At 38.0% G+C, this 72,089-nt stretch overlaps 1 non-coding gene across 1 annotated transcript; it reads left to right on the top strand.

The window, feature by feature from the left end:
• Positions 1–37,234: 37,234 nt before the first annotated feature.
• Positions 37,235–37,341, top strand: LOC111907947 (small nucleolar RNA R71). Its single transcript, XR_002855716.1, has one exon. It is a non-coding gene; the product is annotated as a small nucleolar RNA R71 (small nucleolar RNA).
• Positions 37,342–72,089: the final 34,748 nt, after the last annotated feature.

The raw sequence follows: 72,089 nt of genomic DNA, 5'->3' as shown, positions 1-72,089 counted from the left end.
AAAACTTCGACGGGCCATAACTTCTTCGTTATAACTCGGATTTCGGCGTTCTTTATATGTACGGAAAGCTTGAGACATATTCTACGATTTGGTTAAGATTATTTATTCTAAATAATATTTTGTCAAAAAGTCATTTTCGACCCCTATTGCCTCTAAATTTATTAGCCTGAATATACGGGCGTTACAATATATATATATATATATATATATATATATATATATATATATATATAATATTAAATTATTAATTACTATATGTATAAGAATCAGTCAGTCAAATTGCTAGTATGTCTCATTTATGAAGTTAGTCTATAAGGGGGTATAAGGAAATTGCATATAAAATGGTAGTTGAATGGATGTGCACTCTCACCCACCGCTTCCTTGATTAGTGGAGGGTCGTTAGCAGAACGAATGTGATAAGAAAACTAAATCTCATTAAAAGTATAATGTTATTTAAAAAGTATTAGAACCTTTCTTTTATTAGAATCCCAAATCTACTTACTATAGGAAAAATGTGAATTAGTATGCTAACCCATGAAATTGCACATTACACTTTATAAGTCGTTAGTGGAGCGTGTGGTTAACCAACACACTCATACGGACTAATAAAGAGTTGTAATATGTGTCTCAAAAATTATCATTCTTGTTGGAGCGTGTGTGGTTTACCACCACATCAATTGGGATGATAAATAACAATAAGGTTACCAAGCACATTTGCATGGTTATTCACATCTTGTTTGTGATCCTCGACATCACAGTCACAAATAAAAGAGCATAATCTAAGATTAAACATGCCATTGAATAGTTTCAATGAATCTCAAAAGACTTAGGAATTTCACTTAATTTCATTTCTTTTCTGGTGGAATTGGTAAATCGTCATTTACCTACCGTTATAAAATTTACAATTAGATTACAACATCCTTTTTCTAAGTTGTGAATTATATAGTTGGGTCAGAGCCTTAATAATTTATATTGGGTTATTATATTAAGAATTGTTCTTATATAACTAAATCAACTTTCCTTTTACAGATATCTACTCCACTGATGCTTCCGCTTCCTCCTCCTCCAACCACGATAACTTCTCCTTGCTCTATATTTTCTCCTGTAAGATGCACGTTCAGTTATCGTGTTATGTAATTTTAAAAAAGTGAATAATATTAAGAAATATTATATGATATTAAGCGTTGAGTTCTAACAAGATAGTTTTTACGAGAATTGAAGTAACACTATGTTTAGAATCACTCGGAAAATATTGGAAGTCTTATGAAATTCCAATCAAAAGTCAAATATCGAAAAATTAACGAAAATATAAAGTTGAAAATAAGTAAAACTATATTATTGAAAGTTGTAAAGAATATCGTTAGAAATATTTAGGCGAAAACCTCATCGAAATTCGAGTTATAACGAAGAAGTTATGACTTATTGAAGTTTCGCGACAGAACCGACATGACGCCGTATGACGTAAAAAGTGAGTTTTCGATAAACTATTTTTTAGTCTTTATGAACTAAATGAAAGTTGTAGTATTCGTTAAATCAAGAACTTTCATAAAAAGAACGTCAAAATCTGACTTCGTATGAGGAAGTTATGGTTTTTCTATGATTCGGTGTAACAGTAGATAGCTAAAAACTCGAAATAAAGATCGAGTGATTTTTAGCCAAGGCAACCTAAACGAGAATCAAAGGTCTCGTCAATAGTAGTACAACGGTAAAAAGACTGACGAAAACGGACGTCGGATAAAGAAGTTATGAATTTTTAACGGACTTTTCCTATCCCGGCCCGTTAAAAATATAATATTAAAAATGAAGTCAAAATAAGCCAACAGAGTCTAAACAAAAGTTGTAGAGTATAATCTCTCCTACACATGGATATAAATAACGTCAAAAAGGAGTTCATATGCAAAAGATATGAATTTTTGAAGTTTTTAAATAAAAATAAATCAAAAATTCGAGACTTGTTCGAAGGTGTACCCCAAGCGTACTTCGCTTCGTATGCTCAACGTACGCATTGCAGGGTCTCGAATTAGCCACGTTGTCGGTCTTCGCATGCGAGACACATATCAGCCACGTCCAAGCCCGGGTTCCGATCAGATGACACCTCGCAGGTACGCCCCACGTACGAGGGGTGCACTCAACGTACATACCACCTCGCAAGTACGCCCAGCGTAGTCAACAGCTTCGGACCCTATAAAAGGGATGTGAAGGAAGCCGTGTTTATGTTACAAATTTCACTCTTTCACACCTTATACTCTCTCTAAATTTAGCCTAACACCCTTGAAGCCCCGGTATCATTCCAAACACCCGAAGCAAGTCCCGACGCCCGAAGTTCTCGAGAAAATCATATTTTCAAGTCGAAACTCTGCCCGCGTAAGGCCGGTTTTCAACTAAAATTCCCAGTTTCGTCACAGAAAGTTATATGTAGAGCCGAAGTGCTGCCCAAATTATCATTTAATCCCTGTTTATTTCACGGTGAGTTCAACATATAGGAACAATTGTATGTTATGTGTTATATGTGCTATGTGCTTTTCCGAGTTATTATTGTCACTATTATGGTAGCAAAGTTGTACCTTTGACCATGTGATCAATGAAAGAACTTAGATTCATGATTGTATTGGTATGTAGCCTCTGTCCATGTAGAGATTGTCTCCTAAGAGAATAACTTCTATTCCATGGCATTGGCAGAAGGTTAGATAGGGCTAAAAGCCTGAAATCTACTAAAATGTTTAATCAGAAAGTTTATGTCTTTTGTGCCAATTGGGTCGAAGCTTTATTGATGTATATATATGAAGTATTAAAATTGTTATGTCTCAGTGATTGATATGAAAGCTTGTTGCATGATTCACATATGCCTTTGTTGTTCCTTATTCCCTTTGCTTTTGCCATATTGAAGTATCTATATGGCATAACTTTATATTGTATCTATTATTGAACTCACTAAGCGTCACCGCTTACCTCTCTTAGTGTTTAACAATTTTAGGAAATGAGAACCTAATATAGTCATACACCAGAAGTGGGTGGAGATCCTCATCCTGAGGAAGTAAATACTCCAGTATCCCCTCGTGAGGAGTGACTCTTTGGTAAACTTACTGATATCATTCGGCAGACTCTCAAAGAACACAAGAAGAATGGTGATAAAGGAAAAGAAAAAGCCATCAGAGAATCTTCAAAAGGAGAGGCGAAACATCCCTCGTTCAAAGATTTCAAGGGTAGTGGTGCTACAGAGTTTTCTAGTGTCCTTAATCCCATAGTTGTTCTAACTTGGATTCAAAACACAGAGAAAGTATTTCGTATCTCTCATGTGGATAATGAAGACAAGGCTAATTATGCCTCTGCAATACTTGTCGAAGAAGCCTTAGTCTGGTGGGAAGCAACATATGAAGCTCTCAACGAGTATGACCAGGAGAATTTATCCTGGGAGACGTTCAAAACTTGTTTGCTAGGGAAGTATTATCCTCTAGACATGAGGAGAAAATTGGAGAAAGAATTTCTTGAGCTTAAGGAAGAAGGAATGACCGTGAATGAGTATGAAACTCAATTCAATCAAAGAGCACGGTTTTCTGCAAAGTATATCCCAACTGAAGACGATAAAATTCAGTTATTCTTGGATGGACTGCAGTATGAAATCCGTGATTTCGTAGCTAATCGTGATATTTTGTCCTTTGACAAAGTTGTTGAGTATGCTCGAAATCGTGAACATGACTTATACGTGGTGCCACTCTTTCTGTTCCAAAGCATCCACGTATCGATCAAACTGATCCTGTTTCCTCTATTCCACCAACTCAATCCGTTCAATCTGAACCTAGCCAAAAATTGCAATCTCAGAGAGCCGTTCGTGGTCGCGATAGATCACAATCTTTTTCTATTCAATCGCCATCATGTCGCATTTGTGGAAAGAATCATCCAGGCCAATGCAGAATAGAAAAGGAATATGTGGTATGCTATGGATGTGGAGAAGTGGGTCACATAAAGCCAGCTTGCCCAAGGAAGGATGTTACTTGCTATGCATGTGGTATTACTGGCCACAAGAAGCGTTTTTGCTATACTCTGAGTAGTCTAATGGCGGGAAGTCAAGCTTCTGTCCAACAACCAAAGAATAATCCAACTAAAAAGGAGGCGGTGCCAAAAGCTAAGGGTCGTGCTTTCCAGATTACCACAGAGGAGGAACGCAAAGACCCGAATGTTGTGACAGGTATATTTCTTGTCAACTCTAGACTTGATCTCATCTTATCTGACTCTGGTGCCTTAGATTCTTTTGTGTCTCATGAATTTGCATATTCTTTTCAAATTGCTTGTTTATATTGCTATTACTTGAGAAAGTTTAAGGTCTGTTTCCGACCATGGTCTGGAAGAAGAAATTTTAAGTATTCCAAATTCTAAAATTTTCGTGTTATAATTGATAAGAAACTTTTCGAAGTGTTAAAAAGACTTATGATAGTCAACATCGATAATTTTATAGATAAACGATCGAGGGATATCGTAAAACAATATTTCTTAAGTGATATCGTAAATAGTGTATTAATACCTATAGAGTGGTATTGTACATTTAAAGTATGTTTGACGAAATAATAACATCTTTAGAAGAATGATGTGCGTTTGAAACACATTTGGATGAGATAAATGTGTTGGTGCAATCTATGAAGTTGTTCCACCGCTATCCAAATTGAAGCAGTGATTGTTTATAGAGTCAGAAGAACCGAAGACGATGATCAATACTTCGACAGTATCGCAATTGATGTTGTGCAAGATTTAGAAAAATTTATATGATGAATTTGGAAGTAAAATTTCAATCGAGCTATTAAAAAGTATTAGAATATGCTAGATCGAGCATATGCATGAGAAGAATCTTAGAAGATGAGTATAGGAAATCCAAGATATGTTAGATAGAAACGTGAAATCCCTAGTTGAGTCTAGGAGAAATTGTTGTTTGTACTTGTTTGAACACATTCATGTGTGATAAGTTCCTTTGTAAAAATTATTGATATGGTGACTTGGGGACTATGAGACAATTCTTGGGACGAGTATGAGTAGGTGTGAATAGTAGTAGAGGCCTATACTAATGGAAGCACAAGATTCACACTTGGATCAGGAAAGTCACAAGGTTACCAAGAAACTATAAATTAATTACGTTTTTGTTCGACTATGTCATTACCTTCGTTTCGTTGATGACTAAGAAAATGATTTTCGTTCAGACCTTAGTGGTCATAAATAATCAAGTCCGACTAATATAGATCTGTGAAACGAATTGAATGATTCAGGAAACCATGTCTTGTGTAGCGACGAAACTTTAGTTGGAAGATTGAAGACGGAGATGGTCGAGGTAGTCGATAAAAGTATAACAACTTTCATTAAAGATTAAGAAACTATTAGCTAGAAATGCTACTAGCTATGAAGATATTATATCACATTAGAACATGAAGGAAGGTTTCTTCTATGATAGTGTTTGACTAATAGAAATAAGAGTACGATTCGTTGTGTGTCTTTTGTGTTATGAAATCAAAGGTCATTAGAATATGACCATTCAAATTGTTGTTGTAGCAAAAGTGAAGACTTTATCTTGGGTTGAGTCTATAACCCAAATTCATGAAGGAGTAAGAGTATGCAATGAGAATTGATTTCTCTTTAACTTAGAGATTAGGATCGAGGCCCAAATTATACTTGGGAATATAAGAATGAGATAAGAGTGAAATATCTCCAGTTATTTAAATCGTTGTGATTTCGGGGACTAAATCCTCAAAATGAGGAGGTATTTGTAACATACACGTTAAGTTATCGTGTTATGTAACTTTAAAAAAGTGAATAATATTAAGAAATATTTTATGATATTAAGCGTTGAGTTCTAACAAGATAGTTTTTACGAGAATTGAAGTAAAACTATGTTTAGAATCACTCGGAAAATATTGGAAGTCTTATGAGATTACAATCAAAAGTAAAATATTGAAAAATTAAAAAAAATATATAAAGTTGAAAATAAGTAAAATTATATTATTGAAAGTTGTAAAGAATCTCGTTAGAAACGTTTATGCGAAAACCTCATCGAAATCCGAGTTATAACGAAGAAGTTATGACTTATTGAAGTTTCGCGAAAGAACTGGCACGATGCCGTATGACGTAAAAAGTGAGATTTCGATAAACTACTTTTTAGCCTTTATGATCTAAATGAAAGTTGTAGTATTCGTTAAATCGAGAACTTTAATAAAAAAACATCAAAATCTGACTTCGTATGAGGAAGTTATGATTTTTCAAAGATTCAGTATAGCAGTAGACAACTAAAAACACGAAATAAAGATCGAGTGATTTTTAGCCGATACAACCTAAATGAGAATCGAAGGTCTCATCAATAGTAGTACCACAGTAGAAAGACAGACGAAAACGGACATCGGATGAAGAAGTTATGAATTTTTAACGGACTTTTCCTGTCCCGGCGCGTTAAAAATATAATATTAAAAATGAAATCAAAATTAGCCGACGGGGTCTAAACAAAAGTTTTTCGAGTATAATCTTACCTACGCGTTGATATAAAGAATGTTAAAAACGGAGTTCGTATGCAAAAGATATGAAATTTTGAAGTTTTTAAATAAAAATAAATAAAAAATTCGAGACTTATCTGAAGGTGTACGCCCAGCATACTTCACTTCGTACACCCAGCATACGCATTGTCGGGTCTCAGATCAGCCACGTCACCGGTCTTCACATGTGAGCCACGTATCAGACACGTTCGAGCCTGGGTTCTGATCATATTACACCTCGCAGGTACGCCCCATGTACGAGGGGTACGCTCAGCGTACAAACCGCTTCACAAGTACACCCAGCGTAGTCAGCAGCTTCGGACCCTATAAAAGGGGTGCGAAGGCATCCGTGTTTATTTTACAAATTTCACTCTTTCACACCTTATACTCCCTCTAAATTTACCCTGTCACCCGAAGCAAGTCCCGACGCCCCGAAGTTCCCGAGAAAATCATATTTTCAAGTCGAAACTCTGCCCGAGTAATGCCCGTTTTCAACTAAAATTCCTGGTTTTGTCACAGAAAGTTATATTTAGAGCCGAAGTGCTGCCCAAATTATCATTTTATCCCAATTTATTTCACGATGAGTTCAATATATAGGAAGAAATGTATGTTATGTGTTATATGTGCTATGTGCTTTTCCATGTTATTATCCCATGTTATTATTTTCGCTATTATGGTAGCAAAGTTGTACCTTTGACCATGTGATCAGTGAAAGAACTTAGATTCACGGTGGTACTGGTATGTAGCCTCTGGCTATGTAGAGCATGTCTCGTAAGAGAATGACTTCTATTCTATGGCATTGGCAGAAGGTTAGATACGGCTAAAAGCCTGAAATCTACCAAAATGTTTAATCAGAAAGTGTATGTCTTCTGTGCCAATTGGGCCGAAGCTTTATTGATGTATATCAAGTATTGAAATTGTTATGTCTCATTGATTGATATGAAATCTTGTCGCATGATTCACATATACCTTTGTTGTTCCTTGTTCCCTTTGCTTCTGCTGTATTGAAGTGTGTGTGTGTGTGTGTGTGTATATATATATATATATATATGGCATAACGTTATATTATGTCTATTATTGAACTCACTAAGCGTCACCGCTTACCCCTTTCAGTGTTTAACAATTGTAGGAAATGAGAATCCAGTATAGTCATATATTGTTGGAAGATTCAGAATAGTTTATACTATTACGTTTGTACTTGGTACGGATGTATAAAATTATAGTATCCTGGGTAGTTAGGTAATATATAACACTTTGTAATAGTCGGTTTGTATCCAGTTATTTGTAATCAAACTATCAATGTAAAATATTGTTTATAAATATGCATGTATCATGTTTTGGAGTAACTATATTGTGAAGTATGAAAGTTAGGGTCTTTTAGAAATACGAAAGTTGGGGTCTTTCAGCTCCAAAGTCATATTGGATGGTTCCATTTACAATGATTGGATGCAGAATATAAAGATGGCCCTTCGAGTTGAGAACAAAGAATATGTTCTCGAGAAAGAGCTTATTAAAGTCGAATAAGGAAAAGCTAATTCTGAAGAATACGCCTCCTACCAAAAGCACTACGATGATGCAACAAAAGTTGCTTGCATCATGATCGCCATGATGACCCTTGAGTTGCATAGATTTTATGAGGACTACCAGCCTTATGAGATGAACAAGGATCTTATGGAAAAGTACCGTAAGTGTAAGAAAAGTATGAAGTGGTCAAGTCCCTCATGGCATGCAAGCTGAAAGAGGGAGAATCTGTATGTAGACACGTACAAAGAATGCAACGATACATGGAGTGCCTTGTTAGGATAAATGTGCATTCTGATGAGGAGTTGGCTATTGACATAGTCCTAATCTCCTAACCAAATTTTTATGATTAGTTCATCCTGACCTATTATTTGAACAACAGTGAGACCTCCTTGGTTCAATTGCACAACCTACTGCAGATAGTTGAGGCAGGAATGAAGGGTAAGAACTCAAACCCTAATCCTGCTAGTGCTCCCGTTCTGGGCATGGATCAAGGAAAAGGGAACAAGAGGAAAGGTATTCCTGAGCAAAATTGGAAGGGAAAGGTCCATGTCGGGTGTAAGTCCCAAAACTCAGATCTTCTCTAAGTATCAATGCAATTGTTTTAGTTAATGCGGAATCTTAACCAAAAAACTATACGAAACAAATAATTAGATGAATCAATTAACACGTTTCAATGAATGTACACAATTCTATTAATCAATTGTCAAGTACACTCAAACTGTGAATATGCTCTTACTCTCCCAAAACACACTAACCTTGAATAGCTATACACAAACCATATTTATACTAGACCAATTAACCTAAAGCCCAAAGACAACAAACCCACCAAAAACACTAAGCCCACTAATGATTTCGTTCTACAACTGAGAACATATATGATATACAAAACAAAGCATAAACCACAAAATATAGCTCAACAATCTCCCCCTTGGTTTATTGCTTTTAGTTTTCTTCAAGGTTTTTCCACGAGATCCATGTCCGCCTTATCAAATGCCCCAACCCACAACTCCTTTTCAATAGTGGTAGCTACCATTCTGGTGAAGGCTTTTGCGGCAGCTTCAAACAATTCATTCTCAACAATTATTTGAAAGTTTGACAATGTTTGAATATCACGTTCGCAAGACTTCAACAAGTCATTGGGATCAACAATGCGATACTGGTTCTTCTTCAACTTGATCACTATAGATGCAATAACCTCATCATAAACCCAAAATTGCATTCAATCCAAAGTACCTTCTGGTAATCGTTTGGGAAGCGGAATTTTTTTAGCTTGCTTTGTAGGTAGCAACATAACATTCACCATGGTTTTATTAGTATGAGGATCAATGAAACCTTTGGCCTTTTTCGTAAACGATGAAGCCGTCTTCATGCCATCAAATTTATTTTTAGCTTTATCTTCAAGAAACTTCTTAAAAGACCAGGCCATGGGTTCATTGGTTGGATTGTGGAAACGCGCGTGAATGAGTTCAGAAAGATCAACTTTTGTACAGGACAAAAAGTTGACTTTCTTATCATAATATTCAACTCGTCCGCTCTTTCGCTTTACGATCCACATTTTCTTGTCAGCTTCATATCCCCACATCAAAATACCATAATGGTCCCCATATTTATCTATAAATTTCTTCCCAGTCTCCCTAAGAAACATCTCAGGGTGATCACCTAAAGCATTTTGATCCGAGTGCTTCATCACCATCATCTTCCGTCTTAGTTTCTTAGCCCTGATTTGCTTCTCTCTTCTTTCTTGAGCAGAAGAAGGACCAGAATATAAAAAAGTGTCAATATTTGCATCCAGAGCAAGTATTACAAGTCTTTCACTTGCAGGTTGAGAAGTTGGATTGACTGGGCCAGAACTAGAAGCGGAAATCTTTTCTCCTTCAACACTTAAAGGCTGAAAACCATCACCGAACTTTTGATGTAAGCATTGTTTTAAGTCAAAGAAAAAACCAGTTAGACCACCAAGATTTTCTTTAAATTCTGAAATCTTTGCATCTTTAGTGGAGTTCACCTTTTCAAGATCACTGATTCTAATGTGTTGTTTTCCAATAATCAGATCCTTTTCAGCTGAGCTCTGTTCCAAATCAAAACGCTGCTCTGAAGCAGAGCAACATCTACAAATTCAGACTCAGACAGTTTGCTCTTGCCTTTTGAAATATCTAGCTCGAGGGCTTCAAAAGAGCTTCTAGAAGGTTGAGCCCCAACTGAAGGTAGAACTTCTTGTTCAACAATAGGGCATTCAAAATCCTGATCCATAGGAGTGGATTCAGGTAATGGGCTTAAAGTCTCTTGCATCATTGGAGAGGACGCAGTGAAAGTGCTTTCAATATTTTGGGCCATAGAACTAGGTTCGTTCGGAGTAGATACATTTTGAACAGGGTCTGTGAAAAGTACTCCAGGTCTAGGATCTCTTCTTTTCCTTTTCCTCTGGAGTAGAACATGAGATGAATCTTCTTGATCACTCTCAGATGGAGGTTCAGTTGTAACAGGAACTGTTTGGGGAGGCTTCCTCACTGTTCGCTGAAGTTCATCAATAACAGTATCCACCTATTCAGTGGTAGGTGTATAAGATTGTACATTTGAGTCATGATCTCTTTCAGTCATAGCAAAAGGTGTGACAGCCATATCCTCTTCAGGGATTGAAAAACTTTGTAGAAAATCTTCAAGTTCATTCTCAGTCATATCCTTCTATTGAACCTCTTCTTCTTCTTCATCATTAGATATTTCAACCTCTTCAAATGCAAATTGAAATGTTTATTTAGTGCCATGTGTTCCTCAGCAACCTCAACATTAATGGAACATGTAGCAAGAGTGTTTTCAACTTCAGCAAACTTTCCAAACTTAACTAACACCTTCAACCCTTGATAGGCGACTTTGCTAGATTTTCTTGATTACTTCATGAGTCTAAATGTGTTGGGAACCAAAGTTTTCATGTCCGAAGTATCAGACAACCCCTCAATTTGGGGATAATTTTCATTCAGAATCATTTGACGAAACTAAGGATACATCAAAAATAGGTCCTTCTTCTTCCCTTGAAGGTGTCTCTTCATTTATTCAAAAACAAACTTTGAAAAGTTGTAATCCCAGCTCATTGATAAAGCGACAATAGTAGAGGTTGCAGTTTGGCTAATTTCATCAGATCATCCCTTCCTTCCATAAATGCAACTCACAAAGTAGTGTGCCATAAACCTCCAGTAAGGTGGCAACAACTTATTGATGGTGGGAGGATAGGTTCCTTCATAACACATCTTTTCAAGGACTTCCTTAACTTGATCAGTAGAATACTCAATTAGAAATTCAGATACATCACCAAATTCAAGTACTTCTCTGATAACTTGCTCAGAAACAATTACTTGAGTTCCCTTCACTATTGATTCAATAGTACCAACTCCATTTCCTCCCTACTTGTTGATTGAAGCGTTTTTACAGAACTTAGTAATTAAGTCTTTGTGGATGACTGGATTAGCTCGGAGGGCATGAGAAATCTTGCAATTGTTCAAACCTACCATCATGGATTTGAATTATTGATGAGCAGCAGGTGGATCCATAAGATATCCAACAACATTGTGAGAGTCTACAAACTTAATCTGCTCTTCCATTTATCTGCACCAAACTAGCCAATTGAGAGTTGATTTAAAAAAATTAATTAAACTTTATAATTTCATTTTGGTTGAAGTCAAAGATTTAATCGGTTTCGGTCAAAGGCAAAACTTCAGGCGATTACGGTTAAAGTCAAGGTTTCTATTGATTTCGGTCAAAAATATTCGATTTTGGTTCAAGAGACATTTGACCACACGATTTTGGCCGAAAACCTTGATTTTGGTTGGATTTGAAACGATTTCGGTCAAATCCAAGTTGGACCGAAAACCCTAAAAACCTGTTCTAAATCAGAATTTTGAAAACCTTCGAACACCCCACTCGAAACCTGCAAATCCATGGAAGCATGTACACCAAAAATACTTTAAACATTATTTCCATGGTCGAAAGCCACATATTTACCTGGTTCACCGAAGAAATTTCAACACAAACACCGAAAATGGGAGGATTTTTCAGAAAAATAGAAAGAGCTTGAGAGAGAACAACAACAGCGAATTGAGGATTTCAAATGGTAAAATCCTAATCAGTCGAGAAGAGGGCATATAAATACCCCAAGAACGGCCTAGAAAGCCCACCACAATGATTTCGGCCCAAAATACCCAAATTTTAATTAACAGGGTTTCTTTTCGATTTTACATTTCAAAAATGAAAAATAAAAATAAAAATTAAACACATCAAAAGAATTTTTAAATTATTGTTATTATCTTTTAAATTATTGCTATTTTTATTTATTTATTATTTATTATTTATTTTTTATTATTATTTCTCCCCCTAAATTTATGCATAACAATAAAAATATGTACAAATTTAAATAAAAATAAAAAGGTAATCTAGAACAAAAAATAAAAAAACTCTGGCCAATCATTGATATTGTGATCCACTTAAACATGAAGGATATTTGCAAGTGGGACAGATTATAAGTGACAGGACATGGCAATTATATTCCTAAATAGACGATTTTGTTGACGACGACCAAGGATATTGTTGTCCACTTAAATTCAGCAGCGAGATCCACAATCAAACTTTAGTAATGAACCAATTTTTTTTAAGCGCACTAGAATGTGTTCCCCACTTTACGACATACCCTAGCAATCAAGGAATTCTAAAGAGTTCTTTACTTTAGGTGAGTGTTCAATTATTTGAGAGAGAAATAGAGATGCATATTTTGTATCCCGGGTCGGATCACTTCCAATCATGCAGCGGGACAACATATGACTAACATACATAAAGGGTTAGAGAGATATAAAGGTGCATATGTTATGTCCCGGGTTGGATCTTTCAATCACGCAAAGGGGACATCATATGACTGACATAGATAGATAGAGATGCATAGAAATAGAGATGTATATGTTGCATCCCCGGTCGGATCTTCCGATCACGCAAAGGGGGCAACATATGACTAACATAGAGGATAAGAAAGAAAAACAATTTCACACCGACCTACTTTATCGGAACCCCCCAGTCACCCTATCAGCACCAGAATTAAGGACATAAGTCCGTACATTGAAGAAGTTTTGAGCCACAGTTCTAGATGATAAGTAACTTTAATGTTTCTCATAGGCTCCTTTGTTTATCTCACTACTCAATATATCCAAGCGTCGTATGGTCAGTCCAAATGTAACTATCTAAGTCCAAATGAATTAACACTGTCAAGTCCTTTCATTGTCAACAGTGTCTAGTCCTTTTATTTTGAGTCCTTCGTGCCTACCAGCACATTGAACACAAAGTCTAAACAAGAAATACTAAATAAAACTGAAAATAAATTTTGGTCTTCGAAACATATCATCTTAAGAAATCCCACACACACAAGCTTTGTTTTAATAAAAATTAGGCTTTTGGACAATTAAAGATCAACATTATTATCACAGAGAAGAGAAGAGTCAGAAAATTCAAACCATTATTCAGTAATTGAAGAAATACCCATTGGTGATCTTTCTTTTTCTTTTCTTGCAAAGACACATGCTCTCAATGAAAATTATGAATGTCATGCGTAAGAGAGATGTCCCCTATCACGTGCCAGAAACAACCACTATCAACATACCGAAGTCTGATGCTATTCCTCTATAGCTGCTCCGACATAAAGTGCAGGATCAATTGACTTTGGGAACCCGGTCCATTTTGAGTATGGGTTGACCTTTACCATCAACACATGATACTCTTTCCCAAGTCATATCCTATTTATCAAACACAGAAAATGAAGATACGTTAAAAGTTTTATGTAATTTGAGAATTGAAACCTTTGGCACCCATCTGTAGTCAGGTTTAATCATTTTCCTGTTTAATCGGATGGATGTTTCAGCACTTGACTTAGAGCTTGAGACTGGCTGCTGAGAGGACTTTTATCTCACCGATCTTGATCCGACTGAACTATTTCTCAAATTGGTCTTCTTTTCCGACATGCCCCTTTTGCCCTTGGGAGTTTGGTTCTTGGCCTTTTTAGCATTCCAATCACCACTGCTTGAATGTGACATTGAAAGATTTCTTGTGGAAGACCTCCCCCTAGGCACGTTCTGCCAATCTTACTTATAGTAAGGGACATGTGGACGACGTGGGCAATTTCTAACAATGTTACCGGGAGTCCCATAGCTGAGACATATTTGTATTTTCAAGTAAATAAGATTGTGACTTGGTCCATGTCCAATTGACATTTGTTTCAAAGACCTTCCACAATCACAAGCACATTTATTAGCCTTTTTAACAAAATTTTGTGGCTTGGATTTTTCTATAATTGGATTATTTTCATCACAAGCTTTTGAGGCCCTATCACCAGAACTAGAATTACTTTTGTTATGCTCGAACCCATCTTGTATAGCTACTTCAACTGCACATGAAGTAGAAGTATCAGAATCATTTACATTAGTACACTAAGTTGTACAAAATTGTTCAGTCTTTATTGGGGCAATTACATGGGGATTGCCATGTTATGCTAGAGTCTCAGTCTCTTTGGTTTCAAGGGGTGGAGTATAGTTATAATTGAAAGGAGGTGGGACATTATGATACCCTAGACTTGCACCATGTTTGTGTTTCCACTTTAATTGTTTCTCTATCATAGATTCAACCTTCTCACTTGGCACATCAAATTTGTTAAATGTAAATTTAGCATCCTCAAATTTAGCCTTCAATGCATCAAGTTCAGCAATCAAGTTTTCAATTTTCTCATCGGAAAACCAATATTGAACACATTTGGTGTTGTACTCTTCTTTAATTTTGCTTAAATCTTTTGATTGAGCTTCTAGTTTATCCTTAAGTGGTTTATTTATTTTCTTAATTTCATATATTTTATTTTTGAGGTCAAAAACCTCTCTGACCAATAGTTTATTATGTTCACGATATTTATTTATTTTGTCTTCACAAGATTGAGAACATGAGACTTCATTTATCTTCTTGGTGATTGAAGAACTCATTATTCATCAAAGAAAATCTGACTGAAACCAAAAATTAAAAATTTTAGACTGAAAACACCATGTTAACCGAGAACCTTGAAGGTCAAATAGTTTGACCGAAATCCCTGAAAGTCAAAAGATTGACTGACAAACAGTCAGCCGAGAACTAACTGTTTTGACCAAGACTTTTCACCGAGAATGTTACTCAGCCGCCGAAAACACCGAAATTAAGCCAAAAATGAAATTTTGGTTCAAGTTTCCATATCCAAGGAATCCCAAAATTTTGGTAAGATATCAAAAACAATTTCCAACGAAATGTCTTCCAAAATCAGTGTAGAATCACCAAGAAAATGATGAACACGAAGAACAGCCCAATCCCTTTTCCATACAACCCAAAACACCTCAAACTAACAAGTGTTTTGAAAAGCAATAGATACCAAACAACCTTCAGGCGCTTTTTTTTCAAGGCTCTGATACCACTTGTAAGTCCTAAAACTCGGATATTCTCTAAGTACCAATGCAATTGTTTGAGTTAATGTGGAATCTTAACCAAACAACTATACGAAACAAATAATTAGATGAATCAATGAACACATTTCAATGAATGCACACAATTCTATTAATCAATTGTCAAGTACACTCAAACTGTGAGTATGCTCTAACTCTCCAAAAATGCATTAACCTTGAATAGCTATACACAAACAATATTTATACTAGACCAATTAACCTAAAGCCCGAAGACAACAAGCCCACTGAAAACACTAAGCCCACTAATGATTTCGGTCTACAACCGAGAACATATATGATATATAAAACAAAGCATAAACCATAAAATATAGCCCAACTTCGGGTCATCTAGTAGTGGCTCAAAGGCCAAGCCTAGTTCGGACATTCCTAACACCTCTGATCCCAAAGAGGCCAATTGCTTTTACTGCAATGTTAAGGGGAATTGGAAACGAAGCTCCCCAAAAGTATCTGCAAGACATCAAGGATGGCAAAGTGAAGCCATCTTCTGTAGGTATATATATATATATACTATTTCATCTAATAACTCATCATCTTCTTGTTCTTGGATCCTTGATATAGTATGTGAATTTCACATTTGTTCTTATTTGCATGGGCTAAGAGAGAGTGAGGAGGTGGAGCATGAATGAATGAACCTGATCATGGGAAATAGGCGGCCCTCTCCTGTTACCAAGATTAGAGTTTATATTCTAGTGTTTGGTAGTGTTGTTTCTTTAGATTTAATAAATTGTTGCTACTCGTCAGAGATGACACGTAACATTGTTTCTTTTCATTCTTTATTCGAATTAGGCTTTAGATAGTCATTTAATGATTTGAGTGGTTGTATTTCTGCTTATAAAAATGGTGCTTTTATAGTTGAAGATTTATCTTGTTAATGTGTGTATGAAACTGTGATGTGTGTTGATAATTTATGCAAAAATGTTTTTCATATTGATTCATCTAATAGTATATACAAAGCGTGCTTGTGGCATTGTCGTCTTGGACACATTAACAAGAAAATTAGTTCCCAAATCCAAAAGGATGGAATGTTGGAATCATTTAACCTAAGGTTAGATGATACATGCGAATCTTGTCTTTTGGGAAAGATGACAAAATCATCTTTCAATAGATCTTGTGAAAGAGGTTAACGTTTGTTGGATCCGATACATACAGATGTGTGTGGACCCTCCAGATCATCCATAAGGGATGCTAATTGATTCTATATGACTTTTACAGATAATTATGGTAGATATGGTTATATCTACTTAATCAAGGAGAAGTTAGAAGCCTTTGAAAACTTCAAAGAGTTTAAACATGAAGTCGAGAATCAGTTGGGCAGGAAGATAAAGATGCTTAGATCCGATAGCAGTAGAGAGTATCTTAGTATCGAGTTCAACGACTATCTAAAGGAGTATGGAATAGTTTTACAATTGACTCCTCCTAGGAGACCACAATTGAATGGTGTGGCTAAAAGGAATAATTGGACCTTGTTAGACATGGTTCGTTCCATAATGAGTCGTGCTTATCTTCCTATTCACTTCTGGCGGTATGCCTTAGAGATAGATGTCCACATCCTCAATCTTTTCCCTACAAAGAAGGTTTCCAAAACACCTCACGAGATGTGGACGGGGAAAGTTCCCTCATTAGCACATATCAAAGTATGGCATTGTGAAGCTTTCGTGAGACGAGAGACTCATGAAAAGCTAGAAATTAGAAATGAAATGTATTATCATTAGTCACCCAAAGCAGTCATTCGAATATTTGTTCTACAGACCTAGTGAAAACATGCTCTTTATAGCATGGAGAGTAGTCTTTCGAGAGACAGAACTCATATTCAAAGAGGACAGTAGAGTACCATTGACCTTGAAGAAATTCAAGACTCAACCAGTGAAGGAACCTTAGATGATACTAGTACTCAACAAGAGGAAGACGTTCCTATTGAACCGATAGACTAGTCAATACCTCTTAGGCGTTCCATTAGATTTAGCATGCCACCTGATTTCTATGGCTTCCATATTATTACAAATGATGACACGTTTGTCAGTGATAGATCACTAATTAATTTTCATAAGCCAAATAGCTACAAGGAAGCAATGCCAGGGCTTGAGGCTGCTAAATGGAAGGAGGCAATAGACAACAAGATCAAGTCCGTATATGACATCCAAGTTTGAAATTTGGTTGATAATGTACCAGGTCGAAATATATTTGGATGCAAATGGATCTTCAAGACGAAGACCGACATGGATGGAAAGGTACACACCTTAAAGGGTAGAGTGATTGCGAAGAGATTCGCTCAAACCCCAGGGGTTGACTATGATGAAACCTTCTCACCAGTAGCCAAGATAAAATTTATTAGGATAATGCTCGCTATAGCTTCCTTTAATGACTATGAAATATGACAAATGGTTGTCAAAACCGCTTTCTTAATGGGAATTTGGCTGAAGATGTTTACATGAATCAGCCAAAGGGTATTTTAGATGCAAAGTCCCCAAATAGAGTGTTCAAGCTTAAGAAATCCATTTATGGATTAAAATAAGAATCTTGCAGATGGAATCTTTGCTTCCATGAGAAAGTCAAATAGTTTAGTTTCTCTTGGAGTGAAGATGAGTCATGTATGTATATCAAGGCTAGTGGGAGTATAGTGCCTTTTCTGGTGTTATATGTTGATGATATACTACTTATGGGAAATGACATTCCAACCTTACAAGAAGTTAAGTTTTGGCTTAGAAAGTATTTTGCCATGAAAGAATTTATATGTTGCAGCCTAGAAGTTAAGTTCTAAGCCCGGGCTTAGAAGTTAAGTCTTGGCTTAGCATACAAGAAATCATATGTTGCAGCCTACAGTCTCGGGTTAATAATCTTGACAAATAGAAAGAGGAGACTTATTAGACTTAGTCAAAGTACATACTTAGATAAAGTACTACAAAGGTTTAGTATGGAAAATTCCAATAAAAGAGAGCTACCTATCCAGAGCAACACCAAATTGAGTAAGACTCAAAGCCCTAGTGTAAAATCAAGAGATAGTTGATATCTATATATTCCTCTGTTCTCAAGATATCTATGTGGACAAACACATGGAACATAGTCATACTTATTGTCCTGAAATTTGTTTCCCGATTTCCGATTCGTCTGACATAAACATAACTGAACACATCAATTTAGTTCTGATCGGACCCGGCACATACTCAAAACAGAATCATCGAGGGGTCCAAGATATCGTTTTTAATCCTCTTAGGATAAAAGGAAGAGATAAACTTCGACATTATATGCTTGTACTAACTACTCGTCAAATCTTGCACAACGACACGTTTTATAACATCAAGTTACTGATGCGTTTTTGTGCCATCAATACACAACCAACTCATAGTCAAGAACTCCTATATATTGGGTTGAAGACTATATGGTATTATAGTCTCATAATTACTCATAATAAATTCCATGAAGTAATTCAGGTGAGCGCGGTTGAATCCACTACTCAAATCTTATTTCAGGAGCACTCATGAATGGTGTAGCAAACTTTTGCTATGCCTAACACCTTAGACAATATACAAGCCAACTCATAATAGTCTTCTTTTATACTTACTTCCAACGTATGATCAAATGTGGATAGTTTGAATAAATCTTATTATTCTAGAAGTCAAAACATGCAAAGTAAAACAATAGTAAAGAATTGGCTCAAGACAGAAACTTTACGTATAAATAAAAACCCTTTTATTTAATCATCAAATGTCAATTATAATTTAGCTATTACAAGTTTCTACTTATCTAACCACTAAAACTAATATCGTCCATCAGCCCAACGCCCCTTGCATGCTGCAAGTGCTTAACCCTAGTCAGTCCCTTTGTAAGAGTATCTGTTGGCTTGTCCTATGACGATATCCCCTTTACCACAAGGTGTCCTTCTTCTAAGTGATGTCTTATGAAGTTGTATTTTCTATCGATACGTCTGGATCTACCTTGATCTATTGGTTCGTTGGTTAAGGCACCGCCCCTTCATTTTCGTAGAAAATCTCCATAGGCTCCTTTATGGATGGAATGACTCCAAGGTCTCCGATGAGGTTTTTCAACCATAGCGCCTCTTCCGATGCGTCGATTGATGCTATGTGCTCTGATTCGCGCGTTGAATCAGCTATAGTCTCCTTCTTGGAACGTTTCCATGTCACTGCTCCTCCATTCAGGGTAAACACCAAGCCCGACTGAGAGCAAAAATTATCTCTATCAGTTTGAAAACTAGCATTGCTATACCCTGTCACTCTCAATTCATCACTCCACCAAGGGTAAGGACCCAGTCCTTAGTCCGCCGCAGGTACTTCAGAATGTTCTTAACCGTAGTCCAATGAGCTTTACCAGGATTCTCTTGATATCTACTGACCATGCTCAAGGAAAAGGTCACACCAGGGCGAGTACAAGTCATAGCATACATGATCGAGCCAACAGCAGAAGCATATGGAATTTGACTCATCTCTGCTATCTCAACCTCTGTACTCGGACTCTGAGTCTTACTCAGTTTGGTATAGCTTAGGATAGGTAGGTTACCTTTCTTGGAGTTCTCCATGCAGAAACGCTTCAACAGCTTGTCCAAGTAGGTACTTTTACTAAGTCCTATTAGTCTTTTACTCTTGTCTCTCAATATCCTTATCCTTAGGATGTAAGCAGCTTCTCCAAGGTCCTTCATAGCGAAACACTTCCCAAGCTAGGACTTAACCTCCTGCAAGGTTGGGATGTTGTTTCCTCTGAGCAGTATGTCATCTACATAAATACCATAAAGCTCACTATACTCCCACTAGCTTTAACATATACACAAGACTCATCCTCGCTTCTCAAAAACCCAAAATCTTTGACTTTCTCATCAAAATAAGGATTCCATCTGCGAGATGCTTGTTTTAATCCATAAATGGATTTCTCAAGCTTACACACTCTATTAGAGTACTTTACATTGACAAAACCCTTTGGCTGACTCATGTAAACATCTCCAGCCAACTTTCCATTATGGAATGCAGTTTTTACATCCATTTGCCATATTTCATAAAATGAAATGCATCTATGGCCAACATAACCCTTATAGATTTAATATTCGCTACTGGTGATAAGGTCTCATCATAGTCAACTCCATGAGTTTGAGTAAAGCCCTTCGCAACCAGTTGCGCCTTATATGTGTGTACTTTCCCATCCATGTCGGTCTTTTTCTTGAAGATCCATTTGCACCCGACTGTCTTACGGGCCGGTATATTGTCAACCAAGTTTCAAACTTGATTGTCACACATGGACTAAATCTTGCTGTCCATGGCCTCTTTCCATTTTGCAGACTCGGGTCCTGACATGACTTCCTTATAGTTATTAGGTTCATCCAGATTTACAAAGTGTGACATCACTTATAAATGTATCACCTTCAGCTGTTATACGAAAACCATACAACACAGGTGGAACACTAACTCTACTTGAATGCCTCAGATGTACGGACTCGTTAATTGGCTCAACCGGAGTTTCCTCCTCGGGTTGAGAGCTAGTGTTTGAGATTCCTTCACCGCTTGCATCTTGAAGCTCTTCGAGGTCAATTTTCCTCCCACTGTCTCCTTGGCATATGAGCTCTCTCTCAAAAATGACTCCTCTCCTCAAAATGAAGACAACATTGTCACTCGGTCTATAGAAGAGATATCCAAAGGAATTCTGCGGGTAGCCGATGAAAATACATCGCTCACTCCGAGGTTCGAGCTTTTCATGATAGTAGAGTTTTTCATGACTAGATTAAGGATATGGGCGACAGTCTCTAAGGCATACCGCCAAAATGATATAGGTAAGGAAGCTCGACTCATCATGGAACGAACCATGTCTAGTAAAGTTCTATTGCGCCTCTCAGACACACCATTAAGCTGTAGTGTCCTAGGTGGCGTCAATTGTGAAAAAATTCCACATTCCTTTAGATATTCAAGGAACTCGATACTAAGATACTCTCCTCCACGATCGGATCACCACATCTTTATCTTCCTGCCCAATTGATTCTCCACTTCTTGCTTAAACTCTTTGAACTTTTAAAAAGTTTCCGACTTATGCTTGATTAAGTAAATATACCCATATCTACTATAATCATTAGTAAAAGTCACATAAAAGAGATTGTCATCCCTTGTGGTGGTACTGAATGGTCCACACACATCAGTGTGTATGAGATCCAACAGACCTTCACCCCTTTCACAAGTACCAGTGAAGGGTGACTTGGTCATCTTTCCAAGTAAGCAAGATTCGCAAGTGTCATCCGACTTTAAGTCGAATGACTCGAAAACTCCATCCTTTTGGAGTTGGGCTATACGCTTCTTGTTGACATGTCCAAGACAACAATGTCACAAGCATGTCTTATCCAAATCATTGGAAGAATCAATGTGTAACACATTATTTCCTAGGTTATCTACAACATTCACAGTTTCATATATACCATTGCAAGGTAATGCTTTAAAATAAAATGCACCATTACAATAAGCATAAATACTGGCATTTTCATTAGTAAAGGAAAAGGTAAAAACTTGTTTATACAAACTGTGAAAGGAAATAACATTTCTCGCCATATCGGCCGAGTAACAAAATTTATTCAAATATAAACTTAAACCATTACTAAGCAAAAAAGAATAAAATCCAATCTTGGTCACAGACGACACTTTCCTATTTCCCATGATTAAGTTTATCTTCCCGTGCTCCACATCCCTACTTCTTTTTAGTCCCTGCAAATCAGAACAAATGTGAAATCCACAACCTGTATCAAGGACCCAAGAATTCGCATATGATGAGTTATTAGATTGAATAGTGTAAATACCTGCAAAGGAGGGTTTGATCTTCCCATCCTTTATATCCTGCAAGTACTTGGGGAAGCTTCATTTTCAATGCCCTTTTTCATGGTAGTGGAAGCATTCTGCATCCTTCGGATTAGAGGAGGGATTAGAATAACCATCTTTGGTGCCACTTAAACAGGATCCATCAAGAGACTTTCCCTTGCGGATCTTGTAGGGTACCTTCCTCTTCTTTCCCTTTCCATGTTCGGTTACCAGAACAGGGGCAGAAGTAGTAGTAGGAGTAGACATAACCAACTTGCCTTTCAGGTTGCTTTCTGAAGTTCTTAAAAGGCCTTGAAGCTTGCTAAGGGTGACCTCCTCCTTGTTCATATGATAGGTCATACGAAAATGATTGTAACAAGAAGTTAAAGAATATAGAATAATATCTATGGCCAACTCATCATCAAAATTGACATTCAATTTAAGCAAGCGGCCCACGAATCTCTGAATCTTTTGCAAATGGGCCGTGATGGATTCACCATCCTTCATTTTGGTTGTGATCATGGAGGCAATGATCTCATACCTCTCCTGCCAAGCACTTTGATGGTAGCTTTCCATCAAATCTTGATACATTTCAAAAGGATAGTAGTCCTCATAGGACTTCTGTATCTCAGCAGTCATGGTAGCAATCATTAGACACGACAACTTTGTCGCATCCCTCTCATGAGTAGTGTGTTCAACGATTTGTTCGGGAGTGGTAGTGGTTACATCACTCTCCTTAAGCTCTTTATCCAGGGCATATTATTTGTCCTTATAGTGAATAGCCATTCTGATGTTATGAACCCAGTCATTGAAGTTCGATCCATCGAAAATGACCCTCCCACATGGGTTCATGAGGGAGAAAGAACCTGAAGGGATTTTTGTGGAAGCATTGTTTGGGATAGACATCTAAAAAGGAAGAAGAAAAAATTTAGATTAGATGATAATCCTTAATATTACTCCCAAATGAAATATTAAGGCTAGGACCCAACACAATATTCTACAATTGCGAAGAGGGATGTCGTAATCCAATTGTAATTTTTTTGAAGGTTGGTAAATGAAGATTTACCGATTTCCACCATGAAAACGAAATAGATTATTAAGTTTTAATTGGATTTAGATCCTTTGAGATTCATTGAACTTTTCAATGACATGTTTAAATCTCGATTGTGCCTGTCAAGTTTATGACTGGGATGCCGAGGATCACAAACAAGGTGTAAATAACCATGCAAATTAATTTGGTACACCCAATGTTACAGATCACCTAATCAACGTGTCGGTTAGTCACACACTCTCCATTGAATTAATACTGACACCAAGCTACCCTTTGCCACACATTCTCAGTCCCTGATTAGTGTGCCGATTAACCACACACGCTCCACTAACAACTTAACAAGGTGCAAAGTGTAATTTCCTGGATTAGCACCATTTTCACATTTTCCTAAGGTAACTCAGATTGGGGATTTAATAAAAGTTCAGTTACTTTACATTTATAATTAAACTTTTAATGAGGGAGAACTAATGTCCTATCCTACCCGTACGGCTAACGACCCTCCACCAGTCAAGGAAGTGGTGGGTGAGAGTGGACACCCATTAAACCACCATTTTATAGGCAGTAACCTTATAGACCGGCTTCGTGAATGAGGTCTAATAACGGTAAGACCGACTTGTCTTATACACACACAGACATATATATATATATATATTATTAAACTTATAATATTATAAAGTATAAGGGTTGAATTTTAACTTTTAAAACTCTAGGGTTTGGAATTAATGTTTAATAATGGGACTTTACAGATTCCAAAACTTGAGGGCAAGTTTTGAAACTTGTCAAAACTCTTCACATTCATAACTTATGAGTTTAATAAGATTTTAATGTATGAGACCTTTCATTTTCCATAACTTGAGGATAAGTTATGGAGGTCATTAAAATTCATTTAGATCATTTTCTAACAACTAAAGTTATCACATAATTTATGATCAAACTAAACTCATAATCAATATTATTTCAAGTCAACAATTTGAAAGCAATTTGTTTATCATATAAAAACAACAATTATTTCAAAACTTTCACAATTATCTTGTGGTTGGATGAGTACAAGCACTACCATATCATAAAAAACATTTTTAATGATCCAAAACAGTTTGTGGTAGTGTTCCCAATCCAAACTAGGCCAAGAAACTCAAAATTCTATAAACAGAGCCTTTAACTCGTCGAGTGTATGAACTAAACTCGGCAACTTGCTCTGTTATTGAGTGGACTCGCCGAGTCAGTTCATGGACTCGGCGAGTTCACCCGTCAGAGGCATAAATTTTGACTTTTTCAAAACTTTGAAAATCTAGTAAGCATCAAATATAATAGAAAACATTCCAAGGCTCTGATACCACTATTGTTTTTTGAGCACTATAACACTCTTATGGTGCACATGCAACCCTAAATGTTTTGGATCTATGTTTTCTCTAATTACACATGTATATTTTCATTTTTCCAAAGCATTTTCCTAATTATCATACATTTGAACAATTGAATGATACAACTAGTTAAGAAGGACTTGTAGTTCTTCACCTTTGAAAGCTTGAGCACCTCAAGTGTGATCCCTCTATTGGTTCACAAACACCAATATGCAAGAGGAGGCTTGAGAGAATAGGTTACTAGCACAAAATCAACTTCACCCTTCTTGAAAAGTATGTGGCAACCGATTTTGGCTCTAGGAGGGGCTTATTTATAGTGTTGCACATGCTAGGGTTACACTTCGTAAACATTGGTGACCCATGACTTTCCACATTCTCATGCTCCATGGATTTAACCCCCATGGACTATCCATGGATGAGTTTATCCCATCTACATAATCATGGATCCTTGGCCCACACTATAAGATTCATTGATTTACATAATCAATCCCCATATATTTAATTTGTCTCTTTTGACCACAAAATTAATTCCAAATTAATTCTTGATCAATACTAATTAAATAATACGATTTCATATTAATATATTATACTTGTAATATATTAATAAACCATAAATAACCCTTTTCTCAAAATCCATCCTATCAAATTGCACTCGTGAAGGCAACCCAAAAAGGGCAATGCTACAATCGGGTCAAGTACATCTTAGTTATAGTTATGGGCTTTGACACCAAATTCAACAGTCTCCCACATGGATAAGTCCAATAACTATAACTATCAATGCGACTTCAAGATCCGACTTAGCAATCGTATGCTTTCAAAGCCGTTGTCGAACTCTGACCTAGTCAGTGATGCGTCCTTCAGATAAGGGATTATATATTCCTCTGTTCTTAAGATATCTATGTGGACAAACACATGGACCATAGTCATACTTATTGTCCTACAATTTATTTCCCGATTTCCGATTCGTCTAATATAAACATAACTTAACACATCAATTTAGTTCTGATCGGGCCCGACACATACTCAAAACAGAATCATCGAGGGGCCCAAGATATCGTTTTTAATCCTCTTAGGATAAAAGGAACAGATACACTTTGACATTATATGCTTGTACTAACTACTCATTAAATCTTGCACAACGACACGTTTTATAACATCAAGTTACTGATGCGTTTTCATGCCATCAATACACAAACAACTCATAGTCAACAACTCCTATATCTTGGGTTGAAGACTATACGATATTATCGTCTCATAATTACTCGTAATAAATTCCATGAAGTAATTCAAGTGAGCGCGGGTTGAATCCACTACTCAAATCTTATTTCAGGAGCACTCATGAATGGTGTAGCAAACTTTTGCTATGCCTAACACCTTAGACAATCTACAAGCCAACTCATGACAGACTTCTTTCATACTTACTTCCAACATATGATCGACTATGGATAGTTTGAATCTTATTATTCTGGAAGTCAAAACATGAAAACTGAAACAACAGTAAATAATTGGCACAAGATAGTAACTTTAATTATAAATAAAAACCCTTTTATTTAATCATCAAATGTCAATTATAATTTAGCTATTACAAGTTTCTATTTATCTAACCACTAAAACTAATATCGTCCATCAACCAAATGCCCCTTGCATGCTGCAAGTGCTTAACCCCAGTCAGTCCCTATGTAAGAGGATTTGTTGGGTTGTCCTCTAACGATATCCCCTTTACCAAGAGGTTTCCTTCTTCTACTTGATGTCTTATGAAGTCGTATTTTCTGTCGATATGTCTGGATCTACCATGATCTCTCGGTTCCTTGGTTAAGCCAACCGCCCCTTCATTATCGTAGAAAATCTCCATAGGCTCCTTTATGGATGGAATAACTCCTAGGTCTCCGATGAAGTTTTTCAACCATATCGCCTCCTTCGATGCGTCTGTAACGCCTCGATTCGCAGGTATTGTTTAAATAAGATTTATTGGGATAAGCTCTACTCGACGAGTTGGTTGATCTACTCGTCGAGTAGCAGCAGGGCGGGATCGCAAGTTAAGTGACCTACTCGACGAGTCCATATTGGGACTCGGCGAGTAGGAGCTGGCAGATGAAACCCTAAATCCCGGAGTTTTCACCTCTATTTAAAGGAGCCTTAGCCTCCTTTGGCCTATTTTCAGTCTTTGAGAGCCCTTTAAAACCCTAATACGCGTGTGTGTGTGTGTGTGTGCCCATTGTGTCTTTGAAGCTTGAAAAGAGGATCTTTGGAGGGAGAAGGCTTGGAGGAGAAGGAGATTGGAGCAAGTAGAGTGTGGAAATCAACTCTTATCTCAGTTATCATCTTCTGGAGGTAACCACATTGCCTTTTCCTTGTGAATCTCTTCTATTGGTTGACTTTTAGGGTTTTTGGTGAGATAACAAGTTGGGAAGATGAGTTATGGGCTAGATCTAAGGTTATAACTTCAGATCTGGACCCTCCTTGGATTCTATAAGCATTTTGAGCCTTTATAGCCATGCATGCACGTAAAGTTTGCAACTTTACATGATAAGCATGACCTAGAAGCTTGGATCTGTGATTTGGAGCCGCTGCATGGCTCAAAACAAGTCTGTATGGAAAAAGGACTGAATGGACTCGGCGAGTCACATGAAGATGGCCATGAACTCGACGAGTTGGATGAACAACTCAGCGAGTCCAATGAAGATTACCATAAGACTCGATGAGTTGAAGAACAACTCGTCGAGTCGGATGAGTTTTCCCTAGAATATGTATGCATGTGTATCCGTCGAGTTGCAAGGAGGGAACTCGACGGGTGGCCTTAAAGTTCGAACGAGAATCGAAGGAACTCGACGAGTCACCCCAATGACTCGGCGAGTTGGTTTGTACTTCGAGGAACTCGGCGAGTAGCCGAGGGTACTCCGCGATTTGGGGTCAACATGGACTGTTGACCTTGACTGAGGACTTTGACTTTGACCAGGGGTTGACTGGTGGGTTATGGACTACCTTATAAGGTTAAGGGCTTATGAGTATATGGTATTATGATCATAGGTGGTGGAGCATGTGTCAATTGATCTGAGGGTTGGAGTTTATCTTCCGATTCGACATTTACAAGGTGAGTTATCCTCACTATATCGATAGGGTCTACGACACCAAGGTCGGCCCTTTAGTTATTATTGTTTTGGTATGCTACATGTAGTTATGATCTGTTAGATCAGAATCAGGGTAGACAGTATGTTATGCTCTTATGATCCATAAGGATTGGTATGTTAGTGACCTGGAAGGTCGGTACTCTAGTTACGAGAGAATTCTATAATTGATGATCGGTGTGATAGATATGTTGATGTTTGTATATGCCAGTATATGATAGTTATGCACACATGGTGATTTGCTTGTTAGTTGGGTTGAGGCGGTCCTGATTTGTGCTGAAGGCCAACATACCCTATGAGTGGTCCGGGGAGACTGCAGGCCCACGAGGCGGACCAGTCATGCCAAAGGCTCGGGACAGATTTAGATAGACTGTAGGCCCAGTAGGGCGGTCCAGTCAAGTTGATGGCCAGTATGCATGTTGATTGATTGATTGTTACTGATATGACATTTTTCAGTGTGGTATTGGTATTTTGGGGGTAGCTCACTAAGCCCTCGGGCTTACAGTTTCAGTTTATTGTTTCAGGTACTTCAGGAGATCATGGCAAGGCGAAGGCGTGACCGTACCACTCCTCATCCTTATGTGATGATTTCGGGACACTCTGATGGATATTGATTTGAAAACATTTTTGTAAACAATGATATTTGATTTTTATTTATGATTGAAAAGTTTAAATTTGGCGTAAAATCTATGGGTGTTACAAGTTGGTATCAGATCCTTGGTTTGAGTGAATTGGAGGAACACTCGTGTGAATCCAGTCTCAAATCAAGGAGATTTTTGGAAAGTAAGTTTTAAAAATGGTTTTCAAAATAAAGTATGGAGGATGAAGAGGGCACGATTAGCCAGAGCCAGTAAGAAAACCCCAAAATACCATACAGTTCTTTGATATTATGATATGTTAGAACAGCATGCTAGTGCTAGGCTAGGGATCTTTAGTAATCGCATGATAGATTTGCCTGATTATATGATGCCTATTAGCCTAGGGATTTCTTGTATATGGAATTGACATCATAACTGCAGATGTTTAGTGTACGCATCACGGTTGTGCACAATAAAGGCCTTATAGCCTGAGAATGTTGATTCGGCCTTCGGGTAGGAATGGATATTCGAAACTCTATTGGGTCCAGCGTTATGTGCAGCTAGCATGCAATAGCGCTGCAGGGGTTGATGGAAGTTTCATGGGTATGTGTGTCATGAGAAGTGGTGAGACTAGATGCGAGAAAGTTGGTATTCCTCTAGAAGTGAGGGTTGAACGCATTTCTATGCTGATGTTATTGTTAGGGCGTTGTGGTGATACTTGAGACAAATATGGGTAGGTGAGGAAGGTAGTATGGGCCCGTACTAGTGAAAGCACAAGACCCATATGCGTAGCAAGGAAGTCACAACCCCTAGGGTTTATGGGTTTGGGTCTCCCAACATTATGTTGTTTATCTGATGTCTTGAGTGTACCTTTCAGTATGGTGGTGACAAGACGTTTTGCTGCTGGATCCGGATCAGGATCGGGATCCGGATCAGGGTCAGGGTCGGGAGACAGAGGGTCAGAGGTGCCGGTAGCACCTGAGCCTGTGGTTCAGATAGGGATTGAGGAGATGGATGCTAGGATCCAGGAGATTCTGCACGATGAGATCGCTGCGGCTTTCCGAGCGCAACTACCAGAGATGTTTGGGTCGATCAAGACCGCGATGGTCGAGTATTTTGATGAGCGATATGCAGCACTGGCAGAGACAGCAGCCGTTGCATCCACTTTGGTTGTAACTGCGGCAGGGGTTGGAGGAGGAGCCGACAGGGCTTTCCAGTATCGGGACTTCGATAATACGAAGCCCCCGACATTTGATGGAACTTAGGATGCGATGAGAGCTATGCAGTGGTTGTCTGACGTGGAGGGCTGTTTCATCACGTGCTCATGTCCTACTGACCAGAAGGATAGGTATGCTCTGAACCTGCTTAGGCTCGGGGCAAAGGACCGGTGTAGATTGACGACAGGTTCATATTCTGATGATCAGCGGGCTGCTATTACTTGGGAGCAGTTCCGAGATACGTTCCACGCATGGAACGGGAGCGGCTTGCTAAGTAGTTTTTGACATTGAGACAGGATGGGGACTCTGTGATGGAGATTACCCGGATGTTCACTGATAGGGCTATGTTATGCCCGGAGTTTGCGTCAGAGCAGTGATGTGCACAAAAGTACCCACTAATTTTAATATTTATAACCTAACAAACTTAAACTAACTATGCACTTATAGGCAGTTTACCTAGTCAGATTATAGTATAGCTTGGGTAAGTCGGGTGTCGATCACAGGGAACGGTGTTACTAATTAATCTACTTGCTATCAAATTAACCTAATTATTAACAAGTTTAGATAAAGGCTGATTTTACAAGATCGGACGAACTTAACTCAAATTCAATCAATAAGTAAAAAACACTCTTGTCTAGTTCGAATCCACTTCGTCCTTATGGCTAGCTAATAATTATGGATTATCAAGTTGGTTTTAATTGTATTAGTAATTTAAGTCTAACTTTACCAATAATTAACTAATTCATGTCAAACTATGTATGGTCACACACAATTAAACGGAACCAATTATGAATATGAATATGCTATGTAAGATTTATTATGTAAACGCAATTATAGTCACAATCAACGTTCTCTAGCACAGCTAAGTTTATTTACTCTAATTACTAACTAAGATTGGTCAATCCTAGCTCTAACAATTTAATGTTCACTAAATCATTAGGTAAACAAGTTCATGCAGTTAATGGTCACTAAGCTACACAGAACATGAAATTAAGCAACTAGAGAAATAAACACAAGCATGCTAGGTAACTAAAACTCAAACACAAACAATTTACCAAGTAAATAAATCCATAAAAATTAAGCTATTCATAAGTTGGAAGCTTCATCTAGCTAAACAAGAGTAGCTAGATTCAGCTGCTCATAATAGCAACTAACACACTAACACAAATCAAGGTATAATGAAACATGTTCCTAAGTAACAAATAAGTAAACTAAATTATGGACCTTCAATCTTTTGGTGTTGAAACCTTTTTCCAGGACTTTTCTTCTGCTCAAAATCGCCTTCTGGAATCGCTTTCTCTAGCCAAAAGTCTCTTCTATTCGTAATGGTTAAGGATATATATAGTTGCCGATTTTAATAATTCATGTCGTGAATAATAAGATACTCATGTCGTGAGTTCCAGATAACCGTGCCTGTCAAGGATTCCTTCACCCGCGTACATATCTTCTAGAACTTATTCTCACGTCGTGAATCTTCCAGTTCTCACGACGTGAATACGCTTTTTCCTGATTTTCTTGTCCTTTAATCTTTTAATTCCCAAAGTTTCTTCCTTTAACGTTTTTAGTCCCTTTTCTTCCAAATGTCTTCTTTTTGGCTGCAATTAACATTTAAGCCCATAAGTACCATTATTCTAAACAAATTACCAACTTATATATAAAAATGTACTTAAATATTACCTAAAAATAGGTATAAATATGGCAATATCAAAATACCCCACACTTGGGCTTTGCTTGTCCTCAAGCAAATTTAAACTTAATCCTTTATTACTAACATCACATAGAACAATCTGATTCCAGCTCAGCCATTATGCCATGACCTCAACGCATGAATTTGTGTTTAAAATTTTCCTAAAGTACCCCCCCATACTTTAAATACACACAATCTTCATAAACACTCGCCCACTTCTTTCGAACAATGCTCATTTGATGCAACCCTCCGAATCCATCCGCATAAATCTCACTTAACCTCAAAGTATTTTTGGTTGAGCAACCCAAGCATACATAATCTAGAATTACAATTTATGATACCACTATGGAGCTCTTTTAAATTCTTCACTTCCTTGATAATTTAATCTTTGATTTCTTTGAATTCACCACCTTGTTTGATTTGATTTCTGGTATCTTCAACTTTTTGAATTTCTTCGGAATTTTGATCTTTTGATCTTCACTTTAGTTGCTCCAAAATTCTTCAAACTTTTCTTCAATTCTCTCTTTCTTTTTTCTTTTTTTTTCTTTTTTTTTACATGTACCTCACTTTTTTCACTCAAAACCTACATGCTTAAGCAGGGGCGCTCAACTTCAACCTTTATTGGTTAAGACATAGCTTTCCTGGATACATTTCAGGTTTAGGCTGCTAAACATATTGCATCCATTAAACCAAGTGGGGTTATGTTTTTGTTCCATGATTTAACTAAAATAAGGGAGACCACAAATGCACTATAACATGTTTTGGCTAAACTAAACATTTGAACTTTTATCGGATCATCCCATATAACACTAGCAACTATAGTTCAAATTATAATTACTAGATTTAATTATTAAAAATTTCAATTTTAAAATTTTCTAGTAATTTACTTTTTCTACCCCTACCCCACACTTATTTCATACAATGCCCTCATTGTATGCATAAAATAAATCAAAATTAAGAAAAAGGAACAGACTCCCCTGGGATAGCGGTGTAAGCATCTCCTAAAGTGTGAAAAACGTGCATCTTGAATATGGACTCTGAGAAATAGAAACTTGGATCTTGAACTCATGAAATCGAGCCTTCAATCTTCTAAAAAGGTGGTGGAAATCTTCAAAATAGAACGAACAATGTGGGAAAGCATACGCCACATTGTATAGTAGTGAAAATGAGCCAAAATAATCTCCAGACTAATGACAAGAAGAATGGTATCAACCCATGGAATAATAATATGTCAAGGGCCTTGATCTTGTGAAGAACACCAATTCATGACGTGAAATAAGAAAATTCACGACGTGAAGTCGCAATCATGCGTGTTTTGGAAACCCCTGAAAACTGACTCACGACGTGAGTAACAATAGTTCACGTCGTGAAAACTGGGCAGACAGAAAAACATTTAGCCAAATCTTCTTTTAATGTGCACAATTCAACCCAATGTCTTAATGTATTAAGACTCTTCTACATTCACCAGTTTTTTTTTTACTCTTTCGCTGACTATCCACTCTCTTGACTCACCCCACACTTATTTTAAAATATGGGTCTCGACTCTCGACTTTAAACACTCCCAGCTAAAGATGTGCGCACTTATATCTCAACATCCTATTTAGACGCTCCTAGCAATTTCTGAGAAATAACAACCAAAGAAGAATAAAAGTAACATAATATCTTAAAAGTTCTTACAATCCCAACAAAATAACACAATAAAAACAAACCAAAACAAACCAAAAAAAACAATCAATCATCATCCTCCTCATCGTTCATTCCGCTCATGCCCGCTCCGTCACCTCCTCATCCGCCATACTCCGTCCATCTCGGGCAAATTGGGTCATGATACCCCAAATGAGGCGGCCGCTCCACTCCAAGGTGTCGGACAACATTCTCCATAGTACCTCCGATCCAATTGACACTCAAAGATAACTGGTCAAAATAACCAGCCATGTCACTCCCAAAAGGTGCTCCCACCATGGATGCGGGTGGATGTATTGGTTGCCCGCGTTCTCCCCGTCCTCTCACATTCCTGCGCCTCGGCAGTGGTTGTGGTTCAGGTTGGTCGGTCGGCTCCTCATCATCATCATCATCATCATCATCTCGAACAATTCCCCAATGTGTCCCATAGTTTTTGACCACCTTCATTGTTTCCAGATACCCCATACTAAACTCATTCCCTTCAATACATGTTAGAGAACGAGTGATGTCGGGAACAAGGAGGCCATAAGATCGGGCCAATCGTGTAACAAAATGCCCTCCACAAACGGGGCTTCTAGGACGAGCACTTGTCGCATAATCCGCCAAATACCGGGCCAAGAAATATGGAATATTGCAGCAAACACCCGGTTTTAAGATGCACCACAAAAAAGAACAAGTTACTTTTAGTAACTTTATCACCGTGACGTTTGTGATGAATGGAGAAAGTGATTAAGCGATGGATGAGGCGGTGTATCAGGCTTTTGATGCTACTCTCGGGAGATACACCGGAGTTAAACACTCCAGCGGCAATGTTGCTCCAAAACTTCGTCCCCGAGACCCCATCCGCATATACCCGCGTGGCGTCCCTCAAAAATAAAATAAACTCATGAGTGATGGTATCATGAGCTTCATACAGCCCCATACGGCGAGAAAACTCCACTAATCTGCACTCCCGATACTCCCCGCCTAAACGAAACACCAAAGCTCGGGGAAAAGTGGGATCTCTAACATTTTCATGGAAAGTCACCGTGGAGAAAAACTCCACGCAAAGTTCCTTATAAACACGCTCCTGGATGTTAAACAGGTTAAACCACCCCTTGCATGTAAATTGAAATCCGTCCCCCAAAAAGATTTTTGTTAGGTATTGGGACATCCTATCAACCAAGCCAACCTCCCTCAACCTTGCCCACTGAATAGTGGGAGCCACAGCAAATTCCCGGTTGTAGAGCCATCCTAACCGAGTATTCCATCGCGTGTAAACATCCCGGGGTGTAGTGATTGGAAATTCATAAAATGGGTGTAAACTCGCAATCGCAAGAGGTAAGTCTCTTCTAGGTGCCATTTATGCAAAAACAAGCAACAAACACAGCCAAAACAACAACCCAACAATTTAGAAATAAAAAGAATATAGAAACTTCACAGTCCAGAATTCATGTCGTGAATTCCTAAAAATTCACGACGAGAGTTCATAGTCAGGTTTGAAAATTGTTCTGGTTTCTGTATAAATCGGGCATGATAGTGTTGGGGGTTTACTCCTATGACATTTTCAACCAATAATCAACTACATTCCAAGGGTAATTCACGATTCTTAGGGCATATTTTATACATTCTAACATATGAACAAACCCTAACCCTAAATTCAACTATTAGAGAAAAAATTAAACATAGCAATTAAGAATTATTACCTTTGATAGAAGTATTACGTAAGCACAAAGAGAATTAGAGGAGTTGTCGGCCAAAATCAGAGCAATGGGGGCCAAGGGGGGACCAGATTTCGTTTTCACTTCGTGAGGAATAAATAAAGGGAGGGTCAACTGGTTTCTAGGGCTTTATTCTGTGGTCCCGTGTTTTCAAAAATTCACGTCGTGAATTCCTAAAAATTCACGTCGTGAGTTTATTCTGGACTAAATTTTGGGCCATGCACTCACGGATTGGTCTTGGGTCACTTATAAAATGGGCTAAACTATATCATTGACTTATTATCCGGTTTATTCATGATTCACGTCGTGAATTCTGAAGAATTCACGTCGTGAGTTGTGTTTGGAATGAAAATTTTATACTAAATCAAATTTGACTTTCAACTAAATTCTTAATTATTTCTACTTCCATTTTAGGGTCCCCACATTCAGTGTTTAATTATGTTATAATCGAGTTGGATGATATGATCTATGTTTTTAAGACTAAAACGCAAAAAGAAGAAAAAATGCAAACCAAACTCGGGTTGTCTCCTGAGAAGCGCTTCTTTTTCTTGGAGTCTTGAGCTGGACTCTGTGCATCCTACGTTGAACCATCTGAAGAATCCACCACTAGGATCTTTTGTTCCTTGAAATGCCTCTTGTTAGCTTGAACTCGTCTTTTGTACGCCTTCTTCGAATTCTCCTTTTTAGCTTTGACCTCTTCTTCATCAAGCTTGCGTTTGGTCCCTTTAGTTTCTTCCATGCACTCCATAGCATCCTTCTCCTCTTTCACTACTGGCTTTCTCACCATCACTTGTTATCTCATCTTCCTTGCTTACCCAAGAAGGTGGACTCTTGTAAGCAATGACTTCAACCAAATATGGAACAGATGCTCTTGGTTTTGTTCTTTTGACTTGATGAACTGTCTTGATATCTTCCTCCATAAGCTTTTCTAGTTCTTCTAGTTCATTGTCTTCATTAATTGTGAACACCTCTTCTTGAACATGATTCCTTTGGAAGCCATATTCTATCCCAAAAATTATGAACACCTCCATAAGCTCCAACAGTGTTAAGCAATGGACGACCAAGGATAATTGGAACATCGGGGTCTTCCTTCATATCAAACACTACAAAATCTATTGGAAAAACAAATTTTCCAATTTTTACTAAAATATCCTCCACAATGCCCCGGGGCTGTGTCACTGAACGGTTCGCCATGTGAATAGTCATTCTTGTAGCCTTCAACTTCTGAATTTCCAACTTCTGATAAAATGAATAAGGCATCAAATTAATGCTAGCCCCAGAATCGGCTAAAGCATTAACCTTCATTTTGTTACCAAATTCACACGGAATAGTGAGACGTCCAGGATCTCCAATCTTCTTAAGTGTCTCTCCCAACATAGCTTTTGAGCTTTGCTCACTTAGAATCACCTTAGAATGCTTCTTTAATTGCTGGCGAGTGTCCATCAACTCTTGTAGTAATTTTTGATGCTCGGGAATTTTTGATAAGGACTCGACAAAAGGAGTATTAATCGGGATACCCTTCACGTGTTTAACAAACTCTATATGCTCTCTTTCCAGTGAACTAAGGGCAACTCGGGAAGGAAAAGGCAAAGGTGGCTGATGAACCGAGCCAGCTATAAAAATTTTCTGTTCATTACAGGCCCACGTCGTGAACTTATATGGTTCATGTCGTGAATTCTGAAACTTAGCAGCATCTTGATTTTCGAGCTTGGGCTTCTTCAACTTTGGATCGGGCTGTTGTTGTTCATCTTCTAAGGCTTCTAAGAACTCAAAGATGGCCTCTTCTTCAGTATCTATGGCCATTACATGAGATTGGGCCATCATTTTGGGATTTTTCGGGGACAACTTCTCATGAACCAGAGTGGCTAGTTGACCAAGTTGTACTTCAAGGTTATTGATAGAGGCTTGCTGATTCTTTATTAAAGTTTGTTGTTCATTAATAGCAGAATCAGTAGCATCGTGTCTCTTTTCCGAGACTTCCATAAACTTCATCAACATGGTCTCTAAATCGGGTTTCTTCTCAGCTGGTGGCTGCTCCTTTTGATAAAAGCCTCGACCTGTCTGCCTATACTTCTCTTCTTTTTGCTTCTTATACTCTTCATATGGCAGCCACTCCTTCTTTGGTTTCCTCCAGTCTTCATCAAACTTATCCCCACTCGAGTAGCGCACTTGAGCTTTTCTGTTCCCAAACTCATCTAAATTGTAGTCCTTGGTCAAGTGCGGACCACTACACCTCTCGCAACCCACTCTTATGGCATGAATTGACTGGTCCATTTGTGTCAACCTCCGGTCCATATTATTTAGCATAGCCATCATGGTTGTTATTTCTTCAGTTTGGGCTCCTCCACCGCCTTTAATTCCATCTTGCCTAGGGTTGTGGTATTCGCGAGAGTGCTTCGCGAATTCTTCAATCAGCACCTTGACCTCCCTTGGATTTTTCTTTGTCAATGGTCCTTGAGAGTCAAGGAGTTGTCTTGTCATTACGTTGACCCCATCATAGAAGATTGATATCTCTTGTTGCACATTTAGATCATGCTGAGGGCAATTTCTAAGCAAGCCCTTGTACCGCTCCCATGCTTCGTATAATGACTCCCTCGGCTGTTGCTCAAAGTTGGCTATTGCCTTCTTGAGTTTAGCTATCTTGGATGGCAGCTGATCTTACAATCACCGACTCGAAATCGAGGGGCCTCCTGTAAATCGATAAAATAAAAACGTGAAACTGAACTAAAATAAGAAAATACTAAAAAAGCTAAAAACTACAGATCTCACGTCGTGAGTTTATACAGCTCACGTCGTGAATTCTGTGACAGAAACAAAAATCAAAATTTTTGCTAAAATAATATGCTACTGAGCTATTAAACAAAAATAAATAACCAATTAACTTTTTGCAGATTTTATCCCACAAAAAGGGTCGATTAATCTAATGCAACTAAATAAACTAATAAACGCGTCGTTCCCCGGCAACGGCGCCAAAAACTTGATGTGCACGAAAGTACCCACTAATTTTAATATTTATAACCTAACAAACTTAAACTAACTATGCATTTATAGGCAGTTTACCTAGTCAGATTATAGTATAGCTTGAGTAAGTCGGGTGTCAATCACAGGGAACGGTGTTACTAATTAATCTACTTGCTATTAAATTAACCTAATTATTAACAAGTTTAGAAAAGGTTTTATCTGATTTTACAAGATCAGACAAACTTAACTCAAATTCAATCAATAAGTAAAAACACTCTTGTCTAGTTCGAATCCACTTCGTCCTTATGGCTAGCTAATAATTATGGATTATCAAGTTGGTTTTAATTGTATTAGTAATTTAAGTCTAACTTTACCAATAATTAACTAATTGATGTCAAACTATGTATGGTCACACACAATTAAACACATAACCAATTATGAATATGAATATGTTATGTAAGATTTATTATGTAAACGCAATTATAGTCACAATCCACGTTCTCTAGCACAGTTAAGTTTATTTACTCTAATTACTAACTAAGATTGGTCAATCCTAGCTCTAACAATTTAATGTTCAATAAATCATTAGGTAAACAAGTTCATGCAGTTAATGGTCACTAAGCTACACAGAACATGAAATTAAGCAACTAGAGAAATAAACACAGCATGCTAGGTAACTAAAAATCAAACACAAGCAATTTACCAACTAAATAAATCCATAAAAATTAAGCTATTCATAAGTTAGAAGCTTCATCTAGCTAAACAAGAGTAGCTAGATTCAGCTGCTCATAATAGCAACTAACACACTAACACAAATCAAGGTATAATGAAACATGTTCCTAAGTAACAAATAAGTAAACTAAATTATGGAACTTCACTCTTTTGGTGTTGAAACCTTTTTCCAGGACTTTTCTTCTGCTCAAAATCGCCTTCTGGAATCCCTTTATCTAGCCAAAAGTCTCTTCTATTCGTAATGGTTAAGGATATATATAGTTGCTAATTTTAATAATTCACGTCGTGAATAATAAGATATTCACGTCATGAGTTCCAGATAACCGTGCCCGTCAAGGATTCCTTCACCCGCGTACATATCTTCTAGAACTTATTCTCACGTCGTGAATCTTCCAGTTCTCACGACGTGAAGACGCTTTTTCCTGATTTTCTTGTCCTTTAATCTTTTAATTCCCAAAGTTTCTTCCTTTATCGTTTTTAGTCCCTTTTCTTCAAAATGTCTTCTTTTTGGCTGCAATTAACATTTAATCTCATAAGTACCATTATTCTAAACAAATTACCAACTTATATATAAAAATGTACTTAAATATTGCCTAAAATAGGTATCCATATGGCAATATCAAGCAGTCTCAGATGACTCGTTATCTGAGTATGCTCAAGACGGATATACAACAGTTTGTGGCTACACAGCGTTGTGATACCCTCCTGGATCTACAGGAAGCCGCGAGGCGGCGTGAGTTGGAGATAGAGTTGCAGCTGAAGGAGCAGCGTCTGGCACCGGCACAGTCTCAGCCGGCGCCTAAGCGGTCTAAGACCGTTGATACTCGATCTAAGACAGTGGCAGGGGTCATTTGGGAGTTTGTCAAGAAGGAGGTGGGTGCCACAAATGTGGCAAGGAGGGGGACTATGCCAGGGACTGCCGTCAGTCCGCCCCTCCCGCAGATCTGAGGATTTGTTATCATTGTCATCAGGTTGGTCATGTGAAGACCAAATGTCCGCATCTCGCCGCCAAGTCGGCGCAGGGTTCCGCGCCAGCTACTGTGAGGATTGGCGATGGGATGCCAGTCAAAATGGAGCCTGCGAAGGCTCAGGGTCGCGCCTTCCAGCTCACGGCCAAGGAGGCTAAGGCAGCACTGGATGTGGTTGCTGGTACGTTTCTATTCTTTGTCTCAATTATTGTATATGTTTTATGCTTATGGATTGTGCCTGTGGTTAGGTACGTTTTTAGTGAACTTTTTGCCCGCTTTGGTATTATTTGACTCGGGGGCGAGTCGGTCGTTTGTATCTCAGACCTTCTCTAGAGGGTTCAGTGTGCCGATAGATGATCTTGAGTGTCCGTTGCGAGTTTCGATCGCCAATGAACATGGGGTTTCTGCTTCTTCAGTCTATCGGGGATGCGAGTTGGAGATTTTCGGGGTGTCCTTCCCGATAGATTTGATTCCTATCCTCATGGGGGATGTATGCGTGATTGTAGGGATGCATTGGCTTAGCCGTTTTGGAGCCATGATCGACTGTGAAGGATAATGGGTGGTGGTTCGAACCCCAAGTGGGGGAGAACTGGTAGTATATGGTGAGGGCACCAGGTCGGGATCAGGGTTTTGTTCGGCAGCTAGGGCTCGACAGTATATTCAGCACGGGTGTGCCGGTTATTTAGCGTATGTGGTAGATACGCGGGTTGGAGAGCAGCTCTCAGTTTCAGAGGTTTCGGTGGTTAGAGAGTTTGCTGATGTGTTTCCGGAGGAGTTACCCGGAGTGCCTCCAGTGAGGCGGGTTGAGTTCAGTATTGATCTTGTGCCAGGTGCGGCCCCTATCGCCAAGGCGCCGTACCGTTTGGCACCATCGGAGATGCAGGAGCTATCATCTCAGTTACAGGAGCTGCTGGGTAAGCAGTTTATTCGTCCGAGTAGCTCACCCTGGGGAGTACCAATCCTTTTCGTCAGGAAGAAGGACGGTTCGCACCGGATGTGCATTGACTATAGGGAGCTGAACAAGTTAACGGTGAAGAACCGTTATCCGCTCCCGAGGATAGACGATCTTTTTGATCAGCTGCAAGGAGCATATTGGTTTTCCAAGATTGATTTGAGATCAGGATACCACCAGGTCAGGGTGAGGGAGGAAGACGTGAAGAAGACCGCGTTTCGGACTCGTTATGGACATTACGAGTTCGTGGTCATGCCGTTTGGGCTCACCAATGTGCCAGCAGTGTTCATGGATTTGATGAACCGAGTCTGCAGACCGATGCTCGAGCGCTCGGTCATTGTGTTCATAGATGATATCTTGGTGTATTCCAAGACCCGAGAACAGCATGAGGAGCATCTCTGGTAGCTGCTGGAGGATCTAAGGCGAGAACGGCTATATGCCAAGTTCTCGAAATGTGAGTTTTGGTTACGAGAGGTCCAGTTCCTCGGACATCTCATTAACCAGGAGGGGATTTTGGTCGATCTGGCCAAGGTGGAGGCAGTTATGAAATGGGAGACTCTGAAATCTCCCTCAGACATCAAGAGTTTATTGGGTTTAGCAGGGCATTATCGGATATTCATTCGTGATTTCTCCAAGATTGTCGTACCCCTCACTCGTCTATCGAGGAAGGGGGTGGATTTCCGGTGGGCCCTGGGCAGCAGAGGGCGTTTGAGACCCTCCGACAGTGTTTATGCGAGGCGCCGGTGTTGACACTCCCCGAGGGAGTGGAGGATTTTTTGGTATTTCGTGATGCATCCATCACAGGCGTGGGGGCATTCCTCATGCAGAGAGGACGGATGTTAGCCTACGCATCGCAGCAGCTGAAGCCGCATGAGACGAGATACCCTACGCACGACCTTGAATTGGGAGCGATAATTTTCGCTCTCAAGATTTGGAGGCATTATCTGTATGGGGTCCGGTGTACTATATACACGGATCACAAGAGTTTGAGGCACATCATGGATCAGCCAAACCTGAATATGAGGCAGCGCAGGTTGCTGGATGTGGTCAAGGACTATGATTGTGAGATCCTTTACCATTCTGGTAAAGCGAATGTGGTTGCAGATGCTTTGAGCTGCAAGTCAGCTGTGTCCTCTACCCCAGCCAGGTGTATGAGGATAGCAGTGGATTCTCCGTTGGTGGGTTTGGTCAGGGATGCTCAGATTGAGGGTATGAGACCAGAGAACTGGAAGTTGGAGAAGATTAAGGGCGAAAGCATCCGGTTTGTTCAGGATAGTCGCGGATTGTTGACCCGTTACGGTCGGGTTTGGGTTCCGATGTCCGGAGGGGTCCGGCAGACAGTGATGGAGGAGGCTCATAAGTCTCGGTTTTCTATTCACCTGGGAGCCACCAAGATGTATCGTGATTTGAGTTCGAGTTATTGGTGGCCTGGCATGAAGCGAGATATCGCTTGGTTTGTTGAGAAGTGCTTGACCTGTAGGATGGTCAAGGCCGAGCATCAGAGGCCGCATGGCAAGTTGCAACCTCTGGAGATTCCCATGTGGAAATGGGAACGGATCGCTATGGATTTCATCACGAAGATGCCAAAGACGGCAAGGGGTTCGATGCTATATGGATCATCGTGGATCGATTGACCAAGAGTGCCCATTTCCTAGCCATACGGGAGAGTTCATTGGCAAAGAAGTTGGCCGACCTGTATGTCAGAGAGATTGTCTCTCGCCATGGGGTTCCAGTTTCTATCGTTTCCGATCGAGATGTCAAGTTTACTTCCCGGTTTTGGCAGAAGTTCCATGAGGAATTGGGTACGCGACTGCATTTTAGCACGGCGTTCCATCCGCAGACTGATGGGCAAAGTGAGCGGACCATTCAGACCCTCGAGGATATGTTGAGGGCGTGCGTCATTGATTTCGGTGAGAGTTGGGATTCCAACCTACCGCTTGCAGAGTTCGCTTACAACAACAGCTACCATTCCAGTATTGGCGCCCCACCTTTCGAAATGTTGTATGGTCAGAAGTGTAGGACCCCAGTCTGCTGGGTCGAGGTTGGGCACAGGGTGATCGGTCGGACAGAGGTAGTTCTACAAACTACCAAGGTGATACAGCAGATTAGACAGCGTCTGCAGACCGCTCAGAGTCAGCAGAAAAGTTATGTCGACCAACGTCGTTCTGAGCTACAATTTCAGGTGGGTGACATGGTTCTTCTAAAGGTCTCACCCTGGAAGAGTGTGATCCGCTTCAGGAAGAGGGGGAAATTGGGTCCCCGTTACATTGGGTTGTTCAGGATTGTTGCCAAGGTCGGCAAGGTGGCTTATAGGCTAGATCTTCCGGAGGAGCTTAGCCAGATCCATAGCACATTTCATGTTTCGCAATTGCGAAAGTGCATTATGGAACAGGAGGCAGTGGTATCGTTGGATGACATTCAGGTCGATGAGCGCCTGAACTATGTGGAGAGACCTGTGCCTATTATGGAAAGGAAGAAGAAGATTCTATAGAACAAGGAAATACTTTTAGTAAAGGTACAACGGGAACATCGGAAGGGATCCGAGTGGACATGGGAGCCGGAAGCGGAGATGCGCGAGCATTACCCGACATTGTTTATTCCAGCGGACTTCGAGGGCGAAGTCTAGTTTAAGTGGGGGAGAGTTGTAACGCCCCGATTCTTAGGTATTGTTTAAATAAGATTTATTGGGATAAGCTCTACTCAACGAGTTGGTTGACCTACTCGTCGAGTAGCAGCGGGGTGGGATCGCGAGTTAAGTGACCTACTCGACGAGTCCATATTGGGACTCGGCGAGTAGGAGCTGGCAGATGAAACCCTAAATCACAGGGTTTTGCACCTCTATTTAAAGGAGCCTCAACCTCCTTTGGCCTCTTTGCAGTCTTTGAGAGCCCCTTAAAACCCTAATATGTGTGTGTGTGTGCGCCCATTGTGTGTTCGAAGCTTGAAAAGAGGATCTTTGGAGGGAGAAGGCTTGGAGGAGAAGGATATTGGAGCAAGTAGAGTGTCGAAATCAACTCTTATCTCAGTTATCATCTTCTGGAGGTAACCACATTGCCTTTTCCTTGTGAATCTCTTCTATTGGTTGAGTTTTAGGGTTTTTGGCGAGATAACAAGTTGGGAAGATGAGCTATGGGCTAGATCTAAGGTTGTAACTTCAGATCTGGACCCTCCTTGGATTCTAGAAGCATAAAGTTTCAGTTTTGGTCATGATTAAGGTCCCTCTTGAGCATGAAGTTCCATTAAGAACTTAAAATAAGCATTTAGAGCAATTATAGCCATGCATGCACGTAAAGTTTGCAACTTTATGTTATAAGCATGACCTAGAAGCTTGGATCTGTGATTTGGAGCCGCTGCATGGCTCAAAACAAGTCTGTATGGAAAAAGGACTGAATGGACTCGGCGAGTCGCAAGGTTGACTCGACGAGTTACATGAAGATGGTCGTGAACTCGATGAGTTGGATGAACAACACGGCAAGTCCGATGAAGATTACCATAAGAGTCGACGAGTTGAAGAACAAATCGGCGAGTTGGATGAGTTTTCCCTAGAATATGTTGTTGGGTTTTGAGCATTCTAACACTCCTATGGTGTACATGCAACCCTAGAAACCTTGGATCTATGTTTGACTAAGATACATGCAAAATGATTTTCCAAGGTTCATAATCCTATCTAGCATACATGGGGATCTTTTATTCTAATAGTTAGTAAGAATTACATACCTATTTGTAGCTTGGATTCCTTTGAAACCTTGTGAGCCTAGCACCTCAAGTGTGATGCCTCAAATGCTTCACACAACACCAAGTACACTTGGAATAAACTCTTAAGAGAATAAGAACACTTAATATTTTCGGCTAGCCCTCTTTTATTCACTCTAGTGGCCGAAAGTGGTGAAGAATAGCTTCTTTATATAGTATGTTACAATTAGAGTTAGACCATGTAAACCCTAATTGTCATGACCTTTCATTTCCATGACCCATGGGTTATGTAACCCCCATGGAGCATCCATGGAGCATCTTATGGGTTTAACCCAACTTGATAATCCATGGAGCCTTGGCCCACTATATAAGTTATGGATGATTGACACAGTCAACCCATATATTTAATTAGTCTTCTTTTGATCACATAATTAATTCTAAATTAATTATAATCAATACTAACTAAATATTATTATTCTTATTATTAATATATTAGAAGTTATAATATATTAATAAACCATAAGTGTCTTATTTCTCTCATTTAGTCTATCCAAGTGCATGATGTCATGCAACCCAAATGGACCATGCCGGGTCGGGTCAAGTACATACCAAATATAGTTATGGACTTAGACACTATATCCAACAATCTCCCACTTGGATAAGTCTAATAACTATAGTTGCAACTATTACTTCAGGATCGATCAACAATCGTAGCTCTTTCAAGGTCTCTCAGAACTGAGAAGATGATGGTGTGCCATTTTAGATAAGTGATCATATAATCCTCTGTTCTAGATATCAGCCGGACAAACACATGGAACAATGTCTTTCTATTGTCTAGCAGTTGTTTCCCAATTTCCGATTTGTTTGACATAGAACTTAATTGAACACATCAATTCAGTTCTGATCGGGATCGGTACATGGGTCAAAACAAAATCATCGTGGGGCCCAGATATCGCTTCTAATCCAAGAAGGAATAGATAAACTTCGACTCATATGTTTGCTCTACTACTTGTTGAATTACACACAAAGGTACGTTTTATAACATCGAGTTACCAATGCATTTTCGTACAGTCAATGCATAACCAACTCATAGTTAACAAATCATATGTCTAGGTTTGAAGACTTATATGATATTACCGTCTCACGATCACTAGAGATAAATTCCATGAAGTGATACCAGTGAGCGTGGGTTGAATCGAATACTCAGAACTTATAAGCACTCATGAGTGTTGTAGCCCCCTTTGTCCAACATCTTGGACCTCTACAAACCAACCCATGACACTCTTGATTTATATGTATATGATTGACTGTGGAGAATTTGAATAATATGATATATACCATAACATAATTATTCTGGAAGTCAAAACATGCAAAAAGAAATACTAGTAAATGATTGACAAAAGATAGTAACACTTTACTCATAAATAACAACTTTTATTTATCATCAAATGTCAATTACATTTTACATATTACAAACATTATCTAACTTCTAAAACTAATATCATCTCTTATCCCTATGCTCCTAGCATGCTGAAGATGCTTAACCCAATTCAGTCCCTTCGTGAGGGGATCTGCCGGGTTCCCATCTGATGATACGCTCTTTGCCACGAGAATTCCTTCTTCTATTCGATGTCTAATGAGATGATATTTTCTGTTGATGTGCCTGGATCTTCCGTGATCCCTTGGTTCCTTTGCTAAGGCAACTTCACTTTCACTATCACATAAAATTTCCATGGGCTCCTTAATGGCTGGTACAACTCCAAGGTCTCCGATGAATTTCCTTATCCATATAGCCTCCTTTGCTACTTCACTTGCTGCTATATACTCTGATTCACAAGTGGAATCAGCCACTGTATCTTGCTTGGAACTTTTCCAAGTAATTGCCCCTTCATTTAGGGTAAAGACCCATCCCAACTAAGAGCGGAAATTATCCCTATCAGTCTGAAAGGTAGCATCACTATACTTTACTACTTTCAAGTCATCACTCCCACCAAGGGTAAGGACCCGGTCCTTAGTCCTTCGCAGGTACTTGAGAATATTCTTTACTACAGTCCAGTGAGCCTTGCTAGGATTACTCTGATATCTGCTAACCATGCTTAAAGCAAAAGCAACATCAGGACGAGTACAAGTCATAGCATACATGATCGAGCCATACTGAACTCAACTCATCTCAGCTATCTCTTCATCTGTACTCGGGCTCTGAGTTTTACTCAGTCGGGCATTACACTGAATAGGTAAATCTCCTTTCTTGGAATTTTCCATACTGAACCTCTTACGCACTTTTTCCAAGTAGGTACTCTGACTAAGCCCAATTAGTCTTTTACTCCTGTTTCTCAAAATCTTTATCCCGAGGATATAGGCAGCTTCTCCTAGGTATTTCATAGCGAAACACTTCCTAAGCTAGGATTTCACTTCCTGCAAGGTTGGGATGTCATTTCCTATGAGCAGTATGTCATCCACATACAGTATCAAAAAGCTAACTATACTCCCACTAGCCTTGACATATATACAAGATTCATCTTCACATCTCGAAAAGCCAAACTCTTTGACTTTCTCATCGAAGCAAAGATTCCATCTGCAAGGTGCTTGTTTCAATCCATATATGGATTTTTTAAGCTTACACACCCTATTAGGGTACTCTGTACTTACAAAACCCTCTGGCTGAACCATGTAAACATCCTCAGCCAACTTTCCATTAAGGAAAGCGGTTTTGACATCTATTTGCCATATTTCATAGTCATGAAATGCAGCAATGGCTAACAGAACCCTAATAGACTTAATCTTGGCCACTGGTGTAAAGGTCTCATCATAATCAACTCCCAGAGTTTGAGAATAACCCTTTGCAACCAGTCGTGCCATATCAGTGTGTACATTACCATCCATGTCGGTCTTCTTCTTGAAGATCCATTTGCACCGTACTGTCTTACGACCCAGTACATTGTCAACCAAGTTCCAAACTTGATCGTCATACATGGATTGTATCTCACTATCCATAGCCTCTTTCCATTTAGCAGACTCAGGGCCTGCCATGGCTTCCATGTAGCTGTTAGGCTCTTCCAGATTTATCAGTGTATTATCACTGATAAGGGTATCACCTTTTGCAGTAATATGGAAACCATAATAATGCTCAGGTGCATTCCTAACTCTGGTGGAACGCCTCAGAGGTATGGACTCTTCAGTCGGCTCAACAGGAGTTTCCTCCTCAGGTTGAGGGCTAGGATTTGAGGTTCCTTCACCGCTTGACTCTTCATTTTCTTCAAGGTCAACTTGCCTCCCACCGTCTCCTTGGCTTATGAGTTCTCTCTCTCGAAAGACTCCTCTTCTTGCTACAAAGACCACATTATCACTGGGTCTGTAGAAGATATAACCAAAAGATTTATGTGGTTAGTCGATGAAAATACACCTCTCACTTCGAGGTTCGAGCTTGTCGTGAGTCTCGCGTCTCACAAAAGCCTCACAACCCCAAACCTTGATGTGGTCTAGATTTGGAACTTTTCCAGTCCACATCTCGTGAGGTGTTTTGGCAACCTTCTTTGTAGGGACTAGGTTAAGGATATGGGCGGCAGTCTCTAAGGCATGCCCACAAAAATGAGATTGGTAGCAAAGCTCGACTCATCATGGAACGAACCATGTCCAACAAGGTTCGATTGTGCCTCTCAACTACACTATTCAACTGTGGTGTTCTGGGAGGTGTCAATTATGAGACTATCCTACATTCCTTAAGATAGTCAAGGAACTCGGTACTAAGATACTCACCACCTCGATTAGATCGAAGCATCTTAATGTTCCTGCCCAATTGATTCTTCACTTCTTGCTTAAACTCTTTGAATTTATCAAAGGTTTCTGACTTATGTTTGATTAAGTAGACATATCCATATCTACTAAAATCATCAATAAAAGACACATAAAAGCGATTAGCATCTCTAGTGGCAGTTCTGAAGGGTCCACACACATCTGTGTGTATGAGATCCAACAAACCTTCACCCCTAGCACAAGTGCCAGTAAAAGGTGACTTTGTCATTTTTCCAAGTAGACAAGATTCACAACTATCATCCGACTTTAGTTCGAATGATTCCAAGACTCCATCCTTTTGGAGTTGGCCTATGTGTTTCTTGCTTACATGTCCAAGACGACAATGCCATAAAGTTCTTTATCTAAGCTAGTGGAAGAATCGATACACAATGCATTATTTCCTAAGTTATCTACAACAGATACAGTTTCATACACACCATCACAAGGTAATGCTTTAAAATAAAGAACACTATTATAGAAAGCATCAATACCACCACTTTTATTATCAAAATAAAAGGTGAACCCTTGTTTATATAATGCATGAAAGGAAATAACATTTCTTGCCATTTCTGGCAAATAACAACATTTATTCAAGTCTAATGTAAAACCCATTATCTAGTAACAAGGAATAAACTCCAATCTTGGTGACATGTGAAACTTTCCTATTTGCCATGATTAGGTTTATCTTTCCATGTTCCAAATCCTCACTTCTTCTTAGTCCCTGCACATCAGAACATATGTGAATTCCACAACCTGTATCAAGGACCCAAGACTTAGAATGAGGTGAGTTAATAGACAATATAGTGTATATACCTGTATGGTTGGGTTTTACTTTCCCATCCTTCAAATCTTGCTGGTATTTTGGGCAGTTTCGCTTCCAGTGCGACTTTTCATGGCAATAGAAGCATTCAGCCTCATTAGGGTTAGCAGAAGGAGTGACAAAACCTTTCTTGGTTTTGCCTGAAGAGGAGCCTTCAAGGGTCTTACCCTTGGTACCCTTAGAAGGGTTCTTTCTCTTTACCTTTTCCATGCCCGATTTCCAAGACATTGGCCGCAGTAGGAGTAGGAGGAGTAGTAACACCTAACTTACCCTTAAGACTACTTTCTGCGGTCTTTAAGAGTCCTTGAAGTTTACTAAGTGTAACTTCTTCCTTATTCATGTGGTATGTCATTCTAAATTGATCATAACATGAAGGTAAGGAGTGCCAAATGATATCTATTGGTAACTCCTCAGGAAAGTCAACATTCAGTTTCTTCAAGCGATCCACAAACCTTTGCATTTTCTGTAAGTGGGTCGTGATGGACTCATTGTCCTTCATTTGGGTGGTTATCATGGAGGAGATTATTTCATACCTCTCTTGACGAGCACTTTGATGGTATCGCTCCATCAAGTCCATGTGCATCTCAAAAGGGTAATAGTCCTCATAGGACTTTTGGAGCTCAGTTGTCATTGTGGCAGTCATGATACATGCTACTTTGGTAGCATCCCTTTCATGTGCTTGAAATGTAGCAATCTCCTCTAGGGTATCAGTTGACTCATCAATCTCCTTCAGCTCCCTATCAAGGACATATTCTTTGTCCTCATAGCGAGTGACCATCCTGATGTTTCTGATCCAATCCATAAAATTGGATCCATCAAAGATGACTCTCCCACAAAGGTTCATGAGAGAGAAGGAGACAGTAGGGTTTGAGTCAAAGGCATTGTTATTGGAAGAAATCTGAAATGAAAGAATAAGTTTAGATTAGATTTCAGGATAGTCCTTAATAAAGCACCCAAATGCTATATTAAGGCTAGGACCCAACACAATATTGTATAACTTAGAAGAGGGATGCCGTAATCCAAGCTATAAAATATTTGAAGGTAGGTGAATGACGATTCACCAATTTCCACCATAAAACGGAATAAATCTTATTAGGTTTTAATTGGTTTAGAAATTCCTAGGTTCATTGAGATTCATTGAACTTTTCAATGACATGTTTCAATCTCGAGTGTTCCCTTCAAGTTTTGTGACTGGGATGCCGAGGATCACAAAACAAGGTGTGAAGTAACCATGCAAATTACTTGGTACACTTAATGTATTACCCCTCAATCGAAGTTCCAGTTAACCACACACACTCCAACGATACTATGATAAACATTAAGTCACCCTTTACCTACCTTGATAAGTCCAAGTTAGTGTGTCAGTTAACCACACACGCTCCACTAACGACTTAATCAAAGTGCAAAGTGTAACTTCATGGATTATCACCTTATTCACATTTTCCTAAAGTAACTAAGATTGGGAATTAATAAAAGCTTAGTTACTTTAGTATATTCATAATACTTATTATGAGAATTATAGTCCTTGTTCTACCTTTTCGGCTAACAACCCTCCACCGATCAAGGAAGCGGTGGGTGAGAATAGACACCCATTAAGTTGCCTTTTTATAGGCAACAACCTTATACCCCCCCCCCCCCTTATAGACCGGCTTCGTGAATGAGGCCTACTAATGGTAAAACGACTTTTATCTTATACATATATAATTATTATTCACTTATAATATTATAGAGTATAAGGGTTGAATTTTAATATTTAAAATTCTAGGAGTTGGAACTAAAGTTTTAATTACGACTTTACTTGTTCCAAAACTTGAGGGCAAGTTTTGTAAACTTTCAAAACTTTTCATTTCTCATAACTTGTGAGTTTATTAGAGTATTAAAATAAAGACTCTTCATTTTCTTAACTCTTGTGTTCTTTTAATGGTTTTAATTCAAGTGTGACTCTTGGTTTCTCCATAGCTTGAGGACAAGTTATGGACTCCATTAAAACACATAATGATCAAGAATTAACTAACATGGAGGTTACAAATAATTCCTATGATCATCTAAATTCATAAGTTCAAGAACATGATTATCTAGAATTTCAAGAATCATAACAAACTTATATAAAACTTGTAATTTTTTATAATAGCCATTGTAAATGGATTAGCATAAACATCACACCAACTAAAACAAGTTTAGGGTAATGTTTCTAGTCCATTTCCAGCAGCATAACTTGAAAATCTGAACACTGCAACATGTACTCGTTGAGTGCATGAACTGACTCGACGATTTGCATGCATTTCTTCATGGACTCGTCGAGTCTACCCTTGGACTCGGCGAGTTCATGCGGGCAATGAACAAAAAACTGTGTTTTTCAGCTATTTTGCATCAAGTATCAAACAAAAAAGCCTAGGCTCTGATACCACCGTTGGGCTTTGAGCATTCTAACACTCTTATGGTGTACATGCAACCCTAGAAACCTTGGATCTATGTTTGACTAAGATACATGCAAAATGATTTTCCAAGGTTCATAATCCTATCTAGCATACATGGGGATCTTTTATTCTAATAGTTAGTAAGAATTACATACCTATTTGTAGCTTGGATTCCTTTGAAACCTTGTGAGCCTAGCACCTCAAGTGTGATGCCTCAAATGCTTCACACAACACCAAGTACACTTGGAATAAGCTCTTAAGAGAATAAGAACACTTAATATTTTCGGCTAGCCCTCTTTTATTCACTCTAGTGGTCGAAAGTGGTGAAGAATAGCTTCTTTATATAGTATGTTACAATTAGGGTTACACCATGTAAACCCTAATTGTCATGACCTTTCATTTCCATGACCCATGGGTTATGTAACCCCCATGGATCATCCATGGAGCATCTTATGGTTTTAACACAACTTGATAATCCATGGAGCCTTGGCCCACTATATAAGTTACGGATGATTGACACAATCAACCCATATATTTAATTAGCCTTCTTTTGATCACATAATTAATTCTAAATTAATTATTGATCAATACTAAATAAATATTATTATTCTTATTATTAATATATTAGAACTTATAATATATTAATAAACCATAAGTGTCTTATTTCTCTCATTTAGTCTATCCAAGTGCATGATGCCATGCAACCCAAATGGACCATGTCGGGTCGAGTCAAGTACATACCAAATATAGTTATAGACTTAGACACTATATCCAACATATGTATGCGTGTGTATCCGTCGAGTTGCAAAAAGGGAACTCGACGGGTGGCCTTAAAGTTTGAACGAGAATCGAAGGAACTCGACGAGTCACCCCAATGACTCGGCGAGTTGGTTTGTACTTCGTGGAACTCGGCGAGTAGCCGAGGGTACTCCCGCGAGTTGGGGTCAACATGGACTGTTGACCTTGACTGAGGACTTTGACTTTGACGAAGTTTTGACTGGTGGGTTATGGAGTACCTTATAAGGTTAAGGACTTATGATTATATGGTATTATGATCATAGGTGGTGTAGCCTGTGTCAAGTGATCCGAGATTTGGAGTTTATCTTCCGAGTCGACATTTACAAGGTGAGTTATCCTCACTATATCGAAAGGGTCTACGGCACCAAGGTCGGCCCTTTTAGTTATTATTTTTATGGTATGCTACATGTGGTTATGATCTGTTAGATCGGAATTAGGGTAGACAGTATGTTATGCTCTTATGATCCGTAAGGATTGGTATGTTAGTGACTTGCTAGGTTGGTACTCTAGTTACGAGAGAATTCTATGATTGATGATCAGTGTGATAGATATGTTGATGTTTGTATATGCCAGTATATGATAGTTATGTGCACATGGTTATTTGCTTGTTTGTTGAGTTGAGGCGGTCCTGCTTTGTGCTGAAGGCCAACATACTCGACGAGCGGTTTGGGGAGACTGCAGGCCCATGAGGCGGACCAGTCATGCCGAAGGCTCAGGACAGATTTAGATAGACTGTAGGCCAAGTAGTCAGGCCGATGACCAATATGCATGTTGATTGATTGATTGTTACTGATATGGCATTTGTCAGTGTGGTATTGGTATTTTGGGGGTAGCTCACTTAACCCTCGGGCTTACAATTTCAGTTTATTGTTTCAGGTACTTCAGGAGATCATGGCAAGGCGAAGGCGTGACCGTACCGCTCCTCATCCTTATGTTATGATTTCGGGACACTCTGATGGATATTGCTTTGAAAACACTTTTGTAAACAATGATATTTAATTTTTATTTATGATTGAAAAGTTTAAATTTGGCGTAAAATTTATGGGTGTTACTGCGTCACTTGCTGCTATGTACTCTAATCTGCATGTTGAATCAGCTATAGTCTCTTGCTTGGAACGTTTCCATGTCACTGCTCCTCTATTCAGGGTAAACACCTAGCCCGATTGAGAGCGTAAATTATCTCTGTCGTTTTTAAAATTGGTGTTGCTATACCCTGTCACTCTCAAGTCATCACTCCACCAAGGGTAAGACCTAGTCCTTAGACCTCCGCATGTACTTTAGAATGTTCTTAAACGCAGTCCAATGAGCTTTATCAGGATTCTCTTGATATCTGCTGACCATGCTCAAGGCAAAGGTCACATCAAGGCGAGTACAAGTCATAGCATACATGATCGAGCCAATAGCAGTAGGATATGGAGATATGGAATTTGACTCATCTCTGCTATCTCAGCCTCTGTACTTGGACTCTAAGTCTTACTCAGTTTGGTATTGCTTAGGATAGGTAGGTTGCCTTTCTTGGAGTTCTCCATGCAGAAACGCTTCAACACCTTGTCCAAGTAGGTACTTTGACTAAGTCTTATTAGTCTTTTACTCTTGTCTCTCGATATACTTATCCCTAGGATGTAAGCAGTTTCCCCAAGGTCCTTCATAGCGAAACACTTCCCAAGCTAGGACTTAACCTCCTGCAAGGTTGGGATGTTGTTTCCTCTGAGCAGTATGTCATCTACATACAATACCAGAAAGCTCACTATACTCCCACTAGCTTTGATGTATACACAGGACTCATCCTCGCTTCTTGAAAACCCAAACTCTTTGACTTTCTCATCAAAATAAGGATTCCATCTGCAAGATTCTTGTTTCAATCCATAAATGGATTTCTCAAGCTTACACACTCTATTAGAGTACTTTACATTGACAAAACCCTCTGGCTGACTCATGTAAACATCTCCAGCCAACTTTCCATTAAGGAATGCGGTTTTGACATCCATTTTCCATATTTCATAAAATAAAATGCATCTATGGCCAACATAACCCTTATAGATTTAATATTCGCTACTGGTGATAAGGTCTCATCATAGTCAACTCCATAAGTTTGAGTAAAGCCCTTCGCAACCAGTCGCGCCTTATATGTGTGTACTTTCCCATCCATGTCAGTCTTCTTCTTGACGATCCATTTGCACCCGACTGTCTTACGGCCCGGAACATTGTCAACCAAGTTCCAAACTTGATTGTCACACATGGACTGAATCTCTTTGTTCATAGCCTCTTTCCATTTTGTAGACTCGGGGCCTGCCATGGCTTCCTTGTTGATATTAGGCTCATCCAGATTTACTAGTGTGCTATAACTGATAAATGTATCACCTTCAACTGTTATATGAAAACCATATAACACAGGTGGAACACTAGCTCTACTTGAATGCCTCAGAGGTATGGACTCATCAATAGGCTCAACCGGAGTTTCCTCCTCAGGTTGAGAGCTAGTGTTTGAGATTCCTTCACCGCTTGCATCTTGAAGCTCTTCGAGGTCAATTTTCCTCCCACTGTCTCCTTGGCATATGATCTCTCTCTCAAAAATGACTCCTCTCCTCGAAACGAAGACAACATTGTCACTCGGTCTATAGAAGAGATATCCAAAGGACTTCTGCGGGTAGCCGATGAAAATACATCGCTCACTCCGAGGTTCGAGCTTGTCATGAGTCTCAGGTCTCACGAAAGCCTCGCAAACCAAAACTTTGATGTTATCTAACGAGGGAACCTTCCCTGTCCACATCTCGTGAGGTGTTTTGGAAACCTTTTTGGTAGGGACTAGATTAAGCATATGGGCAGTAGTCTCTAAGGCATACCCCCAAAATGATATAGGTAACGAAGCTCGACTCATCATGGAACGAACCATGTCTAGCAAGGTTCTATTGCGCCTCTCAGTCCACATTATTAAGTTATGGTGTCCTAGGTGGCGTCAATTGTGAAACAATTCCACATTCCTTAAGATAGTCAAGGAACTCGATACTAAGATACTTTCATCCTTGATCGGATCACAGCATCTTTACCTTCCTACCCAATTGATTCTACACTTCTTGCTTAAACTCTTTAAACTTTTCAAAGGTTTATGACCTATGCATGATTAAGTAGATATAGCCATATTTGTTGTAATCATCAGTAAAATTCACGTAGAAGTGGTTAACATCCCTTGTGGCGGTTCTAAATGATCCACACACATCAGTGTGTATGAGATCCAACAGACCTTCACCCCTTTCACAAGTACTAGTGAAGGGTGACTTGGTCATCTTTCAAAGTAAAAAAGATTCGCAAGTGTCATCCGAATTTAAGTCGAATGACTCCAAAACTCTATCCTTTTGGAGGTGGGCTATGCGCTTCTTGTTGATATGTCCAAGACGACAATGCCACAAGCATGCCTTATCCAAATCATAGGAAGAATAAATGTGTAACACATTATTTCCTAGGTTATCTACAACATTCACAATTTCATATACACTATTGACAGGTAATGTTTCAAAATAAAATACACCATTAAAATAAGCATAAATACCGGCATTTTCATTAATAAAGGAAAAGGTAAAACCTTGTTTATAAATACTGTGAAAGGAAATAACATTTCTCGCCATATCGGTCGAGTAACAAAAATTATTCAAATATAAAATTAAACCATTACTAAGCAATAAATAATAAACTCCAATCTTGGTCACAGACAACACTTTCATATTTCCCATGATTAAGTTTATCTTCCCGTGCTCCACATCCCTTCTTCTTTTTAGTCCCTGCAAATCAAAACAAATGTGAAATCCACAACCTGTATCAAGGAACCAAGAATTCGCATATGATGAGTTATTAGATTGAATAGTGTAAATACATACAAAGGAGGGTTTGATCTTCCCATCCTTTATGTCCTGCAAGCACTTGGGGCAGCTTCGTTTCCAATGCCCTTTTTCATGGTAGTGGAAGCACTCTGCATCCTTCGGATTAGAGGAGGGATTATAATAACCATCGTTGGTGCCACTTGAAGAGGATCCATCAAGACACTTTCCCTTGCGGCTCTTGTAGGGTGCCTTCCTCTTCTTTCCTTTTCCATGTCCGATTACCAAAACAGGGGCAGAAGTAGTAGTAGGAGTAGACACAACCAACTTGCCTTTCAGGTTGCTTTCTGAAGTTCTTAAAAGGCCTTGAAGCTTGCTAAGAGTGACCTCCTCCTTGTTCATATGATAGGTCATACGCAAATGATCATAACAAGAAGGTAAAGAGTATAGAATAATATCTATGGCCAACTCATCATCAAAATTTATATTGAATTTAAGCAAGCGGTCCATGAATCTTTGAATCTTTTGCAGGTGGGTCGTGATGGATTCATCATCCTTCATTTTGGTTGTGATCATGGAGGAAATGATCTCATACCTCTCCTGCCAAGCACTTTGATGGTAGCTTTCCATCAAATCTTGATACATTTCAAAAGGATAGTAGTCCTCATAGGACTTCTGCAGCTTAGCAGTCATGGTAGCAATCATTAGACACGACACCTTTGTCACATCCCTCTCATGAGTACTGTGTTCAACGATTTGTTCAGGAGTGGTAGTGGTTACATCAATCTCCTTAAGCTCTTTATCCAGGACATATTATTTTTCCCCATAGCGAATAGCCATTCTGATGTTATGAATCCAGTCATTAAAGTTCAAGCCATCACAAATGACCCTCCCACATGGGTTCATGAGGGAGAAAGAACCTGAAGAGATTGTTGTGGAAGCATTGTTTGGGATAGACATCTGAAAAGGAAGAAGAACAAAATTTAGATTAGATGATAATCCTTAATATTACTCCCAAATGAAATATTAAAGCTAGGACCCAACACAATATTCTACAATTGCGAAGAGGGATGTCGTAATCCAATCGTAAAATTTTTGAAGGTTGGTAAATGAAGATGTACCAATTTCCACCATGAAAATGAAATAGATTATTAAGTTTTAACTGGATTTGAAATCCCTAGATCCTTTGAGATTCATTGAACTTTTCAATTGCATGTTTAAATCTCGATTGTGCCCTTCAAGTGTACGACTGGGATGTCGAGGATCACAAACAAGGTGTGAATAACCATGCAAATTAACTTGGTACACCCAATGTTACAGATCACCTAATCAATGTGTCGGTTAACCACAAGCTCTCCATTCATCTATGATTAACACCAAGCTACCCTTTGCCACACATTCTCAGTTATTCATTAACGACTTAACAAGGTGCGAAGTGTAATTTCATGGTTAGCAGCAAGCTAACCTTTGCCACCCGTTCGGCTAATGACCCTCCACTAGTCAAGGAAGCGGTGGGTAAGAATAGACACCCATTAAACCACCATTTTATAGGCAGTAACCTTATACCCTCTATAGACCGGCTTCGTGAATGAGGCCTAGTAACGGTAAGATCGACTTGTCTTTTATATATATATATATATATATATATATATATATATATATATATATATATATATATATATATATATATATATATATATATATATATATATATAAATACATTATTAAACTTATAATATTATAAACTATAAGCGTTGAATTTTAACTTTTAAAACTCTAGGGTTTGGAATTAAAGTTTCGTTGATGGGACTTTACAAATTCCAAAACTTGAGGGCAAGTTTTGAAACTTGTCAAAACTCTTCACATTCATAACTTATGAGTTTAATAGGATTTTAATGTATGAGACCTTTCATTTTCCATAAATTGAGGACAAGTTATGGATGTCATTAAAATTCATTTAGATCATTTTATAACAACTAAAATTATCACATAATTTATGATCTAACTAAACTCATAATCAAGATTATTTCAAGTCCACAATTTGAAAGCAATTTGTTTATCATATAAAAACAACAATTATTTTAAAACTTTGATAATTATCTTGTGGTTGGATGAGTACAAGCACTACCATATCATAAAAAACATTTCCAATGATCCAAAACCGTTTGTGGTAGTGTTCCCAATCCAAACCAGGCCAAGAAACTTAAAATTCTGTAAACAGAGCCTTCAACTCGTTGAGTGTATGAACTGAACTCGGCAAGTTGCTATGTTACTGAGTGGACTCGTCGAGTCAGTTCATGGACTCGGCTAGTTCACCAGTCAGAGGCAAAAATTTCGACTTTTTCAGCTTTGAAAAACTAGTAAGCATCAAATATAATAGAAAACAAGCCTTGGCTCTGATACCACTGTTAGGTTTTAAGCACTATAACACTCCTATGGTGCACATGCAACCCTAAATGCTTTGGATCTATGTTTTCTCTAATTATACGTGCATATTTTCATTTTTCCCAAGCATTATCCTAACTAGCATACATTTGAACAATTGAATGATACAACTAGTTAGATGACTTACCTCTTAGAAGGACATGTAGTTCTTGACCTTTTAAAGCTTGAGCACCTCAAGTGTGATGCCTCTATTGGTTCACAAACACCAATATGGAAGAGGAGGCTTGAGAGAATAGGTTACTAGCACAAAATCAACTTCACCATTCTTGAAAAGTAAGTTGAAACCGATTTTGGCTCTAGGAAGGGGTTATTTATAGTGTTGTACATGCTAGGGTTACACTTTGTAAAGCCTAATGACCCATGAATTTCCACATTCTCATGCTCCATGGATTTAACCCCCATGGACTATCCATGGATTAGTTTAGCCCATCTACATAATCATGGATCATTGGCCCACACTACAAGAATCATTGATTTACATAATCAATCCCCATATATTTAATTAGTCTCTTTTGACCACAAAATTAATTCCAAATTAATTCTTGATCAATAATAATTAAATAATATGATTTCATATTAATATATTATACCTGGAATATATTAATAAATTATAAATAACCTTACTCTCAAAATCCATCCTATCAAATTGTGAAGGCAACCCAAAAGGACCATGCTACAATCGGGTCAAGTACATCCCAGTTATAGTTATGGGATTAGACACCAAATCCAAAAAAAAAAAGTGCTATGAATATGACTAAGCTCTACTAGAAAATCCAAACGATATGCAACCCTGCCCACCCAGCGTAACACCCTAAAAGGACTAATATACCAAGGGCCCAACTTGACCCGCTTCCTAAAATGGATGACACCTTTCCAAGGTGACACCTTCAGGAGCACCGTGTCCCCAACCTGGAACTCCAAGTCTGACCAACCTCTATCTGTGTAACTCTTTCGTTGGCTCTGAGGTGTTTGAAGCCTAGTGCGAACCCGCTGAATCAATTCCGTCGACTTAAGTACCACCTCGGTACTCCCCATGACCTGCTGAACGAACTCATCCTGAATGAATCTCCAGTAGTAACCGCTATCTTGGAGAAATCCTTAATGAATCTCCGATAGTAACCCACCAATCCAAGGAAACTCTGAATCTCGGATGGAGACCTCAGAACCTCCCATCTAATCACTGCCTCAACCTTGGCTGGATCGACCAAAATGCCATTCTGGTTGAGAAGGTGTTCTAGAAACTACACCTCATGCAACCAAAGCTCACACTTGGAGAAATTCTCTAAAAACATCTCCCTCCATAAAGTCGCCAATACCTCTCTTAGATGCTCCTGATGTTGGTCCTAAGTCTTGGAATAGATCAGGATATCATCAATAAATACAATCATTGACCGGTCTAACATACGCTTGCATATGCGATTCATGAGATCCATAAACGCGGTTAGAGCATTGATGAGCCCGAAGGGCATCACCATGAACTCGTAATGACCGTAACGAGTTCGGAAGGCCGTCTTCTTCATATCCTCCTCTCTGACCCAGATCTGGTGATAACCCGAATGCAGATCAATCTTGGAAAACCAAGATGCCCCCTGAAGCTAATCAAATAAATCGTCAATCCTCAGGAGCGGGTAATGGTCCTTTACCGTTAGCTTATTCAGCTCCTGGTAGTCGATACACATCCGATCCAACCCATACTTCTTCTTCACAAATAAGATCGGTGCTCCCCATGATGAAATACTTGGCTGAATAAATCACTTGTCTAACAGATCCTACAGCCGTGTAGACAACTCCTGCATCTTTGTATGTGCTAAACGATAAGGTGCTTTGGCTATCGGAGCCGCTCCTAGAACCAAGTTAATCTGAAACTCCACCCACCTCTCTGGAGACACTCCCGAAAAATCCTCCGAGAACACATCTGGGTATTCCCGAACAATCGACACTTCATCCACGGTCGCCTCACCCTTCTGCCGAGTATCCATCACATATGCCACAAACCCGGAACATCCCTGCTGAAGATAACGCATGACCCGTGCTGCTACACAGAGAGTCGGCTCACACTGAGCACCCTCAACGTGGATCACCAACTCTCCCCCACTTGGGGCTTGAAAACATACCAACTGAAGACCAAAATCAATCATAGCCCCATTATGGCTCAACCAATCCATCCCCACAATGACCCTTCTTTCTCAAAGAGGAACAAAAAACAAATCAATCGGATACTGCTTACTGAATAGCTCTAAAGTGCATCCTCAGTGAAACCTCGAAACTCGCACCAGGCGGTCATCAGTAGTCTTAACCTCGAGTGGAAAATCCAACTCTCCCGGAACATCGTCAAACCTCTTGCTAAGCACAAGAGATACAAAAGATCGGGTAGCCCCTGAATCGATTAAAACCAACACATGAATACTGTTCACGAGGAACGACCCTAAACAGCAATACAGACATATAACTATGATAAATAACATTAATGAAATGGTAAGAAGAGAATACATACCCGTGACTACATCAGGTGTCGCACGTCTCCTCGGCTGTCAGCTGAAATGCCCTGCTCCGAACAGCTAGCGCCTTCGCCTTGACCGGGTGGCCATCAGTGGTCCTCAGAGTCGCCGAAGTAGGTACTGCTACTGGTCCCACTGCTGCTAAACATGGGCAGTTGGCCTTCTTATGGCCCCTCTGATTGCAACTAAAGCAAATCAGATCAGATACCTAGGTGGTGGTAGTAGCAGTAAAATCCCTGCCTAAGTTCCCCGTCTTACCGCACTTGTAGCAGCCCAAACCACCCACCCTGTAGACTTCGTCATGCGCCTTTCCACACTTGCCACAACGGTCCAGGCCCTGTTGGTCCCTCGATCTAGAATTGAAACCCTTAGGTTTCTTTTCCGAAACTCCAGTCGACTTCGCATGCTCTGCCTTCCTCTTCCCTATGTGATCCGAATCAATTTCCCATTCCCGGGCCCTGGTTATCATGTCATACAGTGTCAGGCAGGCGGAAAAACTAACAAACTCCCAAATATCTGATCTCAACACGTCATGGTATCGAGTCTTTTACATCTCCTCATTCACAGCATATTGGGGTACCAATAAATCTCTTTCTCGTAACTTGGCGGTGATTTCAACCATGGTCTAAATCGTCTATCGCATATCTGAAAACTCCCTCGCCAGCTGTTGCACCTCAACAGCTTGTGCAAACCCTGCTCGGAACCAGATCACAAAATTCAGCTAGGTCATGGCCTCAATGGCTGGGGCTCCCAAACTATAGCCAACCTCTTCCCACCAGTCCCGAGCTCACTCCCTTAAAACAGCCTACAGCGAACCTCACCTTCGACCCCTCGAGGTAGAAGCTAGTCATCGGGGCACACTTAATGTTTGCTATCCATCTCCTAGATGTAATGGGGTCCTTCATAACAAAGAATTTTGGTTCCCCACATCCCATGAAATCCTTAAAGGAGTGAGTATAGGCTCCGTTTGACTAGCGGATAGATCGACTCTAAAGATCTGAAGGTGGTCCTCTATCAACTCAATGATACCCTCCTTGATCGACCCTAACATCACTAGGGTCGCATCAAGGATGACTTTAGTAATCTCAGACGTAATGAACTCGCATAATCACTCATCAATTGGTTTGGTGCCCGAGCCTAAAGCAGATCCAGATCCTGAACCTCCTGCCCCACCGCGTGTTATCACCATGCCGAAACATAACACAAAAAATGAATACACACACAAAGAGGATTACACTCCCGAAGTTTCTTGAATTCATTACGGCCTTCCTTGTTTTGGGTATAGATCATGTGTTTTTAGTAATATGGGCACAATACTATCTTCCACACCTATCTATCCCCTACCCAAGGACTATCATGAATCCTCCATGTCACTTCCCTTCTATTTATTACTTCTCTCATATCATAGAGAGGACTATGCGCTAAGAAAAGAATCCAACAAATCCTTAGGGTTCCTTTCCTCACAACTCTCTGTTATAAGATGCAGAAGGAACTCCCTCTAATACATGCTAACTACCACACGAATACAATTACATACTATCGGTACTAGATAATTCTTCGAGTGAAAGGTCTCACACTACAGCAGTTGGACTCAGACAAGAGTTGCGCAATAGAGTTAAACCTAACCCTCTAAAATTATTTAATCTCAACAACATGTAACCTAGTGCATTCGTCCACTAGTTAGCGGGTATTAATGAGAAATCCTAAAAGCACAAAGCACGCAACATTCGAGCATTAAGCAATTCGAATCAGAACATAACCTAAACAGGCCATCCTATCAGATAATTTATCCCATACTAGCATGCAAATCTATAAGCTCATACAACAACAACATAAAGGAATCTCTCCTAACAATCTATCATGTAATCCTGAGTAGATCCTTAGCCCTATCTAGCACACGATTCTCATATCATATCATAAAACATCTAACATGTATGGGTATTTTGGGAAGACTTACTTGTCCTCAGCTGATTGCATGCATTACACCCCCTTCTTAGCAATTTCTTTAAAAAAAATATTTTCTTGCAAATCTACCAAATTCTCCATTTGAGTTCAGACGCACCTTAGAGTTTTCCCGAATCCCTCAAACCAAGACTCTGATACCAACTTGTAACATCCCAAAAATTTTAGACAAAAATTTCATTTTAATTCATTTTCAAAACATCCAATAATCATGTAAATACAATCGAAATTGTATCATAGTGAAGTAATATTAGAGTATAAATCCCAAAATCACGTAACGCGGAAAACATGGGCGGATGCAGTGTGATCAAGTCGGGTTGTTCCCTTTCGAGCTGGGAGTACCTGAAACATAAAATAAAAACTGTAACCACAAAGCATTGTGAGCTCCCCCAAAAAATACCTCATACCATACATACATAACAGTCAAAACATAATTGGGTCTATTTCACCCCCTTCGGTCTCTTTCAACTGGTATTGGGTGTATTTTAACCCTTTCGGTCTCTTTCAACCGGTATTGGGATTGTTCACCCCCTTCGGTCTCTTTCAACTGGTACTAGGTGTTTTTCAACCCCTTCAGTCACTTTCAACAGGTATCGGGTCTATTTGACCCCTATAGCTAGCATATAATCATAACAGCAAGAGTCACAAAGACAACAAGCACACACAAGCATAGTATGAAATTGTCACAAACACAACTATCAACCTCTAAACATAATTCAGTGGTCCGGAATTGGTGCCTTCAACCCACAAGTATGGTGAAGGAAGCTCACCTCGGAAAGTAGCTCAAAATCCAACACACTCTCAAAAATCCCACAACATGTGCTATGCCACCTAGATAATCACACGAGTCAAGACCTTAATCTACCTATCATTAGTTGAACAAAAGTCTATAAGTCAAAAGTTAACCCTCAAGGTCAACGGTCAAAGTCAACAGTCAATGTTGAATTCAACTGGTCGCCACGACGTAGTCTTCCTTGGCCACGCCGTGGTCCGCATACGACCAAAAATGATGGAAAATCTCAACCACCATGCCATAGTGATCTAGGACCATGTCGTGGTTGCTGAGGTTCCAACAACTTAATGCATTAAGTTGTTTTCTTCGATTCCAAGAACCCCAAGGCTCATATTTGGTCCAAAATGTGACCTTGAAGGATAAATTTAAGGATAAAGTTTCTAACGTTATCCATTAGGACCATCCAAAGGTCCCAAAAAGGCTTAATAATGCAAGAACTTAACCAAACAAAGCACTTATTCCATAAGGTCTAAAATCCGTCCTTTCCAAAAAGTGATTTTAGCACCAAAACTAGCTTAAAAGTTGGTGCTTTATAGGCATGCATGTCCAATCCATGTCTTGAACCCATATTAGGTCAAAATGAGGGTTTATTGACCTAATCTCATGGATGGACCAAAAACCCAACCAAACTCCATATCCATAGCACCAAATAATCCAAATGCCCCCGAGATTCATAAAGTTGCAAGCTTTATGAGATCTCGTCAAATCAACAAACAAGAACAAGAAGTTAATGGGACAAAACTCAAGATATTTCAACCTAGCATGATAAAAATCGAGTCTTGTACACTTACAAAGGTCCCACAACATAAATCTAGATTGCCCACCGTGCCTTTATAGTAGAAGTTCTTCATCGAGCTCTTCTAAGGCATTAATTCTAGTCATTCAACACGACTTTGATCTTAATTCTTTGTTTTTGATTCTTATTCCTGTTCTTGAATCTATCGATCTTATTTTATTGTCTCAACACTCACAACATAAGTCTGATTTTCCCTCCCAACCCTCAGCTTATTTATGGATTGCTACCGGGTTTTTTGGCTTCCGTACAAATCAATATTGCCTTAACCTAACCGCACTATGTCGAAATATGCAACAGACAAACATATAACCAACAAACAGGTAATCATGCAGATCTACCAGTCTAACAGAACACTACAACATAGCAACATCCTATATATCATGATACATCATACAACCTACTGGGCCTATATTGGTCCCTTCGATCCACAAGTACAATGAGGAAAACTTACCTCAAAGTCTGAAAGATAGCTGAACTAATAAAGGCTCCAAAAATTGTCTTTACAAATCACCTATACCATAAAGAGGGACCAAGCCTCAATCTACTACTCAAATTACCCCTTTTAACCTAAAGTCAAAGTTGGTCAGAATCAGTAGTCAAAAGTCAAAAGTCAACATTAGCCAGGTTACGCCATGCGTAACAGCTCTACGCCCTGCGTAGAGCATCAAATGGATTTTACGGGGTAAAACAAGGCTACGTGTTGCGTAGCCATAAGTACGCCATGCGTACTTACATTGAAGCCAAACTTTACATTAAGAGCTTAATATAGATGGACACCACGTCCAACTCTCATATTTGGTCTAGATAATTGTCCTAAGTGATAAAGTTCCAAACTTTATGCACTTGCATGACTTATCAAGGCTCAAGAACAAACCCTAACGTTACAACATATTCTAAGTATCTCAAACTCATGTATGGCTAGTTGGATATGGCTAAGATACAATTTTTATGACTTAATACACTCAAATACATCTGGAAATGCACTCTACAAGTTCTAGAGTAGCTCATACTCAAATGGACCAAGATAATGGGACCAAAATGGCATAACATTAACATCCTAGCTAGATCTAATCAAAGAAGTATAAAGGTACAAAATTTATACCTTATGTAGAATGCTTATGAGATGCAAGTTCCAGATCCATAAGGCTTGAAGCTTCCCAAGTGCTCTCTAGTGGAATCTTTCCTTCAAAGATGAACACAAAACATTCAAGTAGCTCAAAAACTTACAAATGGAGATTAGGATTTCGAGAGGTGGGTATGAAGGGATGGAGGTTGGTGGTAAAAAAGTCCTTAAAGGGTTAAAGACCTTAAATAAGGCTCAAAACTCTGAAATTAAGGTTTGTGCTCTTGGCAAGTATGCGCTGCGTACTAAGATCTACGCCATGTATATATCATTAAAACCCCGTCTCTAAGATTCCTTCTACACAACATGTAGATGTCTATCTAGGCCCCGCATAGTCACACCTTCAACATCAAAACTTGAAAGAATAAGGAAAGGAAATTTAGCGAAAATGATGGGTGTTACAAACATACATTGGGAATGGATTGGTTTGAGGTCTATAGCCTCAACCTATCCAAAAACCCTAGGTGCGGCAGCCTCTCATATAATCTTAAAACTCTCTCTCTCTCTCTCTCTCACACACACACACACCCTCTCTATATATCTCTCTCTCTCTCTAGAGAGAAAGAAAGAAAGAAAGAAAGATCAGTCCTAAAGTCAAAGGGAAGGATAAATTGGGTAAGAATCCTAATACTTTCTTAAGGAAAACGATTTGTAGGATCGAAAGAAGAAGAAGATGGTTGTGTCGTTGAATGTTGCGAATGGATAAAGGGGACAAGCTAGTTTCGGAAAAAGGCAACTATAGTCGTTGAAATAATCCATGATGGCAAAATCTACCCTAGATTCGAATTCTTTTACAAGAGAGGTTTTTGGAAATTACCATTTATAGCCTAGACTTATAACTTTCCATTTTATTATTATTATTATTATTCCAAAAAAATGCAACAATACATAAGTCGAGAAATAGGTGCTAAAGTGTTGTACGGGTAGGGTTGTTCACTATTCGGATAAAACCGAATTATCCAATTGGACAATTTTGATTGGACTATTTGGTTCGGATATTCGGATTTTTGGATTGGTTTTCAATTAAACCGAATTATTATTTTGGATTTTGGATTGGTTTTGGTTTATAAAATAAGAACTGAATAGTCCAAAAAAACCGAATAAACATTTATTATTTATCTATTTATAATATATATCTATAGTTATTTAATAATTTTGTAATTTATTTTTTCAAATAGGTTCAAAACGTTTCACCCGATAAAAAAAATTAATATGCATTTTCTCTCAAAAGTTTTGTATCTATAAAATATTTAACTATAATATATCTTTTTATTAGTTGTTTATAAATTTAAAATCACAACAAAATTATTTGTTTTTGCTTCTTGTGTAAAATTAGGTGATATTATAATTATATGACGTTTTAAAATGTTTCGGTTTTAAAAACCGAATTAGAAAAACCGATCTAACCGAATTATAATTGGATCGGATCGGATTTGAATTTAGTTTGGACAATTCGGATCCATGTTTTGAAAACCGAAATCAATTTGGATTTAGTTGATTGGATCGGATCAAACCCATCCATCCAAACGAACACCCCTATGTACGGGTGGTGGGTATTCTATTAAAACATGTTATTATCATTTTTTATTTAACTTAATAATAAAAATTGATGAAAATGTCAATAATGGCCAAATAGTCTTTTATATGGACCGATGGTGTAATTTGTCAAAACCGTAGGGATACAACTTATAATTTTTTTTCATTTAAGGATCAAAACTGCAAATTTGATCAAACCATAGGAGCCAATAGTGTAATTTACTCTTTCATTTAAAAGTTTACGTAAAAAAAATAAAAGTTTAATGAACTAAAAAGCAACTAACTTTCATTAATACTATACAAACTGTTAGGTTGATTATTAATATCACTCATTAATATCCTCTCAAACAACATACTATTGGAGATACCTAAGAAAGGTCGCCGTACATGCTCCTTTAAATTTTTGGTTGAAAAGTCTTTGCTGAAAAGTCTTGTTCAAAAGTCTAGACAACGGAATGACGTCAGGATTCGATCTTTAGAATCATGATGCTTCTAGAAGTCTTACCGAGCTTTTTAGAACATTACACTCTTTTTGTTTTAGGTAATCAAACTACTAATGTAAGTAGAAACATATAATATTAAGAGTTAGCTACTGATTTGTATAATTTATTATGTAGTGATAACTCATATTTAAGGGCGGAGCTAAATCAATGATGTCCAGTGATGACACAGACAAGCTCTAAAATTTTACCTACAAGTGCAAAATCATACTATATTATAAATGAAACATTTTTCTTTTCATTATATTCATTTGAAACTCTCATGCATTTTTCCTTTCACTACATTCATTTGAAACTTATATGACTTTACAATTTTTTTCTAATAATAATTATAATTTGGTTAATAAGGTTAAATAAATATCAAACTTAAAGTGTAATCATATATAAACTAAATTTCAATATTAAAATAATATCTTTACTTCTACTTATAAAGTTATGTTTTGTTAACTTTTAACATATTATACTTAATTTATTAGTTTTAGCATATTGTTGGGTGTAAACCATTATCATTTTAAAGCTACAATTTTGGAACAATTTGTATAAAATATTTAAATTATTAATTTGAATAGAACATTGCAGGGCCAACTTAAATATAAATTTTAGTTTAACTTAAACATCGCAAAGAATATATTGTAATTTGTTAAAAGTGATAAATTATAGTGTTTTTCTAATAATGATTGTAAGTTGGTTAATAAGGTTTAATAAATATAAAACCTAAAGTGTAATCATAAATATACTAAATTTCAATTTTAAAATAATATCTTTACTTCTACTTATGAAGTTATGTCTTTAACTTTTAACATATTATACTTAATTTATCAGATTTAATATGTTGTTGTATGTAAACCATTATCAGTTTAAAGCTACAAGTTTGAATAGTTTGGATAAAATACTTAAATTGTTAATTTAAATATAAAATTACGGTGTCAACTTAAATATAAATTTCGATTCCACTTAAAAAATCCAAAGAATATTTTATGAATAGTTAAGAGTGATAAATTGTAGTGCTAAATGCAAAAACTAAATTATAATCTCAATTAAACTAAAATATTTCCTAAATATATTTTATAATCGTTAAAAGTTTTCAAATAAGTAGTTTAAAATAACTTACAATAACAATAGTTAAAAATAACGTTATATAAATGATTATATTGTTACATTTAAAATCAAAAAAACAATGCTTGATGTTTTAAATAATTATAATTATAGATATTAAAATTAAAAGAAAAATTAATTAACAATAACAACAACTATAAATAACATTAAACCATATATTATATTTAATTTTATTCATGAGTAACTTGCGGTTAGAAATCATTCAAACGGTTGAGATTATGTTGTTATAATTGATGTATATTATATAATTCAAATAATAAATATATTATATCAATTTAATATATAAATTATTATATCAAATTTAACAACAACGTTATTATTATATTAACAAAAAAAAATTTGTATTTGATTTTAACCAAAAAAAAACTTTGCAATTAGGACCTGTTTATAGAACCCAATGTCACAAATTACTACAACATAAATTATAAACTCGAAATACAATGAATCCATATTAAGTTCTATGTAATTTACTATTTGCAAGAAGGGATCTTTAGAGTTTCTTTACAAGTAACAAACTCATCTTTCTTGATTACGCTGTAGCATCAACTACTGAAAACCATTTTTTCAACTCCTAGGGCTGGTTTGAAGGTTTGGAACTGACCTTCTGGTTAATGAACTCTTTGGTCTTTTTCTTTCGTTTTGTTCACTTTGTGTTTGCAAAACGGCACATCCTTGACTGAAATCAACCAAATAAAAATGAAGGCAGTGAATATTTTTGTCTAAAATATAATCTAAAATCTGTCCATTTAGTAATCAAAAGGTAAATTGCATCGCACAAGGAATTTAATGGAATATGAAAATCTTTATATTTTTTTCATTTTTTCATCCAAAAATTATTTTTTATTAAAATTTTTATTACAATTCAATCAAACATTGGCAACCTGTGGAGTACCGGAAAACAATTTAAAATATCTAGTAAATGCTACGCCCCTTTCTTGCAACTAAAAAGAATGACAATTAGCAACGAAGCATGAATTAAAAAGGCAGTCCACCTGTAAAAAATAGAAAAATACAAACAGATAGAAAATAATATGACGTTATCTCTGTGAGGCATTTCCACAAAGTACATTGCTATTAGGTGCATTTTCCGTATAGAAGTTACCTTAAAGAATAGTGAAGTTGTGAAATCGGAGATTAATTCCGACAGTTGGTGTATCCATGGTTCTTCTTTCCTAAATGAGAATGCACTTGGGGCATTTCACTCGTAAAAAAAATACATATAAATTGAAAGTATGTTGCCATTTGGGCCATTTTACTCGTAAAAATGGAAAATGCACCTAATAGCAATGTAGTTTGGTTTTTGGAAAAAAATAAAAGAAATTACAAAAAAAAAAAAAAAAAAAAAAAAAAAAAAAAAAAACCGGAAAAAATGTGTAAAGTCAAAGTTGGTTGCTATCTATTGCATATAACACCTAAAGATGGAAAAGCCAAAAAAGACTATGTACTTTGTTTTTTGGTAAAGGAATAAAAACAAAATGCAAAGTATATTACTATTTACTCAATTAACTACTTAAATATATTCAACATCAATCTAAGTTCAAAACTGTTGAAATCAAAAAAAGATTTACCATACAAACAATACGCAAGAGCTGTGTCATCCAAAATTATTAAACTCATATTTTTGTAAGCACAAAAACATTATGCAAGGGCATTTTCGTCAAAAACTGTTAAAGTAAATAAAATTTTAACTATAAAATTAGTATGCAGGGGCAGTTTTGGCTAAAACTGTTCAAAACGATTTTTTTAAAGTTTAAAAACAATATGCAGGGGCAGTAAAATCTTAAGATATTAAGAACAATGAGACATACAAAATTACCTTCAAATTGCTTCGCATCTTTACAGTTGCAGGATTAAAATAAAGCTGCACAGAATTTATGAAGGTCAGATAACAATATATTTACGCCATGCCATCTTCCTTCAAGATAGTATAATTCTTTTGAAATACCGAAGAACAAATATACAGCTCTGAAACTTTTTGTATAAAAACTCAATGTTCTTCAAAAATCCATATCAATGGAAAGCAAATAAAGCAACATAACATCTTCAATCATGTTCAACATTTCATAAAAGTACCAGATTTCACAAACCAACAATACAAATTAGGTCAAAATGTTTTCTTGATTATAAACCAACAAAAATAAAATTTATTTGGATGATTAAATATTTGATTGAAATGATTGTGTGTAAGAATTTGATGTTTATTCATTTGTAACAGCAAACTAAAATATTGAACTCTTACCTTTGTGTAATCTGGAGTAAATATCCCTTTTGCACAAATCAAATAACCATCTGTTAAAACTTCGTATTATCCATATATAAAGCCCGATTAGCAACTTGTTAGCTGAAAAGTCAGAAAAAAAACTAAAGGTTATGGGGATATTAAAAAAGTCGAATCGTTTATAGGCACATTAATCAAAAATGATGATTACCATATGAAAATTACAGCTAACATGTTTGGAGTAAAAATTTAACCAATTACTAACAAATTCTGGAATCACCGTTCAAAGCTGAAGCAAACCAACACTTGTTGCAAGTGTAGTCCAAAATATGAAAAATTGAGTATACATCAAAAGAAAAAAAAGAACAGGTAGCAATATACACAACACCCATACTCACACCTAAATAGAAGACATTAAAAAACAATCAATCAAATGAAAGTGGTAATAGCTAGGGAAATGAAAGCTTATACCAAATAGAAATATGACAGGTTTCTCTGTTCTTCAAAAGGACAAACGAATTGAGCAAATGTAAAAATGGAGTGAACAATGCACTGAAAATCAAATAAAAAAGGTATAGTACCTTGAAGTTTATTCATCGACAAATCTCCTGCAACGAAACATCTATTAGTCGATAGAGGTATCAGCGGTGAACACACAATCGAAAGACAGAAGTCAGACGAATGAAAAGAACGACGATTATCATTATTCTGTAATGAATGTTGTATATGTGTATTGTTGAAGTAATTTCAATATGAATATTAACGTTTGATTATTCATATATTCATTAGAATGTTATTATTCTATTATAAATTTATGTATGTGTATTTTTGTAGTAAATTATAATTTTAGTTTTAACCTGTGAGTATTCATTTATTTATTGTTGAATAATAACATAAAGTTGTGGATACAAATTTGACTGCAGAATAATAACATAAAAATAGTGTTTTTACATTCTCACACTATTTACTGTTTTTATTTGAACTATCCCCTATATATATATATATATATATATATATATATATATATATATATATATATATATATATATATATATATATATATATATATTATGTTTAGTGTGAAAACGTGGCGAGTCAATTATATCAATCAACTGTTTGAAGCCCTCATAAAGGCCATCTTAATTGCACAAAATAGGATGGTTTCTTCTTGAATTTTTATGAGTAAATTTTATGTAAGAGACATCCTAGATGCAAACGACATAGATTAGTGCTGGGTGGGGAAGATCATGCAAAAAGTAAGACCAATGATGTATGTGTTGAATCAAGGCTTTATTGTTATTATTGTTGGGATTCCAATCAGTTTAATATTGGTTGGCAATGTTTGTGTTGAAATAATGTCTTTCAATTTGATTTATAACGTACGTATCCTGTATTCAGTTTGATAATGATGAAGTTTGGTATGTGTTATGCTTGTTTTAGAATTTTCTTG

This window comes from Lactuca sativa, chromosome 4 (assembly GCF_002870075.4).
Source record: "Lactuca sativa cultivar Salinas chromosome 4, Lsat_Salinas_v11, whole genome shotgun sequence".
Classification (NCBI taxonomy): Eukaryota; Viridiplantae; Streptophyta; class Magnoliopsida; order Asterales; family Asteraceae; genus Lactuca; species Lactuca sativa.
Note: the sequence above shows the minus strand (reverse complement) of the source record. Positions and strands in the feature narration are given on the sequence as shown.